Source organism: Notothenia rossii, assembly GCF_949606895.1.
Source record: "Notothenia rossii genome assembly, chromosome: 5".
NCBI classification, from domain to species: Eukaryota; Metazoa; Chordata; class Actinopteri; order Perciformes; family Nototheniidae; genus Notothenia; species Notothenia rossii.
The window spans coordinates 3,018,515-3,090,603 of NC_136903.1; the positions used below are offsets into that span (position 1 = coordinate 3,018,515).

The window sequence follows — 72,089 nt, forward strand, 5'->3', positions numbered from 1 at the left end:
CTTAATCAAAATGAGACCTTAACCTAAAGTATTATTTAATGTTTAAATAAAGCCTAATTAGTTTGTCTGTTTTGCACATCCTCATATTAATATCTTTGGACATCCGGCACTAAACGGTTTTATTGTACAGATCACTTACAGTATCTTATTGATATTTCATATTCTATATTTCTATCATTGACCTTCTACTTTCCCCCTATGAAAGAATGTACTCTTAATATTTTTATGTTTTCATCAAATATAACGTATCAACAAAAAAATGACATAACGTGCTTTAACCGCTAGGCGATTAAAGCACTCAGCAAATATACTGCTGTTTCCAGTTTAGTTTATGATGGATGTATTTTGTCATCCACACATATACAGTTTTTATATTTGTAACACCAAACCGACATAAAAATGGTCTTAACATGACCCAGTGGTCTAGTTAATAAAAATAATATTATCAAACAAAATATTAAAATGAACTCTTATTTTGAAAATACAGCTTCCTGTGTTCGAATGAGCTGCTCCGACCCTCGGTCCTTACGGACTCCAAAAGTCCGACATTATACAATCCAACAAATAAATAAACACAAGGATAATTGTGTCTTACTGTTGAGTAAATAACAGTGTGGTTTAGAAAAGAATACAAAATTAGGAGGAAAAAACGATGAAACAATACAGATTTCAGTTTTCTGAGCTCCTACTCTCCCCCTAACTGACGGATACAAAAGTCAGACATTATTAAATTATAATAAAGAAGTAAACACAATAAGTGAGGCTTGATATTGAGTTAGAAAAAGGTTGATAAACGCTGTGAGAATGGATCTGTGGAGAGCATTTCTCCGCGATCCCAACTCGTCTATTACCAGCGTTCAGGGAGCTCTATGCAAGTCAATGGGACTCCCTGATAGTTGAAACTCCACGCTAAAGGGCCCCCCCTTGTGTTGGAAAGTGAGGACAGGGACCCTGACATAACGTCAACATAGGCCGAGTTGGGAGTGAGAATGTGTTGCATCGACATGTAAAAAGACATTATCTTCTGAAGCTGAAACTATAAACATGGATCTTTCTCACAGAGCCAGCCTGCTCCACTCGGGGGAAAAGAAAACATGTCAATGAAAACAAAATGCATTTATATTTGTACCTTCTCTTTACGCATGCAAAAACAAATTAGAAATATTTGTATTAATGTGTGTTGTATAAGCTGTATTTGATTTATTTACACAATGATGTGATTTTTTCACGATATATACAATTGTATTTATTTTACAATGTGTTTTCATAGAAACATACGTAATGGGATTCATGTGGATTAATGTGTGAGCAATGATAAGTTTCAATTTACGTTTATATTTCAATTCCAACCTCATGAATAATATATTTGTCAGTGTGGTCCAGGTTCATAAAGCATAAAACAACACCATAAAACCACTCTTCATGAACTCGGTGACGGTTCCCTCAGAGGTCATGGAGTAGTGGTTAGGAAAAGACGATAGGAGCTGAGTTTTGGACAATTCCACTGCAACCCAAAAATCACAATGTTTATATTCTGCTAAAAAGCAGCAGGAGACAGAGACTGTAGTACGCTCAGTTTCTTTGGTGGAGTTGCACTGTGTGCATTAAATCATATTTAAGGTCAATCTCAATTCAGATTCATGTTAAATAACTTGATGATGAGGATATCCTGCTTTTGATTTCTCATCCTGGATTTCTTATTCTAATTCACATTTTTTTTTATCAGATGTTCAGAATATATTCAAGGTAAAGTTAAATAACAAATGAACATTTGCTTTAACATCAGTGATAAGAGAGCTGTGTGGTTTACCATTGAAATGTTTAGAATATTCAGATTGGTATTAATTTTGATTAACAAAAATAAAACTAGGAGGAATCCAGAAGTATATCCAAAACCTTAAGACCATTAAAAAGTAATATGTGAAATATTGATTTGTTAATCTTGTGAATGAATGTGAATAAGGTTCCTTTCATATATAATATCTCAGAGAAAGGGAATCCAAACACATTTTATAATACACACATTCATCTTTATTGTTTTAAAATGTTGAAACCATCGACACAAGCAGAAACAGGTTGATGTTGAAACATGTCCTGAGAGCCAGAGAGCAGACTGAGAGCAGTGTGAGAGAGAAAGCAGAGTCCCAGTGAGTCAGCTCAGGACTGGGAACACTGGTCTCTCCTCAGTGTCTCTGAGAGCGGAGTCTGGGAGCCCTGGGTGGCCTCACAGGTCACAGAGACCACCTTCCTCCACTGGTCAGCAGGGAGCCTCAGGGTGCTGCTCCAGCTGTAGTGGGCGTCCTCCTCCAGCACCCCGGGGCTCCTGCTCTCCTCCCAGCTGCTGCTGCTGCTGCTGCCGGCCACCTTCCAGGCCAGACTCCAGTCTGAGGGGAAGCCCTTGTTGGCCAGGCACATGAGGGTGGCCATCCCCCGCTGCAGCTCTTCTGTGGAGGGGGGCAGCACCGTCAGGGTGGGACGGACATCACCTAGGAGACACCAATCAGATTAGAGGACAGGGAGCGCACAGCTGTCAATTAAGCAGCAGACACTGGGACACCTTTACTGTGAGAGCGTTTCTCCTTTAAGGAGTTTCTGTCAGATGTTGGTTCTGCTCCATCAGTCTCTCACTCACACATTGTTTCACTTCCCTTTAAGAAGCCTCTCATGCAAATCAGCACAGAGACACTTCACACAGAGTCACCTGAAATATGTCAGACTACAATAGAAATAAAGCACAACATTAGGACACATTTTAAGTAGTAGTTATCAAAATCATCCAAAACCTGAACTCTACAAACATTATTAAATTATTTAGTGGATAAATGAACAAATACAGGAAACGGAGCAATCAACTGTGCTTGATGTGAATCTCAATCACTACCCAGTTTTACAAACTATAAAATAATGTCTTAAAGAATTCAACACTATTTAATATCCATCGTTATCTTTACTCCGTTCAACTGTATTTAAAAACTGTATCCGTAATTTATTTGAGAACAGAGAGGAGAACCGAGATAGACAGTTCAAAATAAGTTAATGAAAAATGAGCAGTTCCATCATTTCACATTTGAAGCTGTTTGAATGACAGCATGTTGGGAATGTATAAAGACATTTAAAGAAGAGCTGCTCCGACTTGGTCTCAATGATGAAGAGAAATAAAGACATGAATACTAATATTATCTAAACATTACAATTAAAATAATATAAATCTATCTCTCAAACACTCTAACACAGAATTTAAAACGTCTCTTAACATCATATTTAGTTTTTGTGCAGAAACTTACTTCCAACATCCAGTCTGGTTCCTCCACCAAAAGTCCACCACAGTGATACAAAGTCATTGAGCCGCCGTACAAAAAGCTCTCACTGTAGAGAGACACGGCTCTCTGACTTTGACTCACTGAACTAAACCTACCAGCCCTCCAGAAGCTACTTCACCATTAAAGGTGGAAATAATGAATTATTCTGTGTTCAATGTTTCATAAAAACATTTAAACGTCTTTTGCTGGAGCAAAGTTAGCCTCTCGGTTCAGAATATTTGATAAGTATGTATACAATGACATGGAGAGGTAACTATTTCTCCGTACGCTGAATAATAAGTACAACAAAAGAGAAATGGCTCTTATGAATTAATATTTGACTTACTTCCAACATCCAGTCTGGTTCCTCCACCGAACGTGTACCACAGTGATACAAAGTCATTGAGCCGCCGTACAAAAACCTCTCACTGTAGAGAGACACGGCTCTCTGACTTTGACACAAACAAACTCACCAAACACATCCTCAGTTTACCCACTTTATATAATTACTGCTTCAAATGTTTGAAACAGATTCACACACGATGGAAAAGTATCTACTGTTTCTCTATTGAACCTTTTAAACATTTAAAACAAATATCTACTCATCCCTTCAGTTTGAAATGAAGATTCTTCTTTTGAAAAACGAATTGTTCACAAAATATGTTGAGTTTCATGATTTTATCAACTTTTAAACATCAAAGTAATTGATTACTTAAATGAAACAATGAACGTCTAATACAAGCTATACATGTTATACTTCTGAATGTGCATCACTTCCATAAATACATGTTTGCTTTTCCATCAGGATCAATGATAAATCTCCATTTTGTTTTTCCCAGGTGGTATTGATTATTTGGAGTTATGAATTTGAGCTTTTTACTAAAATGAACTACAAGAAAATGTATCCGTTGAACTTAAAGCCTCATACAAGTGAGCGCTGAGCCATTCCTGATCCATCCTCTGACAGAGAGATGGATCCATTGATAAACAGCATCATCAGAGTAATCCAGGTCCCTGTTGGAGTCAGTCAGAGCATTTCCATAGAGAGACACTTTGCATCAGCAGCACCATGCTCCAGTGCTCTGGGACACTTTATAGTCCTGAGAGTTGAGCACTGGATGACTGACAGCTGTCCTTCATGACAACAGAAGCCACAGGAATCCTCCTCATCAAGAACATGACTTTGATCTGTGTCCTCATCTGGACTCTCCTCTGCTGCTGCTTCACAGGTAAAGTCCAGAGAATCAAACTCCTCTCCTCTGTGAACATCCGTCCCTCTGAAATGAAGCGGACAAAACCATGACGCTGCTTTGTGTCTTTGTCTCTGTATCCTCAGAGTCCAGAGGCCAGGTCACAGTGACTCAGTCTGGAGCAGTGAGCTCTGCTGCGGGACGCTCCGTCTCCATCACATGTAAGACCAGTCCGAAGGTTGAAAGTTCGAGCTATTTATCCTGGTACCAACAGAGAGATGGAGGAACTCCTAAACTGCTTATGCACTCTACTAGCACTCGAGTATCAGGGATTTCAGAGCGTTTTACAGGCAGTGGATCAAACTCTGACTTCACTCTGACCATCAGTGGAGTCCAGACTGATGACGCAGCAGTTTACTACTGTCAGAGTTTCCATTACCTCAACAGTCAGTGGGTGTTCACACAGTGAAAAAGCGTCGTACAAAAACCTCCCTCAGTCAGACAGAACAGGAACTGAGCTGAATGCTGCAGCTGGAAGCTACACTTCACTGAGGACACACACACACACACACACACACACACACACACACATGAAATGTCCATCATCTCCATTAAGCGTGTAACTTTCTCATTTTTCAAGTAAAGCATTCTGAAATACTTCTCAAGAGAATATAAAGAGAATGAACTCATACACACAGGAACATTGTAAATCTAAATCTATAAAAGCCACACTAAACTGTTCAAGTCCACAGGAACTGTCAAACTCAAAACAGGTATTTTAACCCTTAGTTGCATAAGTGGGTCTTTTTGGACCCGGTGAGGTGGTTTTCTTGAAGTATCTTTGTAATTACATTTTTTTATCCTTTCATATTCCAGCTATTTCTCAAAAAACATGTTTTGGATATCATGCCATTCACATTTTAAATTTACAATTTAAGAAATTGTAGTTTTTTTATTACTGCCCCAAACTTACATAAGTGGGTCAAAAATGACCTGCATGCATTTCCTATGGGATCCTCTGGGAACCTTTGATTCTTATCACCTGTTGCTGTCAGGAATACATTCACTGTAGACCACACAGACTACATCAAAAAATTACCCTCTCAGGAAGATTATTTTACACAGCAAGATCTGAAACCTGTCTGTATAATAATAATAATAATAATACATTATATTTGTATAGGGCTTTTCAAGGACTCAAAATCGCTTTACCATATAAGGGAAGGTTAGGGTGGGGGGTATACTGTAGGACTATCAAACTTTATCAACCGGCATGGATTGATGGGGGGTGGGCTATGAGTAGACAAGAGGAGAAGAGATGAGTTTTGAAAAGGGACTGGAATACTGTGAGGGTCTCAGAATAGCAGAGATCTTTGGGACAATATGTTAAAAACGTTTTTTTTCAAAATGTAAAAAAATTGTAATATAACATATTTCTAATGTGAACCAAAATATAATAATAAATATTATACAAGTGATTTTTCTTCACCAAAATGGCATAAAAACACATATCATTCTAGTCCTTTTAGACTCACTCATGGAAGAGTGTAGGGTCCAGTCACTCGTGCATCTAAGGGTTAAAAGCGTGTGAATAATCCAGTAAACAGAGTAAGTACCTGGGACTGCACTTTGACAACGGACTGAGGTGGAAGATCAACACTGACGTTGTGTACAAGAAGGGGATGTCAATTATCTAAAGGGGTCCCTCAGGGCTCTGTCCTCGGTCCCCTCCTATTCTCTCTGTGCACAAACTCGCTCGGATCTGACATTAGCCCACATGGTTTTTCAAACCGTTGCTACACTGACGACACTCAATTAGTTTGGTATTTTCCCCGTTCTGAAACCCAGATCGTCGCACGCATCTCTGCTTGTCTAGCAGACATCTCTCAGTGGATGTCTGCTCACCACCTCAAGCTCAACCTTGACAAGAATGAACTACTTTTTCTTCCGGGAAAAGATTGTCCCACTCTTGACCTAACAATCAACATCGGCCCCTCTGTTGTTTCCCCGACTCAGACTGCAAGGAATCTGGGTGTGACCCTAGATAACAAACTGTCCTTCACTGCAAACATCGCTGCTACAACCCGCTGCTGCAGATACACTCTTTACAACATCAGGAGGATACGTCCCCAGCTGACCCAGAAAGAGACGCAGGTTCTGGTCCAGGCTCTCGTCATCTCAGGCCTAGACTACTGCAACTCCCTCCTGGCTGGTCTACCTGCATGTGCCATCCGACCTCTGCAGCTCATCCAGAATGCAGCGGCTCGTCTGGTCTTCAACCTTCCTAAATTCTCCCACACCACGCCGCTCCTCCGCTCCCTTCACTGGCTTCCCAACCCACTCTCTTCAGTCTGCGTATTCTACTCCACTACAATTCAGAGGTTAACCTGGTATTTTTACTCCACTACATTTATTTTAGTTACTTTGCACATTCTGATTAATTATGTGAAATATAAACAACCCTTGAAGCAGACTTTAGTTACACCTGAGTAAAATTCAGGGAAAGGTGATTGTCAAGTGCCAACAATCAGGAGAGATATTTGTTACGACTGATTAAACGGGTATGAACTCAAATGCACAACTCACAGAATTTAACAAAAAAAAGGTTTTATTCAAACCAAAGCTCAACGATAGTGGTACAAAAACAAAATCACTCTTAAAGAGGAAAAACACTAGGAGCATGAACAACAAAAATACTTAAACAAGACGTGGCTCAAAGCTCTGCTTGGGGTTAATCCTGGATTGCTAATGCTGGTGGTAGTCACAAGGAACGAAACGAACTGGCACAGGACAAAGGGAGACGAGGACAATAAATACACCAGGTAATGGAGAACAGGTGGAAACAATCAGGGGCGGGGTCGACAATCACAGGAGTGGGAGACACACAAGGAAGGGAGGTCAGAGTATCTGAAACGAGAGGGAAGGTTACTATTCAAAAATAAAGGGGAAAATCACTAGACCAAGACAAAAACTAACTAACATAATTTGCGAGACATGACAGTACTCCCCCCTCTAGGGACGACTCCTGACGGCCCAGGAACCTGAGGGTGCTGGCGAAAAAAGTCATTCATGAGAGTTTGATCCTCAACAAATCTTGATGGGATCCAGGAGCGTTCCTCTGGTCCATAACCCTCCCAGTCAACCAGGAACTGTCTCCCTTTGCCTCTGTTCCGGACCGCCAACAGGCGCTTGACCGTATAGACCAGGCCGCCGTCGAAAATTCGGGGGGGTGGAGGGGGTTTGGCCGCGGGAACCATGGGGCTTTCCTTTACCGGCTTCAGTCGTCCCACATGGAAGGTGGGATGAACCCTCAGAGACCTGGGGAGACGAAGGCGAACAGAGACAGGGTTAATTACTTTGGCCACTGGGAATGGGCCTACGAACCTAGGTGCCAATTTTCGTGACACCACATGAAGGGGAAGGTCCCTGGTAGAGAGCCAGACCCTCTGGCCGGGCCTGTACTCCGGAGCTGGCCGACGCTTCCGATCTGCCGCCACCTTCATGCGTTCCCCACTCCTTAGAAGAGCCCTGCGGGTGGCGGACCAGATCCGGTGACAACGCCGAACCAGGGCATGGGCGGACGGGACTGTGACTTCCTTCTCGAGGTCCGGGAAGGTAGGAGGTTGATACCCATAGGCAGCCTGGAAGGGAGTCAACCCAGTAGGGGCCGTGGGGAGCGTGTTGTGGGCGTACTCTACCCATGTGAGATGCCTGCTCCAGGAGGAAGGGTTCTGGAAGCTGAGGCAGCGGAGCCCAGTTTCTAATTCCCGATTAAGGCGTTCGGTCTGGCCATTGGACTCCGGATGGTACCCGGATGACAGGCTCACCGACGCCCCGATGAGGTTGCAGAACTCCCTCCAGAAGCGTGAGATGAACTGCGGACCCCGGTCTGAGACAATATCTTTGGGGAAACCATGGATACGGAACACATGAGTCATCATGATCTCTGCCGTCTCTTTGGCAGATGGCAGCTTGGGTAAGGCAATATAATGAACCATCTTAGAAAAACGGTCCACCAACGTGAGTACGGTGGTGTTACCTTCTGACATTGGGAGCCCAGTGACGAAATCCACGGAAATCTCAGACCAGGGCCGGCTGGGAACCGGAAGCGGCTGGAGCAGCCCCATCTGTGCCCTGGAGGATGTCTTGTTGCGGGCGCAGACAGGACAGGCCTCCACATACTCCCGGACCTCACGCTCCATGGATCTCCACCAAAAACGTTGCTTGATAAAGAATATGGTCCTCTTGACGCCAGGATGGCAGGTGAGCAGCGATGAGTGAGCCCAATGGACGACCTGTGGACGTACAGTAACAGGCACAAACAGACGGTTTGGCGGACAACCACTAGGTGCTGGGCTCTCACCGTTAGCTTGCTTCACCACAGATTCTATTTGCCAAGTGACCGCCCCTACCACACGGTTCAGTGGCAGGATGGATTCAGGCTTCTTGGCAACCGGCTCGGGGTCAAACAAACGGGACAGGGCATCCGGCTTGGCGTTCTGGGACCCCGGCCTGTAAGACAGAGTGAAGTTAAAACGGTTAAAAAACAGAGACCATCTTGATTGGCGAGAATTTAGTCTTTTAGCCTTCCTAATGTACTCGAGATTCTTGTGGTCGGTCCACACTATAAAAGGGAGCTGAGCCCCCTCCAACCAATGTCTCCATTCCTCCAGAGCAATCTTTACCGCCAACAACTCACGGTTCCCCACGTCGTAGTTCCGCTCTGCAGAGGAGAGTTTCTTGGAGAGAAAGGCACAGGGATGAAGTTTGTTGTCTTCCTTGGACCGCTGCGACAGGACAGCCCCCACCCCTTCATTTGAGGCGTCAACCTCTACAACGAAATGACGAGTTGGGTCGGGGATGATGAGGATGGGGGCTGAGGTGAACCTCTCCTTGAGACGGCGGAAAGCCTCCTCGGCCTGAGGAGACCATACAAAAGGCACCTGAGGGGACGTGAGAACATGAAGGGGAGAAGCAATGGCGCTGAAACTTCTGATGAAGCGCCTGTAAAAGTTAGCAAAGCCTAGAAAACGTTGCACCCCCTTGCGGTTGTCTGGCGTAGGCCACTTAGCCACCGCACTGATTTTGGCCGGGTCCATCTGGATCAGACCAGGAGCTATGATAAAGCCTAGGAAGGATACAGTCTTAGCATGAAACTCACATTTCTCTGCCTTCACATACAGTTTGTTCTCCAGGAGTTTTTGGAGGACCTGACGTACATGGTGAACATGAGAGTCTTTGTCAGGTGAGTATATTAAAATATCGTCAAGATATACAAACACAAAACGGTTTAAAAACTCCCTTAAAACATCGTTAATGAGTGCTTGAAAAACTCCTGGAGCATTGGTGAGACCAAATGGCATGACGAGATACTCATAGTGCCCTGTGGGTGTGTTAAAACCAGTCTTCCACTCATCCCCCTCACGAATTCTCACCAGATGGTAGGCATTACGCAAGTCTAACTTGGTAAAAATGTTAGAGTCTTGAAGTTGTTCAAAAACAGTAGCCATGAGGGGGAGAGGATACCTGTTCTTTACCGTAATGTCATTTAAAGGAGAATAATCAATGCATGGCCTAAGGGACCCGTCCTTTTTTCCCACAAAGAAAAAACCCGCCCCAGCCGGGGAGGAAGACGGGCGGATCAGACCTGCACGAAGAGAGGTGTCAATGTACTCCTTCATAGCCTCCTTCTCCGGACCCGAGATGGAGTATAACCTACCCTTCGGAATTGGAGCCCCAGGTAACAGATTGATGGCACAATCATACGGCCTATGAGGAGGAAGGGAGGTGGCGCTCACTTTACAAAATACCTTGGCCAGGTCATCGTAACAGGGGGGAACAGAAGTTAAATCTGGGGTTTGATTCTTGCGGTCCAGGCTATGTTGAGTATTAGTAACCCGATCGGTACTACATTCCCCAGAAACCCCTCCTACTGCCATGTTTCCCACACACTTAAAACAATCCTGTGAACACTCCTGCCCCCACCCCTTAATTTTACCTGACCGCCAATCAACATAGGGGTTATGCTTGGTTAGCCAGGGAAAACCTAGGATGAGAGGATGTTGAGCAGAATTAAACAGGTGAAACGACATGAGTTCACAATGATCATCAATCATGATAGTGACGGGTTCGGTCTTGTGTGTGACATGAAATAGAAGTTTGCCATCCAGAGCACTGGCTTTCAAAGGGGACGACAAAAGTTCAGTATTAAGTCTCAGTTCATGAGCTAATCCCCAATCCATCAGGCTTTCGTCAGCCCCAGAGTCAATTAACACTTTTTGAGAGTTACTTCTTTCATGGCAGATTACCTTTATGTTGGTCAACTTGCGGGGAGGAAAGTCTGCCGTGGAAAGACGGCTCACCAGTGCCCTCTCTTTCACTGGTGAGCCCCGTCTTTTACCGGGCATCCAGAGAGAAGATGACCTTGTTGACCGCAGTAAAAACATCTTCCCTCCAGCAGGCGGCGCCGCCGCTCCTCCGTGGACAGCTTGGCACGTCCCAGCTGCATTGGCTCCTCGGCCTTGTTGGGGGACGCTGATCTCTGGGATGGAAGGAAAGAGGAACGTGGCATGGCAGTCTCCTGAGAGTGAGAAGAGTAGGAGTGCCCTCTAGGGTGGAAATAGGGTAGTGCAGCCCTGTCCTTCTCCCGTTTCCTCTCAGCAAGTCTGTTATCAATCCTTATGGACATGGCAATGACAGAGTCTAGTTCCACTGGCAGATCCAAGGGTGCCAGCTGATCCTTAATAGGGTCAGAAAGCCCATTAATAAAGGCATCGAACAAAGCAGAAGAATTCCAGCCACTATCGGCCGCAATGGTGCGAAATTCCACTGCGTAGTCTGACACACTGCGTCTTCCTTGACTTAACTTGTAAAGAGCCCGAGCTGCTTCCCTGCCTGGGGACGTGTGGTCAAAAATGTTCGTCAGGGAGTCCGTAAACTGTTCCAAAGACTCGCATATCGGCGAGTCACGTGACCATTCAGCCGTAGCCCACGCCGCCGCTCGTCCGGTGAGATGGGAAATCATAAAAGCCACCTTGGATCTCTCCGTGGGAAAGGCTGTCGGTAGTTGGCTATAATGTAAGCTGCAATTCACCAGGAATGGACGGCAGTCATGGGATTCCCCGGAAAACTTCTCAGGCGGAGCCAGGCGGATTGACACGGTGTGGGAAGCGGGCGCCGGGTCCGCATTCGCTTCGGGTCCGGCCGGAGGTGGGTGTGAGGGCTCAGTCTTGAGGTGAGCGAGCAGGTGGTGGATCTGCCCCGCCAGGTGGTTAATCTGGTTTGTAACAGATGACTCGAACTCCCTCTGGCTGTCTGTGACGTGTGATACTCCCTGCTGGATGGCCGTTAACTGATCCTCCTGTTGAGCGAGGCGGCCTCCCTGAGAGCGAAGCGCTGCTCTCAGCTGTTCAGAGTCGGCTGGGTTCATGTTTAGGCCAGTTCGTACTGTTACGACTGATTAAACGGGTATGAACTCAAATGCACAACTCACAGAATTTAACAAAAAAAAGGTTTTATTCAAACCAAAGCTCAACGATAGTGGTACAAAAACAAAATCACTCTTAAAGAGGAAAAACACTAGGAGCATGAACAACAAAAATACTTAAACAAGACGTGGCTCAAAGCTCTGCTTGGGGTTAATCCTGGATTGCTAATGCTGGTGGTAGTCACAAGGAACGAAACGAACTGGCACAGGACAAAGGGAGACGAGGACAATAAATACACCAGGTAATGGAGAACAGGTGGAAACAATCAGGGGCGGGGTCGACAATCACAGGAGTGGGAGACACACAAGGAAGGGAGGTCAGAGTATCTGAAACGAGAGGGAAGGTTACTATTCAAAAATAAATGGGAAAATCACTAGACCAAGACAAAAACTAACTAACATAATTTGCGAGACATGACAATATTTGATAGTTGGTGCTTGAGAAGACTAAGACTATTTGCAGATCTCTATAAAGTATATTCATTACTCGTTATTCTCTACTAATAGTTAATTAAAGACTGTATATAATTGCTATTTTGCACATCCGTTTCAAGATTTCAAGATTTCCTAAGGTTTATTTACATATCATATACACAACTACGGTGTAGTTATGCAATAAATGAAAAACTTGGGTCACAGGTTCCTCAACAGTGCATTACAAGACATCTATCAATATGTGTATACCTCCACCATTAAACTGTCATATTCTGCACATTTCTTATACTATCTACAAACCTAAGAGTATAATTAATGTGTATAATATCAGTTAAAATAAGTGCTTCAACATCGTTAACATTGCAGGAAAGCAATATATTAGACGTTAAGTACTTTGTCAGGCTTAATATTTATCTGCAGATACCACCAAAGCTTTTGTCTTAATCAAAAGAAGACCTTAACCGAAAGTATTCTTTAATGTTTAAATAAAGCCTAATTAGTTTGTCTGTTTTGTACATCCTCATATTAATATCTTTGGACATCCGGCACTAAACGGTTTTATTGTAGAAATCACTTATCTTATTGATATTTCATATTCTATATTTCTATCATTGACCTTCTACTTTCCCCCTATGAAAGAAAGTACTCTTAATATTTTTATGTTTTCATCAAATATAACGTATAAACACAAAAATTAAATAACGTGCTTTAACCGCTAGGCGATTAAAGCACTCAGCAAATGTACTGCTGTTTCCAGTTTAGTTTATGATGGATGTATTTTGTTATCCACACATATACTGTTTTTATATTTGTAACACCAAACCGACATAAAAATGGTCTTAACATGACCCAGTGGTCTAGTTAATAAAAATAATATTATCAAAAATAATATTGAAATGAACTCTTATTTTGAAAATACAGCTTCCTTTGTTCGAATGAGTTGCTCTGACCCTCGGTCAGGACGGACGCCAAAAGTCCGACATTATACAATCCAACAAATAAATAAACACAAGGATAATTGTGTCTTATTGTTGAGTAAATAACAGTGTGGTTTAGAAAAGAATATACAATTAGGAGGAAAAAACGATGTAACAATACAGAGTTCAGTTTTCTGAGCTCCTACTCCCCCCCTAACTGACGGATACAAAAGTCAGACATTATTCAATTATAATAAAGAAGTAGGCTAAAAACAATAAGTGTGGCTTGATATTGAGTTAGAAAAAGGTTGATAAACGCTGTGAGAATGGATCTGTGGAGAGCATTTCTCCGCGATCCCAACTCGTCTATTACCAGCGTTCAGAGAGCTCTATGCAAGTCAATGGGACTCCCTGATAGTTGAAACTCCACGCTAAAGGGCGTTGGAAAGTGACGACAGGGACCCTGACACAACGTCAACATAGGCCGAGTTGGGAGTGAGAATGTGTTGCATCGACATGTAAAAAGACATTATCTTCTGAAGCTGAAACTACAAACATGGATCTTTCTCACAGAGCCAGCCTGCTCCACTCGGGGGAAAAGAAAACATGTCAATGAAAACAAAATGCATTTATATTTGTACCTTCTCTTTACACATGCAATAACAAATTAGATATATTTGTATTCATGTGTGTTGTATTAGCTGTATTTGATTTATTTACACAATGATGTGATTTTCTCACGATATATACAATTGTATTTATTTTACAATGTGTTTTCATAGAAACATACGTAATGGGATTCATGTGGATTCATGTGTGAGCAATGATAAGTTTCAATATACGTTTATATTTCAATTCCAACCTAATGAATAATATATTTGTCACTGTGGTCCAGGTTCATAAAGCATAAAACAACACCATAAAACCACTCTTCATGAACTCGGTGACGGTTCCCTCAGAGGTCATGGAGTAGTGGTTAGGAAAAGACGATAGGAGCTGATTTTTGGACAATTCCACTGCAACCCAAAAATCACAATGTTTATATTCTGCTAAAAAGCAGCAGGAGACAGAGACTGTAGTACGCTCACTTTCTTTGGTGGAGTTGGACTGTGTGCATTAAATCATATTTAAGGTCAATCTCAATTCAGATTCATGTTAAATAACTTGATGATGAGGATATCCTGCTTTTGATTTCTCATCCTGGATTTTTATTCTAATTCACATTTTTTTTATCAGATGTTCAGAATATATTCAAGGTAAAGTTTAATAACAAATGAACATTTACTTTAACATCAGTGATAAGAGAGCTGTGTGGTTTACCATTGAAATGTTTAGAAAATTCTGATTGGTATTAATTTTGATTAACAAAAATAAAACTAGGAGGAATCCAGAAGTATATCCAAAACCTTAAGAGCATTACAAAGTGATATGTGAAATATTGACTTGTCAATCTTGTGACTTTTGTGAATGAATGTGAATAAGGTTCCTTGTATATATAATATCTCAGAGAAAGGGAATCCAAACACATTTTAAAATACACACATTCGTCTTTATTGTTTTAAAATGTTGAAACCATCGACACAAGCAGAAACAGGTTGATGTTGAAACATGTCCTGAGAGCCAGAGAGCAGACTGAGAGCAGTGTGAGAGAGAAAGCAGAGTCCCAGTGAGTCAGCTCAGGACTGGGAACACTGCTCTCTCCTCAGTGTCTCTGAGAGCGGAGTCTGGGAGCCCTGGGTGGCCTCACAGGTCACAGAGACCACCTTCCTCCACTGGTCTGCAGGGAGCCTCAGGGTGCTGCTCCAGCTGTAGTGGGCGTCCTCCTCCAGCACCCCGGGGCTCCTGCTCTCCTCCCAGCTGCTGCTGCTGCTGCTGCCGGCCACCTTCCAGGCCAGACTCCAGTCTGAGGGGAAGCCCTTGTTGGCCAGGCACATGAGCGTGGCCTTCCCCTGCTGCAGCTCTTCTGTGGAGGGGGGCAGCACCGTCAGGGTGGGACGGACATCACCTAGGAGACACCAATCAGATTAGAGGACAGGGAGCACACAGCTGTCAATCAAGCAGCAGACACTGGGACACCTTTACTGTGAGAGCGTTTCTCCTTTAAGGAGTTTCTGTCAGATGTTGGTTCTGCTCCATCAGTCTCTCACTCACACATTGTTTCACTTCCCTTTAAGAAGCCTCTCATGCAAATCAGCACAGAGACACTTCACACAGAGTCACCTGAAATATGTCAGACTACAGTAGAAATAAAGTACAACATTAGGACACATTTTAAATAGTAGTTATCAAAATCATCCAAAACCTGAACTCTACAAACATTATTAAATTATTTAGTGGATAAATGAACAAATACAGGAAACTGAGCAATCAACTGTGCTTGATGTGAATCTCAATCACTACCCAGTTTTACAAACTATAAAATAATGTCTTAAAGAATTCAACACTATTTAATATCCATCGTTATCTTTACTCCGTTCAACTGTATTTAAAAACTGTATTCATGATTTATTTGAGAACAGAGAGGAGAACCGAGATAGACAGTTCAAAATAAGTTAATGACAAATGAGCAGTTTCATCATTTCACATTTGAAGCTGTTTGAATGACAGCATGTTGGGAATGTATAAAGACATTTCAAGAAAAGCTGCTCCGACTTGGTCTCAATGATGAAGAGAAATAAAGACATGAATACTAATACTATCTAAACATTACAATTAAAATAATATAAATCTATCTCTCAAACACTCTAACACAGAATTTAAAACGTCTCTTAACATCATATTTAGTTTTTGTGCAGAAACTTACTTCCAACATCCAGTCTGGTTCCTCCACCAAAAGTCCACCACAGTGATACAAAGTCATTGAGCCGCCGTACAAAAAGCTCTCACCGTAGAGAGACACAGCTCTCTGACTTTGACTCACTGAACTAAACCTACCAGCCCTCCAGAAGCTACTTCACCATTAAAGGTGGAAATAATGAATTATTCTGTGTTCAATGTTTCATAAAAACATTTAAACGTCTTTTGCTGGAGTAAAGTTAGCCTCTCGGTTCAGAATATTTGATAAGTATGTATACAATGACATGGAGAGGTAACTATTTCTCCGTACGCTGAATAATAAGTACAACAAAAGAGAAATGGCTCTTATGAATTAACATTTGACTTACTTCCAACATCCAGTCTGGTTCCTCCACCGAACGTGTACCACAGTGATACAAAGTCATTGAGCCGCCGTACAAAAACCTCTCACTGTAGAGAGACACGGCTCTCTGACTTTGACACAAACAAACTCACCAAACACATCCTCAGTTTACCCACTTTATTTAATTACTGCTTCCAATGTTTGAAACAGATTCACACACGATGGAAAAGTATCTACTGTTTCTCTGTTGAACCTTTTAAACATTTAAAACAAATATCTACTCATCCCTTCAGTTTGAAATGAAGATTCTTCTTTTGAAAAACGAATTGTTCACAAAATATGTTTAGTTTCATGATTTTATCAACTTTTAAACATCAAAGTAATTGATTATTTAAATTAAACAATAAACGTCTAATACAAGCTATACATGTTATACTTCTGAATGTGCATCACTTCCATAAATACATGTTTGCTTTTCCATCAGGATCAATGATAAATCTCCATTTTGTTTTTCCTAGGTGGTATTGATTATTTGGAGTTATGAATTTGAGCTTTTTGATTAAATGAACTACAAGAAAATGTGTCCGTTGAACTTAAAGCCTCATACAAGTGAGCACTGAGCCATTCCTGATCCATCCTCTGACAGAGAGATGGATCCATTGATAAACAGCATCATCAGAGTAATCCAGGTCCCTGTTGGAGTCAGTCAGAGCATTTCCATAGAGAGACACTTTGCATCAGCAGCACCATGCTCCAGTGCTCTGGGACACTTTATAGTCCTGAGAGTTGAGCACTGGATGACTGACAGCTGTCCTTCATGACAACAGAAGCCACAGGAATCCTCCTCATCAAGAACATGACTTTGATCTGCGTCCTCATCTGGACTCTCCTCTGCTGCTGCTTCACAGGTAAAGTCCAGAGAATCAAACTCCTCTCCTCTGTGAACATCCGTCCCTCTGAAATGAAGCGGACAAAACCATGACGCTGCTTTCTGTCTTTGTCTCTGTATCCTCAGAGTCCAGAGGCCAGTACACGGTGACTCAGTCTGGAGCAGTGAACTCTGCTGCGGGACGCTCCGTCTCCATCACATGTAAGACCAGTTCCCATGTTCATGGTGGGATATATTTATCCTGGTACCAACAGAAAGATGGAGGAACTCCTAAACTGCTTATGCACTCTACTAGCACTCGAGTATCAGGGATTTCAGAGCGTTTTACAGGCAGTGGATCAAACTCTGACTTCACTCTGACCATCAGTGGAGTCCAGACTGATGACGCAGCAGTTTACTACTGTCAGAGTTTCCATTACCCCAACAGTCAGTATGTGTTCACACAGTGAAAAAGCGTCGTACAAAAACCTCCCTCAGTCAGACAGAACAGGAACTGAGCTGAATGCTGCAGCTGGAAGCTACACTTCACTGAGGACACACACACACACACACACACACACACACACACACACACACACACACACACACACACACACACACACACACACACACACACACACACACACACACACACACACACATGAAATGTCCGTCCTCTCCATTAAGCGTGTAACTTTCTTCTTTTTCAAGTAAAGCATTCTGAAATACTTCTCTAGAGAATATAAAGAGAATGAACTCATACACTCAGGAACATTGTGAATCTAAATCTATAAAAGCCACACTAAACTCATGGGTGCTCAGCTTCATTTTGAACAGTGTTCACTTCTGTCTAACTGGAGTGACTCCCGAAGACCAAAAGTCCCAACCTCAAATAAAAAAGTCCTATTTTGAAATAACTCTGTCCCCAACAGTAGCAACAACAAAAATAACTGGAGAAATGTTCAAGTCCACAGGAACTGTCAAACTCAAAAAAGGTCTTTAAAAAGCGTGTGAATAATCCAGTAAACAGAGTAAGTACCTGGGACTGCACTGAGACAACGGACTGAAGTGGAAGATCAACACTGACGTTGTGTACAAGAAGGGAATGTCAATTATCTACAGGGGTCCCTCAGGGCTCTCTCCTCTGTCCCCTCCTCTTCTCTCTGTACAGAAACTCGCTCGGATCTGTCATTAGCCCGCATGGTTTTTCACACCGTTGCTACGCTGACGACACTCAATTAGTTTGGTCTTTTCCCCGTTCTGAAACCCAGATCGTTGCACGCATCTCTGCTTGTCTAGCTGACATCTCTCAGTGGATGTCTACTCACCACCTCAAGCTCAACCTTGACAAGACTGAACTACTTTTTCTTCCGGGAAAAGATTGTCCCACTCTTGACCTAACAATCAACATCGGCACCTCTGTTGTTTCCCCGACTCAGACTGCAAGGAATCTGGGTGTGACCCTAGATAACAAACTGTCCTTCACTGCAAACATCGCTGCTACAACCCGCTGCTGCAGATACACTCTTTACAACATCAGGAGGATACGTCCCCAGCTGACCCAGAAAGAGACGCAGGTTCTGGTCCAGGCTCTCGTCATCTCACGCCTAGACTACTGCAACTCCCTCCTGGCTGGTCTACCTGCATGTGCCATCCGACCTCTGCAGCTCATCCAGAATGCAGCGGCTCGTCTGGTCTTCAACCTTCCTAAATTCTCCCACACCTCGCCGCTCCTCCGCTCCCTTCACTGGCTTCCCAACCCACTCTCTTCAGTCCACTACAATTCAGAGGTTAACCTGGTATTTTTACTCCACTACATTTATTTGAGTTACTTTGCAGATTCTGATTAATGATGTGAAATATAAACAACCCTTAAATCAGACTTTAGTTACACCTGAGTAAAATTCAGGGAAGGTGATTGTCAAGTGCCAACAATCAGGAGAGATATTTGATAGTTGGTGCTTGAGAAGACTAAGACTATCTGCAGATCTCTATACAGTATATTCATTATTCGTTATTCTCTACTAATAGTTAATTAAAGACTGTATATAATTGCTATTTTGCACATCCCTTTCAAGATTTATAGATTTTCTAAGGTTTATTGACATATCATAAACACAACTACGGTGTAGTTATGCAATGAATGAAAAACTTGGGTCACAGGTTCCTCAACAGTGCATTACAAGACATCTATCAATATGTGTGAATACCTCCACCATTAAACTGTCAAATTCTGCACATTTCTTATTCTATTTACAAAAGAGTATAATTAATGTGTATAATATCAGTTAAAATAAGTGCTTCAACATAGTTAACATTGCAGGAAAGCAATATATTAGACGATAAGTACTTTGTCAGGCTTAATATTTATCTGTAGATACCCCCAAAGCTTTTTTATTAATTAAAAGAAGACCTTAATCTAAAGTATTCTTTAATGTTTGAATAAAGCCTAATTAGTTTGTCTGTTTTGCTCATCCTGATATTAATATCTTTGGACATCCGGCACTAAACTGTTTTATTGTAGAGATCACTTACAGTATCTTATTGATATTTCATATTCTATATTTCTATCATTGACCTTCTAATTTCCCCCTATGAAAGAATGTACTCTTAATATTTTTATGTTTTCATCAAATATAACGTATCAACAAAACATTTTAATGACGCACTTTAACCACTAGGCCAGAGGTCGGCAACCCGCGGCCCACGGGCTGCATGCGGCCCTTTAAGCCCTCTGCTCTGGCTCCCTTGAGCTTAGACAAAAATAAGAAGAAAATAAAAGTATTTGTAGGACTATTTATATTTTGTTGCACGGTTGAAAATGTTTCGTATCTTGTATTTTGAGGTGATACTGTGAAACATAAATAAAAAACAAAACGGTTTTAATTAGGTCAACTAAAATATGCGTCACATCCTGCTACGGTCCCGGGCGAGCGCCTTTTCCTGCGGGTGAATAACCTGACCCCCGGCTCGATGAGCAAACTATGGATAAATCAAAGAAAAGTACCGGAGGAACACAGGATTTAATTCTGTGTGGACAGAGTTATATGCTTTCACAGCAAACGATGCTGGTTTACCGCTATGTTTGATATGTAGAGAGAAGTTGTCAACGGTGCTGCAGCCTTTACGTATCGAGGAACAACAAAGGAGAGGAACACAGCTGACGACCTTCAGTCATAATTCCATGGGGTGTGTAATTTATTTCAGAAAACACTTTTTGTTATATTCCATGGAATGCTCTTAACGTCCCGATAGCAATGAATAAATTAAATGCTTTGACAATAAATACATACACAAATGTCCTCTGTGGAAGCCGTAGCGCTGTAAAAAGCACGACCAATCATCTGAGCCGGCCCGGCTAAAGTAACTGGATGGCCTACCTGCCTGTCAACCTTCCATCTGTGCACAAACTTATCTCGTGGCCTCATTGGTCATGTGCGCGTTCGTGTGTGTTGGAGGAGGGACTCTGTAAGAAAGTCTGAAGGAAGAGGCATATTTTTTCCGGTTGTGTATTTTCAAATTCTAGCGCACTCGAGCTGGTTTCTCCATTCTTACCTACCCTACCTTTAACTCTTTTTAGGGTGCAGCTATATGTTTTATTTATTTCAAAGTGGGCCCATTTTAATAATATTTTTTTTCCCTTCAAATGTTCAGAGGACTCCCCAAGTGCAGTGTTTAATTTATTTTAAAGTAGGCCTGTGTATTATTTTTAAATCTCCTTATAGGAGTTCTTTGTTTCTTATTAGAGGTTAACAGTTGTATATAATGTAATAAATAGCCTAATAAATGCAAAAAAATGTAGTTTTTGTCTGATATAACAATAAATACAACTTTATTAGCTATCAAGCTATGAAATATGTTTTGCGGCTCCAGACAAAAAAAAGTTTGGGAAAAAGGAGCAAAATGGCTCTTTTGGTCAAAAAGGTTGCAGACCCCTGTACTAGGCGATTAAAGCACTCAGCAAATATACTGCTGTTTCCAGTTTAGTTTATGATGGATGTATTTTGTTATCCACACATATACAGTTTTTATATTTGTAACACCAAACCGACATAAAAATGATCTTAACATGACCCAGTGGTCTAGTTAATAAAAATAATATTATCAAACAAAATATTAAAATGAACTCTTATTTTGAAAATACAGCTTCCTGTGTTCGAATGAGCTGCTCCGACCCTCGGTCCTGACGGACTCCAAAGGTCCGACATTATACAATCCAACAAATAAATAAACACAAGGATAATTGTGTCTTACTGTTGAGTAAATAACAGTGTGGTTTAGAAAAGAATACAAAATTAGGAGGAAAAACGAAGTAACAATACAGATTTCAGTTTTCTGAGCTCCTACTCTCCCCCTAACTGACGGCAACAAAAGTCAGACATTATTAAATTATAATAAAGAAGTAAACACAATAAGTGTGGCTTGATATTGAGTTAGAAAAAGGTTGATAAACGCTGTGAGAATGGATCTGCGGAGAGCATTTCTCCGCGATCCCAACTCGTCTATTACCAGCGTTCAGGGAGCTCTATGCAAGTCAATGGGACTCCCTGATAGTTGAAACTCCACGCTAAAGGGCCCCCTTGCGTTGGAAAGTGACGACAGGGACCCTGACTTAACGTCAACATAGGCCGAGTTGGGAGTGAGAATGTGTTGCATCGACATGTAAAAAGACATTATCTTCTGAAGCTGAAACTATAAACATGGATCTTTCTCACAGAGCCAGCCTGCTCCACTCGGGGGAAAAGAAAACATGTCAATGAAAACAAAATGCATTTATATTTGTACCTTCTCTTTACGCATGCAAAAACAAATTAGAAATATTTGTATTCATGTGTGTTGTATTAGCTGTATTTGATTTATTTACACAATGATGTGATTTTCTCACGATAAATACAATTGTATTTATTTTACAATGTGTTTTCATACAATCATACGTAATGGGATTCATGTGGATTAATGTGTGAGCAATGATAAGTTTCAATATACGTTTATATTTCAATTCCAACCTAATGAATAATATATTTGTCACTGTGGTCCAGGTTCATAAAGCATAAAACAACACCATAAAACCACTCTTCATGAACTCGGTGACGGTTCCCTCAGAGGTCATGGAGTAGTGGTTAGGAAAAGATGATAGGAGCTGAGTTTTGGACAATTCCACTGCAACCCAAAAATCACAATGTTTATATTCTGCTAAAAAGCAGCAGGAGACAGAGACTGTAGTACGCTCAGTTTCTTTGGTGGAGTTGCACTGTGTGCATTAAATCATATTTAAGGTCAATCTCAATTCAGATTCATGTTAAATAACTTGATGATGAGGATATCCTGCTTTTGATTTCTCATCCTGGATTTCTTATTCTAATTCACATTTTTTTTATCAGATGTTCAGAATATATTCAAGGTACAGTTTAATAACAAATTAACATTTGCTTTAACATCAGTGATAAGAGAGCTGTGTGGTTTACCATTGAAATGTTTAGAATATTCTGATTGGTGTCAATTTTGATTAACAAAAATAAAACTAGGAGGAATCCAGAAGTATATCCAAAACCTTAAGACCATTAAAAAGTAATATGTGAAATATTGATTTGTTAATGTTGTGACTTTTGTGAATGAATGTGAATAAGGTTCCTTTCATATATAATATCTCAGAGAAAGGGAATCCAAACACATTTTATAATAGACACATTCATCTTTATTGTTTTAAAATGTTGAAACCATCGACACAAGCAGAAACAGGTCGATGTTGAAACATGTCCTGAGAGCCAGAGAGCAGACTGAGAGCAGTGTGAGAGAGAAAGCAGAGTCCCAGTGAGTCAGCTCAGGACTGGGAACACTGCTCTCTCCTCAGTGTCTCTGAGAGCGGAGTCTGGGAGCCCTGGGTGGCCTCACAGGTCACAGAGACCACCTTCCTCCACTGGTCTGCAGGGAGCCTCAGGGTGCTGCTCCAGCTGTAGTGGGCGTCCTCCTCCAGCACCCCGGGGCTCCTGCTCTCCTCCCAGCTGCTGCTGCTGCTGCTGCCGTCCACCTTCCAGGCCAGACTCCAGTCTGAGGGGAAGCCCTTGTTGGCCAGGCACATGAGCGTGGCCTGCCCCTGCTGCAGCTCTTCTGTGGAGGGGGGCAGCACCGTCAAGGTGGGACGGACATCACCTAGGAGACACCAATCAGATTAGAGGACAGGGAGCACACAGCTGTCAATCAAGCAGCAGACACTGGGACACCTTTACTGTGAGAGCGTTTCTCCTTTAAGGAGTTTCTGTCAGATGTTGGTTCTGCTCCATCAGTCTCTCACTCACACATTGTTTCACTTCCCTTTAAGAAGCCTCTCATGCAAATCAGCACAGAGACACTTCACACAGTCACCTGAAATATGTCAGACTACAGTAGAAATAAAGCACAACATTAGGACACATTTTAAGTAGTAGTTATCAAAATCATCCAAAACCTGAACTCTACAAACATTATTAAATTATTTAGTGGATAAATGAACAAATACAGGAAACGGAGCAATCAACTGTGCTTGATGTGAATCTCAATCACTACCCAGTTTTACAAACTATAAAATAATGTCTTAAAGAATTTAACACTATTTAATATCCATCGTTATCTTTACTCTGTTCAACTGTATTTAAAAACTGTATCCGTAATTTATTTGAGAACAGAGAGGAGAACCGAGATAGACAGTTCAAAATAAGTTAATGACAAATTAGCAGTTTCATCATTTCACATTTGAAGCTGTTTGAATGACAGCATGTTGGGAATGTATAAAGACATTTCAAGAAAAGCTGCTCCGACTTGGTCTCAATGATGAAGAGAAATAAAGACATGAATACTAATACTATCTAAACATTACAATTAAAATAATATAAATCTATCTCTCAAACACTCTAACACAGAATTTAAAACGTCTCTTAACATCATATTTAGTTTTTGTGCAGAAACTTACTTCCAACATCCAGTCTGGTTCCTCCACCAAAAGTCCACCACAGTGATACAAAGTCATTGAGCCGCCGTACAAAAAGCTCTCACTGTAGAGAGACACGGCTCTCTGACTTTGACTCACTGAACTAAACCTACCAGCCCTCCAGAAGCTACTTCACCATTAAAGGTGGAAATAATGAATTATTCTGTGTTCAATGTTTCATAAAAACATTTAAACGTCTTTTGCTGGAGTAAAGTTAGCCTCTCGGTTCAGAATATTTGATAAGTATGTATACAATGACATGGAGAGGTAACTATTTCTCCGTACGCTGAATAATAAGTACAACAAAAGAGAAATGGCTCTTATGAATTAACATTTGACTTACTTCCAACATCCAGTCTGGTTCCTCCACCGAACGTGTACCACAGTGATACAAAGTCATTGAGCCGCCGTACAAAAACCTCTCACTGTAGAGAGACACGGCTCTCTGACTTTGACACAAACAAACTCACCAAACACATCCTCAGTTTACCCACTTTATATAATTACTGCTTCCAATGTTTGAAACAGATTCACACACTATGGAAAAGTATCTACTGTTTCTCTATTGAACCTTTTAAACATTTAAAACAAATATCTACTCATCTCTTCAGTTTGAAATGAAGATTCTTCTTTTGAAAAACGAATTGTTCACAAAATATTTTTAGTTTCATGATTTTATCAACTTTTAAACATCAAAGTAATTGATTATTTAAATGAAACAATGAACGTCTAATACAAGCTATACATGTTATACTTCTGAATGTGCATCACTTCTATAAATACATGTTTGCTTTTCCATCAGGATCAATGATAAATCTCCATTTTGTTTTTCCTAGGTGGTATTGATTATTTGGAGTTATGAATTTGAGCTTTTTGATAAAATGAACTACAAGAAAATGTGTCCGTTGAACTTAAAGCCTCATACAAGTGAGCGCTGAGCCATTCCTGATCCATCCTCTGACAGAGAGATGGATCCATTGATAAACAGCATCATCAGAGTAATCCAGGTCCCTGTTGGAGTCAGTCAGAGCATTTCCATAGAGAGACACTTTGCATCAGCAGCACCATGCTCCAGTGCTCTGGGACACTTTATAGTCCTGAGAGTTGAGCACTGGATGACTGACAGCTGTCCTTCATGACAACAGAAGCCACAGGAATCCTCCTCATCAAGAACATGACTTTGATCTGCGTCCTCATCTGGACTCTCCTCTGCTGCTGCTTCACAGGTAAAGTCCAGAGAATTAAACTCCTCTCCTCTGTGAACATCCGTCCCTCTGAAATGAAGCGGACAAAACCATGACGCTGCTTTCTGTCTTTGTCTCTGTATCCTCAGAGTCCAGAGGCCAGGTCACAGTGACTCAGTCTGGAGCAGTGAGCTCTGCTGCGGGACGCTCCGTCTCCATCACATGTAAGACCAGTCAGAAGGTTTATAATGGGAACTATTTATCCTGGTACCAACAGAGAGATGGAGGAACTCCTAAACTGCTTATGCACACCACCAGCACTCGAGAATCAGGGATTTCAGAGCGTTTTACAGGCAGTGGATCAAACTCTGACTTCACTCTGACCATCAGTGGAGTCCAGACTGACGACGCAGCAGTTTACTACTGTCAGAGTTGGCATGTCATCAACAGTCAGTCGGTGTTCACACAGTGAAAAAGCGTCGTACAAAAACCTCCCTCAGTCAGACTGAACAGGAACTGAGCTGAATGCTGCAGCTGGAAGCTACACTTCACTGAGGACACACACACACACACACACACACACACACACACACACACACACACACACACACACACACACACACACACACACACACACACACACACACACACACACACACACACATGAAATGTCCGTCCTCTCCATTAAGCGTGTAACTTTCTTCTTTTTCAAGTAAAGCATTCTGAAATACTTCTCAAGAGAATATAAAGAGAATGAACTCATACACACAGGAACATTGTAAATCTAAATCTATAAAAGCCACACTAAACTCATGGGTGCTCAGCTTCATTTTGAACAGTGTTCACTTCTAACTGGAGTGACTCCCAAAGACCAAAAGTCCCAACCTCAAATAAAAAAGTCCTATTTTGAAATAACTCTGTCCCCAACAGTAGCAACAACAAAAATAACTGGAGAAATGTTCAAGTCCACAGGAACTGTCAAACTCAAAAAAGGTCTTTAAAAAGCGTGTGAATAATCCAGTAAACAGAGTAAGTACCTGGGACTGCACTGAGACAACGGACTGAAGTGGAAGATCAACACTGACGTTGTGTACAAGAAGGGGATGTCAATTATCTACAGGGGTCCCTCAGGGCTCTGTCCTCGGTCCCCTCCTCTTCTCTCTGTAAACAAACTCGCTCGGATCTGTTATTAGCACGCATGGTTTTTCACACCGTTGCTGCGCTGACGACACTCAATTAGTTTGGTATTTTTCCCGCTCTGAAACCCAGGTCGTCGCACGCATCTCTGCTTGTCTAGCAGACATCTCTCAGTGGATGTCTGCTCGCCACCTCAAGCTCAACCTTGACAAGACTGAACAACCTTTTCTTCTGGGAAAACATTGTTACACTCTTGACCTAACAATCAACATCAGCACCTCTGTTGTTTCCCCGACTCAGACTGCAAGGAATCTGGGTGTGACCCTAGATAACAAACTGTCCTTCACTGCAAACATAGCTGCTACAACCCGCTGCTGCAGATACACTCTTTACAACATCAGGAGGATACGTCCCCAGCTGACCCAGAAAGAGACGCAGGTTCTGGTCCAGGCTCCCGTCATCTCACGCCTAGACTACTGCAACTCCCTCCTGGCTGGTCTACCTGCATGTGCCATCCGACCTCTGCAGCTCATCCAGAATGCAGCGGCTCGTCTGGTCTTCAACCTTCCTAAATGTTCCCACACCACACCGCTCCTCCGCTCCCTTCACTGGCTTCCCAACCCACTCTCATCAGTCTGCGTACAAATGACACGACTTTACACATTGGAAATGCGTGCAATAGATATGCAGATGTCCGGAATCTGTGTGGTTCATAAAAACATGTTCTTACTCAATACCGAGCCACGATTATTGTTTTTATTTTAAATCGTAAAATGTCTTATTTTTTTTGTCGTCCGTGAGGAAAAGAAATGGGGCTCAGAGCCTCAGAATACTGAAATCTGTATTTTTAAAAATATATTTTTCCTTCTAATTTGTTATTCTTTTCAAAATAACACACTGTTATTTACTCAACAATAACACAATTATCCTTGTTTTTATTTATTTGTTTAATTCTTTAATCTTGGGCTTTCTAGCCGTTCCACAGGAACTGAATTTCAAAATAAAGTCACCGGAAACAGACGTAGATCTAAAAGGGACATTTCGAGCATCATTGCGATACACAGCCACTGAACTGATTACCCAAGATCCTCAGCTTGAAGCTTTGTGATTGGATGTTTTAGCAGCTATGCACGTTGGGATATGGTGTTAATGCGATATGAAATCCGAATAACATTTCAGAGTTTAGGATGGCCGAAGACACTATACTACCCATAATCCTCAGCTATCGTTTGGGAGTACAGTTCCGTTGCTTGACAAACCCTGTGATTAATCTTCAAGCTCTGGGATTAGGTGTTGGAGTGGCAGTGCGCCAAGGTTATGCCGAGCGTCAAACAGCTCTTTGAAATCGAATGAAACCACGGCAGGCTATTCAAAACTGGACTCGAAATTGCTTGTGTCCATAATGGGCAGCATTAATATATACCCACATGACAGCTCATTGTTACTTTGTAATTCTATTCCACTACAATTCAGAGGTTAACCTGGTATTTTTACTCCACTACCTTTATTTGAGTTACTTTGCAGATTCTGATTAATGATGTGAAATATAAACAACCCTTGAAGCAGACTTTAGTTACACCTGAGTAAAATTCAGGGAAGGTGATTGTCAAGTGCCAACAATCAGGAGATATTTGATAGTTGGTGCTTGAGAAGACTAAACATTTATCTGCAGATCTCTATAAAGTATATTCATTACTCGTTGTTCTCTACTAATAGTTAATTAAAGACTGTATATAATTGCTATTTTGCACATCCCTTTCAACATTTCAAGATTTTCAAAGGTTTATTGACATATCATATACACAACTACGGTGTAGTTATGCAATGAATGAAAAACTTGGGTCACAGGTTCCTCAACAGTGCATTACAAGACATCTATCAATATGTGTGTATACCTCCACCATTAAACTGTCAAATTCTGCACATTTCTTATACTATATACATAAGAGTATAATTAAAGTGTATAATATCAGTTAAAATAAGTGCTTCAACATAGTTAACATTGCAGGAAAGCAAAATATTAGACGTTAAGTACTTTGTCAGGCTTAATATTTATCTGTAGATACCCCCAAAGCTTTTTTCTTAATCAAAATAAGACCTTAACCTTAAGTATTCTTTAATGTTTAAATAAAGCCTAATTAGTTTGTCTGTTTTGCACATCCTCATATTAATATCTTTGGACATCCGGCACTAAACGGTTTTATTGTAGAAATCACTTATCTTATTGATATTTCATATTCTATATTTCTATCATTGACCTTCTACTTTCCCCCTATGAAAGAATGTACTCTTAATATTTTTATGTTTTCATCAAATATAACGTATCAACAAAAACATTACATAACGTGCTTTAACCGCTAGGCGATTAAAGCACTCAGCAAATATACTGCTGTTTCCAGTTTAGTTTATGATGGATGTATTTTGTTATCCACACATATACAGTTTTTATATTTATAACACCAAACCGACATAAAAATGGTCTTAACATGACCCAGTGGTCTAGTTAATAAAAATAATATTATCAAACATAATATTGAAATGAACTCTTATTTTGAAAATACAGCTTCCTGTGTTCGAATGAGCTGCTCCGACCCTCGGTCCTGACGGACTCCAAAAGTCCGACATTATACAATCAAACAAATAAATAAACACAAGGATAATTGTGTCTTACTGTTGAGTAAATAACAGTGTGGTTTAGAAACGAATACAAAATTAGGAGGAAAAAACGATGAAACAATACAGATTTCAGTTTTCTGAGCTCCTACTCTCCCCCTAACTGACGGATACAAAAGTCCGACATTATTAAATTATAATAAAGAAGTAAACACAATAAGTATGGCTTGATATTGAGTTGGAAAAAGGTTGATAAACGCTGTGAGAATGGATCTGCGGAGAGCATTTCTCCGCGATCCCAACTCGTCTATTACCAGCGTTCAGGGAGCTCTATGCAAGTCAATAGGACTCCCTGATAGTTGAAACTCCACGCTAAAGGGCCCCCCTTGTGTTGGAAAGTGACGACAGAGACCCTGACATAACGTCAACATCGGCCGAGTTGGGAGTGAGAATGTGTTGCATCGACATGTAAAAAGACATTATCTTCTGAAGCTGAAACTATAAACATGGATCTTTCTCACAGAGCCAGCCTGCTCCACTCGGGGGAAAAGAAAACATGTCAATGAAAACAAAATGCATTTATATTTGTACCTTCTCTTTACGCATGCAAAAACAAATTAGAAATATTTGTATTCATGTGTGTTGTATTAGCTGTATTTGATTTATTTACACAATGATGTGATTTTCTCACGATAAATACAATTGTATTTATTTTACAATGTGTTTTCATACAATCATACGTAATGGGATTCATGTGGATTAATGTGTGAGCAATGATAAGTTTCAATTTACGTTTATATTTCAATTCCAACCTAATGAATAATATATTTGTCACTGTGGTCCAGGTTCATAAAGCATAAAACAACACCATAAAACCACTCTTCATGAACTCGGTGACGGTTCCCTCAGAGGTCATGGAGTAGTGGTTAGGAAAAGACGTTAGGAGCTGATTTTTGGACAATTCCACTGCAACCCAAAAATCACAATGTTTATATTCTGCTAAAAAGCAGCAGGAGACAGAGACTGTAGTACGCTCACTTTCTTTGGTGGAGTTGGACTGTGTGCATTAAATCATATTTAAGGTCAATCTCAATTCAGATTCATGTTAAATAACTTGATGATGAGGATATCCTGCTTTTGATTTCTCATCCTGGATTTTTATTCTAATTCACATTTTTTTAATCAGATGTTCAGAATATATTCAAGGTAAAGTTTAATAACAAATGAACATTTTCTTTAACATCAGTGATAAGAGAGCTGTGTGGTTTACCATTGAAATGTTTAGAATATTCTGATTGGTGTCAATTTTGATTAACAAAAATAAAACTAGGAGGAATCCAGAAGTATATCCAAAACCTTAAGACCATGAAAAAGTAATATGTGAAATATTGATTTGTTAATCTTGTGAATGAATGTGAATAAGGTTCCTTTCATATATAATATCTCAGAGAAAGGGAATCCAAACACATTTTAAAATACACACATTCATCTTTATTGTTTTAAAATGTTGAAACCATCGACACAAGCAGAAACAGGTTGATGTTGAAACATGTCCTGAGAGCCAGAGAGCAGACTGAGAGCAGTGTGAGAGAGAAAGCAGAGTCCCAGTGAGTCAGCTCAGGACTGGGAACACTGCTCTCTCCTCAGTGTCTCTGAGAGCGGAGTCTGGGAGCCCTGGGTGGCCTCACAGGTCACAGAGACCACCTTCCTCCACTGGTCTGCAGGGAGCCTCAGGGTGCTGCTCCAGCTGTAGTGGGCGTCCTCCTCCAGCACCCCGGGGCTCCTGCTCTCCTCCCAGCTGCTGCTGCTGCTGCTGCCGGCCACCTTCCAGGCCAGACTCCAGTCTGAGGGGAAGCCCTTGTTGGCCAGGCACATGAGGGTGGCCATCCCCTGCTGCAGCTCTTCTGTGGAGGGGGGCAGCACCGTCAGGGTGGGACGGACATCACCTAGGAGACACCAATCAGATTAGAGGACAGGGAGCGCACAGCTGTCAATCAAGCAGCAGACACTGGGACACCGTTACTGTGAGAGCGTTTCTCCTTTAAGGACTTTCTGTCAGATGTTGGTTCTGCTCCATCAGTCTCTCACTCACACATTGTTTCACTTCCCTTTAAGAAGCCTCTCATGCAAATCAGCACAGAGACACTTCATACAGAGTCACCTGAAATATGTCAGACTACAATAGAAATAAAGCACAACATTAGGACACATTTTAAGTAGTAGTTATCAAAATCATCCAAAACCTGAACTCTACGAACATTATTAAATTATTTAGTGGATAAATGAACAAATACAGGAAACGGAGCAATCAACTGTGCTTGATGTGAATCTCAATCACTACCCAGTTTTACAAACTATAAAATAATGTCTTAAAGAATTCAACACTATTTAATATCCATCGTTATCTTTACTCTGTTCAACTGTATTTAAAAACTGTATTCATAATTTATTTGAGAACAGAGAGGAGAACCGAGATAGACAGTTCAAAATAAGTTAATGACAAATTAGCAGTTTCATCATTTCACATTTGAAGCTGTTTGAATGACAGCATGTTGGGAATGTATAAAGACATTTCAAGAAAAGCTGCTCCGACTTGGTCTCAATGATGAAGAGAAATAAAGACATGAATACTAATACTATCTAAACATTACAATTAAAATAATATAAATCTATCTCTCAAACACTCTAACACAGAATTTAAAACGTCTCTTAACATCATATTTAGTTTTTGTGCAGAAACTTACTTCCAACATCCAGTCTGGTTCCTCCACCAAAAGTCCACCACAGTGATACAAAGTCATTGAGCCGCCGTACAAAAAGCTCTCACTGTAGAGAGACACGGCTCTCTGACTTTGACTCACTGAACTAAACCTACCAGCCCTCCAGAAGCTACTTCACCATTAAAGGTGGAAATAATGAATTATTCTGTGTTCAATGTTTCATAAAAACATTTAAACGTCTTTTGCTGGAGTAAAGTTAGCCTCTCGGTTCAGAATATTTGATAAGTATGTATACAATGACATGGAGAGGTAACTATTTCTCCGTACGCTGAATAATAAGTACAACAAAAGAGAAATGGCTCTTATGAATTAACATTTGACTTACTTCCAACATCCAGTCTGGTTCCTCCACCGAACGTGTACCACAGTGATACAAAGTCATTGAGCCGCCGTACAAAAACCTCTCACTGTAGAGAGACACGGCTCTCTGACTTTGACACAAACAAACTCACCAAACACATCCTCAGTTTACCCACTTTATATAATTACTGCTTCCAATGTTTGAAACAGATTCACACACTATGGAAAAGTATCTACTGTTTCTCTATTGAACCTTTTAAACATTTAAAACAAATATCTACTCATCTCTTCAGTTTAAAATGAAGATTCTTCTTTTGAAAAACGAATTGTTCACAAAATATGTTGAGTTTCATGATTTTATCAACTTTTAAACATCAAAGTAATTGATTATTTAAATGAAACAATAAACGTCTAATACAAGCTATACATGTTATACTTCTGAATGTGCATCACTTCCATAAATACATGTTTGCTTTTCCATCAGGATCAATGATAAATCTCCATTTTGTTTTTCCTAGGTGGTATTGATTATTTGGAGTTATGAATTTGAGCTTTTTACTAAAATGAACTACAAGAAAATGTGTCCGTTGAACTTAAAGCCTCATACAAGTGAGCGCTGAGCCATTCCTGATCCATCCTCTGACAGAGAGATGGATCCATTGATAAACAGCATCATCAGAGTAATCCAGGTCCCTGTTGGAGTCAGTCAGAGCATTTCCATAGAGAGACACTTTGCATCAGCAGCACCATGCTCCAGTGCTCTGGGACACTTTATAGTCCTGAGAGTTGAGCACTGGATGACTGACAGCTGTCCTTCATGACAACAGAAGCCACAGGAATCCTCCTCATCAAGAACATGACTTTGATCTGCGTCCTCATCTGGACTCTCCTCTGCTGCTGCTTCACAGGTAAAGTCCAGAGAATCAAACTCCTCTCCTCTGTGAACATCCGTCCCTCTGAAATGAAGCGGACCAAACCATGACGCTGCTTTCTGTCTTTGTCTCTGTATCCTCAGAGTCCAGAGGCCAGGTCACAGTGACTCAGTCTGGAGCAGTGAGCTCTGCTGCGGGACGCTCCATCTCCATCACATGTAAGACCAGTCCGAAGGTTGATAGTTCGAGCTATTTATCCTGGTACCAACAGAAAGATGGAGGAACTCCTAAACTGCTTATGCACTCTACTAGCACTCGAGTATCAGGGATTTCAGAGCGTTTTACAGGCAGTGGATCAAACTCTGACTTCACTCTGACCATCAGTGGAGTCCAGACTGATGACGCAGCAGTTTACTACTGTCAGAGTTTCCATAGCATCAACAGTCAGTGGGTGTTCACACAGTGAAAAAGCGTCGTACAAAAACCTCCCTCAGTCAGACAGAACAGGAACTGAGCTGAATGCTGCAGCTGGAAGCTACACTTCACTGAGGACACACACACACACACACACACACACACACACACACACACACACACACACACACACACACACACACACACACACACACACACACACACACACACACACACACACACACACACACACACACACACACAAATGAAATGTCCGTCCTCTCCATTAAGCGTGTAACTTTCTTCATTTTCAAGTAAAGCATTCTGAAATACTTCTCAAGAGAATATAAAGAGAATGAACTCATACACACAGGAACATTGTAAATCTAAATCTATAAAAGCCACACTAAACTCATGGGTGCTCAGCTTCCTTTTGAACAGTGTTCACGTCTAACTGGAGTGACTCCCAAAGACCAAAAGTCCCAACTTCAAATAAAAAAGTCCTTGTTTTGAAATAACTCTGTCCCCAACAGAAGCACAAACAAAAATAACTGGAGAAATGTTCAAGTCCACAGGAACTGTCAAACTCAAAAAAGGTCTTTTAAAAGCGTGTGAATAATCCAGTAAACAGAGTAAGTACCTGGGACTGCACTTTGACAACGGACTGAAGTGGAAGATCAACATCGACGTTGTGTACAAGAAGGGGATGTCAACTAACTACAGGGGTCCCTCAGGGCTCTGTTCTTGGTCCCCTCCACTTCTCTCTGTACACAAACTGGCTCGGATCTGTTATTAGCACGCATGGTTTTTCACACCGTTGCTACGCTGACGACACTCAATTAATTCTGTCTTTTCCCCGTTCTGAAACCCAGGTCGTCCCACGCATCTCTGCTTGTCTAGCAGACATCTCTCAGTGGATGTCTGCTCACCACCTCAAGCTCAACCTTGACAAGACTGAACTGCTTTTCCTTCCGGGAAAAGATTGTCCCACTCTTGACCTAACAATCAACATCGGCCCCTCTGTTGCTTCCCCGACTCAGACTGCAAGGAATCTGGGTGTGACCCTAGATAACAAACTGTCCTTCACTGCAAACATCACTGCTACAACCCGCTGCTGCAGATACACGCTTTACAACATCAGGAGGATACGTCCCCAGCTGACCCAGACATCAGCGCAGATTCTGGTCCAGGCTCTCGTCATCTCAGGCCTAGACTACTGCAACTCCCTCCTGGCTGGTCTACCTGCATGTGCCATCCGACCTCTGCAGCTCATCCAGAATGCAGCGGCTCGTCTGGTCTTCAACCTTCCTAAATTCTCCCACACCACACCGCTCCTCCGCTCCCTTCACTGGCTTCCCAACCCACTCTCTTCAGTCTGCGTATTCTACTCCACTACAATTCAGAGGTTAACCTGGTATTTTTACTCCACTACATTTATTTTAGTTACTTTGCACATTCTGATTAATGATGTGAAATATAAACAACCCTTAAAGCAGACTTTAGTTACACCTGGGTAAAATTCAGGGAAGGTGATTGTCAAGTGCCAACAATCAGGAGAGATATTTGATAGTTGGTTCTTGAGAAGACTAAACATTTATTTGCAGATCTCTATAAAGTATATTCATTATTCGTTATTCTCTAATAATAGTTAATTAAAGACTGTATATAATTGCTATTTTGCACATCCCTTTCAAGATTTCAAGATTTTCTAAGGTTTATTGACATATTATATTCAAAACTACGGTGTAGTTATGCAATGAATGAAAAACTTGGGTCACAGGTTCCTCAACAGTGCATTACAAGACATCTATCAATATGTGTGAATATCTCCACCATTAAACTGTCATATTCTGCACATTTCTTATACTATCGAAATACATAAGAGTATAATTAATGTGTATAATATCAGTTAAAATAAGTGCTTCAACATAGTTAACATTGCAGGAAAGCAATATATTAGACGTTAAGTTTTTGTCCGGCTTAATATTTATCTGTAGATACCCCCAAAGCTTTTGTCTTAATCAAAAGAAGACCTTAATCTAAAGTATTCTTTAATGTTTAAATAAAGCCTAATTAGTTTGTCTGTTTTGCACATCCTCATATTAATATCTTTGGACATCCGGCACTAAACTGTTTTATTGTAGAGATCACTTACAGTTAGTGCTGTGTACCTGGACTCACATTCAGGTTCAGGTCCGGACTCAAGTCCAGAGGTTCAGGTTCAGGTCCGGACTTATAAGTCCGGACTTGTGTTAAGTTGTGTGAGTAATGTTAGAAATTAAAATCAATGTTTTAATGGGGAAATGTAGTTTAAACATGCCGTCAGTTTTAATGCTCTTTTATACTGAAAAACCAGAAATTCTTGTGCACAAGCAGTTAAGCTTTTATTCTGAAAATCCTTCATCTACGGTTAGCATTTAGCATGTGGCTAATATACGATTTCCTAAAGAGGTGAATTTAGTAGCAAAATGATATGGAGTGGTGCAAACCGAAGCCTACTGATTTAACACTACAACTATAGATGTCGAGATACTACCATGCTGAATATTAAATGAAGGTACAGTTTATTTGAATACATTATTGTTTACAGACGAGAGGAGCATGTGACAACATCCGGAATGACCGGAAACCAAACGAGCCGAGAATATTTTTTTAGAGTATTGATTACAGCGTTTAGAATATGTTAAATGAAAAGTGATGAAAGAGAATATGAGGAGAAAAGGCGTGTTAAACATATATTGAATGTGAAAAGAACCAATCCTCTGTTTAAATGCAACAATGGACATTGGAGACGAGGCGAGCCGGCTGGCGGGGAGGAGCCAGCAGAGGATATATAACAGCACCGGAGGAGAGATCGAGGCTCTTCTCTTCCCTAACGAGGAGCGGATCACAGCTGTTTGTCTGACTGAACAATATCATGCTTGTGACCAACCCGCGCCTTTTTTAATTAAAGAACCCAATTGAACTTTCACAGAGACTCCATTTAGTCTCCTTTTAAAGCTTCTCTCCTGGACGAGAGAATAACGAACACAGTTAACAGTAACTAAAGTTAACTTATTTTTAGCTAATTATCAATTGAAAATAAACTCATAATCAACTCAAATTCAAACTCGTCAGGTTTATTGTGCCCCCTTCCAACTTGTGTCTACACCATGTCTTTTCTAGAACTCTACATGTGTTACTAGCTACACAACACAACTACATACATAGTGATGTACATACAAGACTCAATATGCAAGAGTACAAGTCTATGTGTTCTTGTTCAAGAACAACAGCATATTGACATTGTCTGGTTGAAGTGTTGCTCTTTCGGCAGACACTATATCACCATACATACAAAGGAGTTAGCTTAGCTACACTACCATATATGGCAACCAGCATCCCACGCTGTCAGTGTCCACTATGTCTAAGCCAGCTTCCCTTGACGTCACACAGATCTCGCGAGCAGTTGCGATATTTTGCGAGACTTCGTGAGTTCAGTAATGGCCGCCATATCAGAAGCCAAAACAATGTTTTTCGTCTTTTCTCAGCGCAAATTTCTCGATCTATGGAAGGTTTTAGATGGTTTAGAACAAAAAGGAGAATATACGTAAGTACCGGTTCCCGACGTTCCGGTTTTAACCGGACTTGAACCGAAACTTTTTACAAGTCCAGTAGGCCTACCGGTTCGGTGTACCGGTACGCAGCACTACTTACAGTATCTTATTGATATTTCATATTCTATATTTCTATCATTGACCTTCTACTTTCCCCCTATGAAAGAATGTACTCTTAATATTTTTATGTTTTCATCAAATATAATGTATCAACACATTTTTTTAATAACGTGCTTTAACCGCTAGGCGATTAAAGCACTCAGCAAATATACTGCTGTTTCCAGTTTAGTTTATGATGGATGTATTTTGTTATCCACACACATACTGTTTTTATATTTGTAACTCCAAACCGACATAAAAATGGTCTTAACATGACCCAGTGATCTAGTTAATAAAAATAATATTATCAAACAAAATATTAAAATGAAGTCTTATTTTGAAAATACAGCTTCCTGTGTTCGAATGAGCTGCTCCGACCCTCGGTCCTGACGGACTCCAAAAGTCCGACATTATACAATCAAACAAATAAATAAACACAAGGATAATTGTGTCTTATTGTTGAGTAAATAACAGTGTGGTTTAGAAAAGAATACACAATTAGGAGGAAAAAACGATGAAACAATACAGATTTCAATTTTCTGAGCTCCTACTCTCCCCCTAACTGACGGATACAAAAGTCAGACATTATTCAATTATAATAAAGAAGTCAACACAATAAGTGTGGCTTGATATTGAGTTAGAAAAAGGTTGATAAACGCTGTGAGAATGGATCTGCGGAGAGCATTTCTCTGTGATCCCAACTCGTCTATTAGAAGCGTTCAGGGAGCTCTATGCAAGTCAATGGGACTCCCTGATAGTTGAAACACCACGCTAAAGGCCCCCCTTGTGTTGGAAAGTGACGACAGGGACCCTGACATAACGTCAACATAGGCCGAGTTGGGAGTGAGAATGTGATGCATCGACATGTAAAAAGACATTATCTTCTGAAGCTGAAACTATAAACATGGATCTTTCTCACAGAGCCAGCCTGCTCCACTCGGGGGAAAAGAAAACATGTCAATGAAAACAAAATGCATTTATATTTGTACCTTCTCTTTACGCATGCAAAAACAAATTAGAAATATTTGTATTAATGTGTGTTGTATAAGCTGTATTTAATTTATTTACACAATGATGTGATTTTCTCACGATAAATACAATTGTATTTATTTTACAATGTGTTTTCATACAATCATACGTAATGGGATTCATGTGGATTAATGTGTGAGCAATGATAAGTTTCAATTTACATTTATATTTCAATTCCAACCTAATGAATAATATATGTGTCACTGTGGTCCAGGTTCATAAAGCATAAAACAACACCATAAAACCACTCTTCATGAACTCGGTGACGGTTCCCTCAGAGGTCATGGAGTAGTGGTTAGGAAAAGACGATAGGAGCTGATTTTTGGACAATTCCACTGCAACCCAAAAATCACAATGTTTATATTCTGCTAAAAAGCAGCAGGAGACAGAGACTGTAGTACGCTCACTTTCTTTGGTGGAGTTGGACTGTGTGCATTAAATCATATTTAAGGTCAATCTCAATTCAGATTCATGTTAAATAACTTGATGATGAGGATATCCTGCTTTTGATTTCTCATCCTGGATTTTTATTCTAATTCACATTTTTTTAATCAGATGTTCAGAATATATTCAAGGTAAAGTTTAATAACAAATGAACATTTGCTTTAACATCAGTGATAAGAGAGCTGTGTGGTTTACCATTGAAATGTTTAGAATATTCTGATTGGTGTCAATTTTGATTAACAAAAATAAAACTAGGAGGAATCCAGAAGTATATCCAAAACCTTAAGACCATGAAAAAGTAATATGTGAAATATTGATTTGTTAATCTTGTGAATGAATGTGAATAAGGTTCCTTGTATATATAATATCTCAGAGAAAGGGAATCCAAACACATTTTATAATACACACATTCATCTTTATTGTTTTAAAATGTTGAAACCATCGACACAAGCAGAAACAGGTTGATGTTGAAACATGTCCTGAGAGCCAGAGAGCAGACTGAGAGCAGTGTGAGAGAGAAAGCAGAGTCCCAGTGAGTCAGCTCAGGACTGGGAACACTGCTCTCTCCTCAGTGTCTCTGAGAGCGGAGTCTGGGAGCCCTGGGTGGCCTCACAGGTCACAGAGACCACCTTCCTCCACTGGTCTGCAGGGAGCCTCAGGGTGCTGCTCCAGCTGTAGTGGGCGTCCTCCTCCAGCACCCCGGGGCTCCTGCTCTCCTCCCAGCTGCTGCTGCTGCTGCTGCCGTCCACCTTCCAGGCCAGACTCCAGTCTGAGGGGAAGCCCTTGTTGGCCAGGCACATGAGCGTGGCCATCCCCTGCTGCAGCTCTTCTGTGGAGGGGGGCAGCACCGTCAGGGTGGGACGGACATCACCTAGGAGACACCAATCAGATTAGAGGACAGGGAGCGCACAGCTGTCAATCAAGCAGCAGACACTGGGACACCTTTACTGTGAGAGCGTTTCTCCTTTAAGGACTTTCTGTCAGATGTTGGTTCTGCGCCATCAGTCTCTCACTCACACATTGTTTCACTTCCCTTTAAGAAGCCTCTCATGCAAATCAGCACAGAGACACTTCACACAGAGTCACCTGAAATATGTCAGACTACAATAGAAATAAAGCACAACATTAGGACACATTTTAAGTAGTAGTTATCAAAATCATCCAAAACCTGAACTCTACAAACATTATTAAATTATTTAGTGGATAAATGAACAAATACAGGAAACGGAGCAATCAACTGTGCTTGATGTGAATCTCAATCACTACCCAGTTTTACAAACTATAAAATAATGTCTTAAAGAATTCAACACTATTTAATATCCATCGTTATTTTTACTCCGTTCAACTGTATTTAAAAACTGTATCCATAATTTATTTGAGAACAGAGAGGAGAACCGGGATAGACAATTCAAAATAAGTTAATGACAAATTAGCAGTTTCATCATTTCACATTTGAAGCTGTTTGAATGACAGCATGTTGGGAATGTATAAAGACATTTCAAGAAAAGCTGCTCCGACTTGGTCTCAATGATGAAGAGAAATAAAGACATGAATACTAATACTATCTACACATTACAATTAAAATAATATAAATCTATCTCTCAAACACTCTAACACAGAATTTAAAACGTCTCTTAACATCATATTTAGTTTTTTTGCAGAAACTTACTTCCAACATCCAGTCTGGTTCCTCCACCAAAAGTCCACCACAGTGATACAAAGTCATTGAGCCGCCGTACAAAAAGCTCTCACTGTAGAGAGACACGGCTCTCTGACTTTGACTCACTGAACTAAACCTACCAGCCCTCCAGAAGCTACTTCACCATTAAAGGTGGAAATAATGAATTATTCTGTGTTCAATGTTTCATAAAAACATTTAAACGTCTTTTGCTGGAGTAAAGTTAGCCTCTCGGTTCAGAATATTTGATAAGTATGTATACAATGACATGGAGAGGTAACTATTTCTCGGTACGCTGAATAATAAGTACAACAAAAGAGTAATGGCTCTTATGAATTAACATTTGACTTACTTCCAACATCCAGTCTGGTTCCTCCACCGAACGTGTACCACAGTGATACAAAGTCATTGAGCCGCCGTACAAAAACCTCTCACTGTAGAGAGACACGGCTCTCTGACTTTGACACAAACAAACTCACCAAACACATCCTCAGTTTACCCACTTTATATAATTACTGCTTCCAATGTTTGAAACAGATTCACACACTATGGAAAAGTATCTACTGTTTCTCTATTGAACCTTTTAAACATTTAAAACAAATATCTACTCATCCCTTCAGTTTGAAATGAAGATTCTTGATTTGAAAAACGAATTGTTCACAAAATATGTTGAGTTTCATGATTTTATCAACTTTTAAACATCAAAGTAATTGATTACTTAAATGAAACAATGAACGTCTAATACAAGCTATACATGTTATACTTCTGAATGTGCATCACTTCCATAAATACATGTTTGCTTTTCCATCAGGATCAATGATAAATCTCCATTTTGTTTTTCCTGGGTGGTATTGATTATTTGGAGTTATGAATTTGAGCTTTTTGATAAAATGAACGACAAGAAAATGTGTCCGTTGAACTTAAAGCCTCATACAAGTGAGCGCTGAGCCATTCCTGATCCATCCTCTGACAGAGAGATGGATCCATTGATAAACAGCATCATCAGAGTAATCCAGGTCCCTGTTGGAGTCAGTCAGAGCATTTCCATAGAGAGACACTTTGCATCAGCAGCACCATGCTCCAGTGCTCTGGGACACTTTATAGTCCTGAGAGTTGAGCACTGGATGACTGACAGCTGTCCTTCATGACAACAGAAGCCACAGGAATCCTCCTCATCAAGAACATGACTTTGATCTGCGTCCTCATCTGGACTCTCCTCTGCTGCTGCTTCACAGGTAAAGTACAGAGAATCAAACTCCTCTCCTCTGTGAACATCCGTCCCTCTGAAATGAAGCGGACAAAATCATGACGCTGCTTTCTGTCTTTGTCTCTGTATCCTCAGAGTCCAGAGGCCAGGTCACAGTGACTCAGTCTGGAGCAGTGAGCTCTGCTGCGGGACGCTCCGTCTCCATCACATGTAAGACCAGTGAGAACGTTTATGGTGGGACATATTTATCCTGGTACCAACAGAGAGATGGAGGAACTCCTAAACTGCTTATGCACTCTACTAGCACTCGAGTATCAGGGATTTCAGAGCGTTTTACAGGCAGTGGATCAAACTCTGACTTCACTCTGACCATCAGTGGAGTCCAGACTGACGACGCAGCAGTTTACTACTGTCAGAGTTGGCATGTCATCAACAGTCAGTATGTGTTCACACAGTGAAAAAGCGTCGTACAAAAACCTCCCTCAGTCAGACTGAACAGGAACTGAGCTGAATGCTGCAGCTGGAAGCTACACTTCACTGAGGACACACACACACACACACACACACACACACACACACACACACACACACACACACACACACATGAAATGTCCGTCCTCTCCATTAAGCGTGTACCTTTCTTCATTTTCAAGTAAAGCATTCTGAAATACTTCTCAAGAGAATATAAAGAGAATGAACTCATACACACAGGAACATTGTGAATCTAAATCTATAAAAGCCACACTAAACTCATGGGTGCTCAGCTTCCTTTTGAACAGTGTTCACGTCTAACTGGAGTGACTCCCAAAGACCAAAAGTCCCAACCTCAAATAAAAAAGTCCTTGTTTTGAAATAACTCTTTCCCCAACAGTAGCAACAACAAAAATAACTGGAGAAATGTTCAAGTCCACAGGAACTTTCAAACTCAAAAAAGGTCTTTTAAAAGCGTGTGAATAAACCAGTAAACAGAGTAAGTACCTGGGACTGCACTGAGACAACGGACTGAAGTGGAAGATCAACACTGACGTTGTGTACAAGAAGGGGATGTCAATTATCTACAGGGGTCCCTCAGGGCTCTGTCCTCGGTCCCCTCCTCTTCTCTCTGTACACAAACTCGCTCGGATCTGTTATTAGCACGCATGGTTTTTCACACCGTTGCTGCGCTGACGACACTCAATTCATTTGGTATTTTTCCCGCTCTGAAACCCAGATCGTCGCACGCATCTCTGCTTGTCTAGCAGACATCTCTCAGTGGATGTCTGCTCGCCACCTCAAGCTCAACCTTGACAAGACTGAACAACCTTTTCTTCTGGGAAAACATTGTCCCACTCTTGACCTAACAATCAACATCAGCACCTCTGTTGTTTCCCCGACTCAGACTGCAAGGAATCTGGGTGTGACCCTAGATAACAAACTGTCCTTCACTGCAAACATCGCTGCTACAACCCGCTGCTGCAGATACACTCTTTACAACATCAGGAGGATACGTCCCCAGCTGACCCAGAAAGAGACGCAGGTTCTGGTCCAGGCTCTCGTCATCTCACGCCTAGACTACTGCAACTCCCTCCTGGCTGGTCTACCTGCATGTGCCATCCGACCTCTGCAGCTCATCCAGAATGCAGCGGCTCGTCTGGTCTTCAAACTTCCTTAATTCTCCCACACCACACCGCTCCTCCGCTCCCTTCACTGGCTTCCCAACCCACTCTCTTCAGTCTGCGTACAAATGACACGACTTTACACATTGGAAATGCGTGCAATAGATATGCAGATGTCCGGAATCTGTGTGGTTCATAAAAACATGTTCTTACTCAATACCAAGCCACGATTATTGTTTTTATTTTATATCGTAAAATGTCTGACTTTTTTTGTCGTCAGTGAGGAAAAGAAATGGGGCTCAGAGCCTCAGAATAATGAAATCTGTATTTTTTAAAATATTTTTTTCCTTCTAATTTGTTATTCTTTTCTAAATAACACACTGTTATTTACTCAACAATAACACAATTATCCTTGTTTTTATTTATTCGTTTAATTCTTTAATCTTGGGCTTTTTAGCCGTTCCACAGGAAATGAATTTAAAAAATAACGTCACCGGAAACAGACGTAGACCTAAAAGCGACATTTCGAGCATCATTGCGATACACAGCCACTGAACTGATTACCCAAGGTCCTCAGCTTGAAGCTCGGTGATTGGATGTTTTAGCAGCTATGCACGTTGGGATATGGTGTTAATGCGATATGAAATCCAAAAAACATTTCAGAGTTTAGGATGGCCGAAGACACTATACTACCCATAATCCTCAGCTATCGTTTGGGAGTACAGTCCCGTTGCTTGACAAACCCTGTGATTACTCTTCAAGCTCTGAGATTGGATGTTGGATTGACAGTGCGCCAAGGTTACGCCAAGCGTCAAACAGCTCTTTGAAATCGAACGAAACCACGGCAGACTATCCAAAACTGGACTCGAAATTGCTTGTGTCCATAATGGGCAGCATTAATATATACCCACATGACAGCTCACTGTTACTTTGTAATTCTACTCCACTACAATTCGGGGGAAAAGAAAACATGTCAATGAAAACAAAATGCATTTATATTTGTACCTTCTCTTTACGCATGCAACAACAAATTAGAAATATTTGTATTCATGTGTGTTGTATTAGCTGTATTTGATTTATTTACACAATGATGTGATTTTCTCACGATAAATACAATTGTATTTATTTTACAATGTGTTTTCATACAATCATACGTAATGGGATTCATGTGGATTAATGTGTGAGCAATGATAAGTTTCAATTTACGTTTATATTTCAATTCCAACCTAATGAATAATATATTTGTCACTGTGGTCCAGGTTCATAAAGCATAAAACAACACCATAAAACCACTCTTCATGAACTCGGTGACGGTTCCCTCAGAGGTCATGGAGTAGTGGTTAGGAAAAGACGATAGGAGCTGATTTTTGGACAATTCCACTGCGACCCAAAAATCACAATGTTTATATTCTGCTAAAAAGCAGCAGGAGACAGAGACTGTAGTACGCTCACTTTCTTTGGTGGAGTTGCACTGTGTGCATTAAATCATATTTAAGGTCAATCTCAATTCAGATTCATGTTAAATAACTTGATGATGAGGATATCCTGCTTTTGATTTCTCATCCTGGATTTTTATTCTAATTCACATTTTTTTAATCAGATGTTCAGAATATATTCAAGGTACAGTTTAATAACAAATGAACATTTACTTTAACATTAGTGATAAGAGAGCTGTGTGGTTTACCATTGAAATGTTTAGAATATTCTGATTGGTATCAATTTTGATTAACAAAAATAAATCTAGGAGGAATCCAGAAGTATATCCAAAACCTTAATATCATTAAAAGTAATGTGTGAAATATTGACTTGTTAATGGTGTGACTTGTGAATGAATGTGAATAAGGTTCCTTTTATATATAATATCTCAGAGAAAGGGAATCCAAACACATTTTATAATACACACATTCATCTTTATTGTTTTAAAATGTTGAAACCATCGACACAAGCAGAAACAGGTTGATGTTGAAACATGTCCTGAGAGCCAGAGAGCAGACTGAGAGCAGTGTGAGAGAGAAAGCAGAGTCCCAGTGAGTCAGCTCAGGACTGGGAACACTGGTCTCTCCTCAGTGTCTCTGAGAGCGGAGTCTGGGAGCCCTGGGTGGCCTCACAGGTCACAGAGACCACCTTCCTCCACTGGTCTGCAGGGAGCCTCAGGGTGCTGCTCCAGCTGTAGTGGGCGTCCTCCTCCAGCACCCCGGGGCTCCTGCTCTCCTCCCAGCTGCTGCTGCTGCTGCTGCTTTCCACCTTCCAGGCCAGACTCCAGTCTGAGGGGAAGCCCTTGTTGGCCAGGCACATGAGGGTGGCCATCCCCTGCTGCAGCTCTTCTGTGGAGGGGGGCAGCACCGTCAGGGTGGGTCGGACATCACCTAGGAGACACCAATCAGATTAGAGGACAGGGAGCACACAGCTGTCAATCAAGCAGCAGACACTGGGACACCTTTACTGTGAGAGCGTTTCTCCTTTAAGGAGTTTCTGTCAGATGTTGGTTCTGCTCCATCAGTCTCTCACTCACACATTGTTTCACTTCCCTTTAAGAAGCCTCTCATGCAAATCAGCACAGAGACACTTCACACAGAGTCACCTGAAATATGTCACACTACAGTAGAAATAAAGCACAACATTAGGACACATTTTAAGTAGTAGTTATCAAAATCATCCAAAACCTGAACTCTACAAACATTATTAAATTATTTAGTGGATAAATGAACAAATACAGGAAACGGGGCAATCAACTGTGCTTGATGTGAATCTCAATCACTACCCAGTTTTACAAACTATAAAATAATGTCTTAAAGAATTCAACACTATTTAATATCCATCGTTATCTTTACTCTGTTCAACTGTATTTAAAAACTGTATTCATGATTTATTTGAGAACAGAGAGGAGAACCGAGATAGACAGTTCAAAATAAATTAATGACAAATTAGCAGTTTCATCATTTCACATTTGAAGCTGTTTGAATGACAGCATGTTGGGAATGTATAAAGACATTTCAAGAAAAGCTGCTCCGACTTGGTCTCAATGATGAAGAGAAATAAACACATGAATACTAATACTATCTAAACATTACAATTAAAATAATATAAATATATCTCTCAAACACTCTAACACAGAATTTAAAACGTCTCTTAACATCATATTTAGTTTTTGTGCAGAAACTTACTTCCAACATCCAGTCTGGTTCCTCCACCAAAAGTCCACCACAGTGATACAAAGTCATTGAGCCGCCGTACAAAAAGCTCTCACTGTAGAGAGACACGGCTCTCTGACTTTGACTCACTGAACTAAACCTACCAGCCCTCGAGAAGCTACTTCACCATTAAAGGTGGAAATAATGAATTATTCTGTGTTCAATGTTTCATAAAAACATTTAAACGTCTTTTGCTGGAGTAAAGTTAGCCTCTTGGTTCAGAATATTTGATAAGTATGTATACAATGACATGGAGAGGTAACTATTTCTCCGTACGCTGAATAATAAGTACAACCAAAGAGAAATGGCTCTTATGAATTAACATTTGACTTACTTCCAACATCCAGTCTGGTTCCTCCACCGAACGTGTACCACAGTGATACAAAGTCATTGAGCCGCCGTACAAAAACCTCTCACTGTAGAGAGACACGGCTCTCTGACTTTGACACAAACAAACTCACCAAACACATCCTCAGTTTACCCACTTTATATAATTACTGCTTCCAATGTTTGAAACAGATTCACACACTATGGAAAAGTATCTACTGTTTCTCTATTGAACCTTTTAAACATTTAAAACAAATATCTACTCATCCCTTCAGTTTGAAATGAAGATTCTTCTTTTGAAAAACGAATTGTTCACAGAATATGTTTAGTTTCATGATTTTATCAACTTTTAAACATCAAAGTAATTGATTATTTAAATGAAACAATGAACGTCTAATACAAGCTATACATGTTATACTTCTGAATGTGCATCACTTCCATAAATACATGTTTGTTTTCCATCAGGATCAATGATAAATCTCCATTTTGTTTTTCCTAGGTGGTATTGATTATTTGGAGTTATGAATTTGAGCTTTTTGATAAAATGAACTACAAGAAAATGTGTCCGTTGAACTTAAAGCCTCATACAAGTGAGCGCTGAGCCATTCCTGATCCATCCTCTGACAGAGAGATGGATCCATTGATGAACAGCATCATCAGAGTAATCCAGGTCCCTGTTGGAGTCAGTCAGAGCATTTCCATAGAGAGACACTTTGCATCAGCAGCACCATGCTCCAGTGCTCTGGGACACTTTATAGTCCTGAGAGTTGAGCACTGGATGACTGACAGCTGTCCTTCATGACAACAGAAGCCACAGGAATCCTCCTCATCAAGAACATGACTTTGATCTGCGTCCTCATCTGGACTCTCCTCTGCTGCTGCTTCACAGGTAAAGTCCAGAGAATCAAACTCCTCTCCTCTTGGATTTAATTGTTCGTGAAATTCATTTTCTTTAATACGGTTCATCTGTTACAGTTTTAACGCTGTCCCTATCATCTTCCTCCTGCTTCCTCTCCTGCTCCTCCTGCTTCCTCTTCAGCTCCTCCTGCTTCCTCTCCTGCTCCTCCTGCTTCCTCTTCAGATCCTCCTGCTTCCTCTTCAGATCCTCCTGCTTCCTCTCCTGCTCCTCCTGCTTCCTCTCCTGCTCCTCCTGCTTCCTCTCCTGCTCCTCCTGCTTCCTCTCCTGCTCCTCCTGCTTCCTCTTCAGCTCCTCCTGCTTCCTCTCCTGCTCCTCCTGCTTCCTCTTCAGCTCCTCCTGCTTCCTCTTCAGCTCCTCCTGCTTCCTCTCCTGCTCCTCCTGCTTCCTCTTCAGCTCCTCCTGCTTCCTCTTCCGCTCCTCCTGCTTCCTCTTCAGATCCTCCTGCTTCCTCTCCTGCTCCTCTTGCTTCCTCTCCTGCTCCTCCTGCTTCCTCTCCTGCCCCTCCTGCTTCCTCTCCTGCTCCTCCTGCTTCCTCTTCAGCTCCTCCTGCTTCCTCTTCAGATCCTCCTGCTTCCTCTCCTGCTCCTCCTGCTTCCTCTCCTGCTCCTCCTGCTTCCTCTCCTGCTTCTCCTGCTTCCTCTCCTGCTCCTGCTTCCTCTTCAGCTCCTCCTGCTTCCTCTCCTGCTCCTCCTGCTTCCTCTTCAGATCCTCCTGCTTCCTCTTCAGCTCCTCCTGCTTCCTCTCCTGCTCCTCCTGCTTCCTCTTCAGATCCTCCTGCTTCCTCTCCTGCTCCTCCTGCTTCCTCTTCAGCTCCTCCTGCTTCCTCTCCTGCTCCTCCTGCTTCCTCTTCAGCTCCTCCTGCTTCCTCTTCAGCTCCTCCTGCTTCCTCTCCTGCTCCTCCTGCTTCCTCTCCTGCTCCTCCTGCTTCCTCTCCTTCTCCTCCTGCTTCCTCTTCAGCTCCTCCTGCTTCCTCTCCTGCTCCTCCTGCTTCCTCTTCAGCTCCTCCTGCTTCCTCTCCTGCTCCTCCTGCTTCCTCTCCTGCTCCTCCTGCTTCCTCTCCTGCTCCTCCTGCTTCCTCTCCTGCTCCTCCTGCTTCCTCTCCTGCTCCTCCTGCTTCCTCTTCAGCTCCTCCTGCTTCCTCTCCTGCTCCTCCTGCTTCCTCTTCAGATCCTCCTGCTTCCTCTTCAGCTCCTCCTGCTTCCTCTCCTGCTCCTCCTGCTTCCTCTTCAGATCCTCCTGCTTCCTCTTCTGCTCCTCCTGCTTCCTCTCCTGCTCCTCCTGCTTCCTCTTCAGATCCTCCTGCTTCCTCTCCTGCTCCTCCTGCTTCCTCTTCAGCTCCTCCTGCTTCCTCTTCAGCTCCTCCTGCTTCCTCTCCTGCTCCTCCTGCTTCCTCTCCTGCTCCTCCTGCTTCCTCTTCAGCTCCTCGTGCTTCCTCTCCTGCTCCTCCTGCTTCCTCTTCAGATCCTCCTGCTTCCTCTTCAGCTCCTCCTGCTTCCTCTCCTGCTCCTCCTGCTTCCTCTCCTGCTCCTCCTGCTTCCTCTCCTGCTCCTCCTGCTTCCTCTTAAGATCCTCCTGCTTCCTCTCCTGCTCCTCCTGCTTCCTCTTCAGATCCTCCTGCTTCCTCTTCAGCTCCTCCTGCTTCCTCTCCTGCTCCTCCTGCTTCCTCTTCAGCTCCTCCTGCTTCCTCTCCTGCTCCTCCTGCTTCCAGTTTGGTCTTTTCCCCATTCTGAAACACAGATCGTCGCACGCATGGGCGCGGGAAGGGGGGTGTTGAGGGCGCTGCAGCACCCCCTAGTGGCAGGCAGTGTTGGGCAAGTTACTTCCAAAATGTAATATATTACATATTACTTATTACTCTCTTTTGAAAGTAATAAGTTACATTACAATATTACTGTCTCTGAAATGTAATGAGTTACACTACTTTAGTTACTTTTTAGTTACTTTCACCAAAATAACCGCAAAAGAATAGCTAGGTATTTTAAATGCTAAAATGTAGTTTAGTGCAGCTCATTATGCATCCAGTGAAGGGCAATGTGGTATAGCATAACAACTGTGTAGGCCCTTAAGGCTACTAACAACTTGTATTACAGGGCTTAGTTGAATACTCGATTCTGATTGTAAATTCTTAACATGTGACACGTTGTTAATACAGCAGTAGCCTACAGACCGCTGTCAAGGACTATAATGAAGGTTAACATATTGTAAATCAGGGCAAATATGATTTAAACCATGCTAATGGTTTGAAATGGCAAACATTGAAAGGCAAAAGTATTATTAAAACCATGTAGCCTACGACATCATCACCTTGCTCCCATCATATACGCTGGGAAGAGAATATTTACTGCTCTTGAAAACTGGTATCACATCATCATGTGAGGTTGACTTTGTGACCTGGAGAACATTTCAGCTGCAACATCAGCTCGTTTATAATAAGCTTGGGATATGAGATATTTTTGTAGCCATTCGTGGTGAAGGCATCTGTGCTATTGTAGGCCCTATGCATTATTTTTGACCCAACATTTGTACAGGCATGTCAGAATATGGTACTATTTTCACATGAATATTCTAGCCATTGTCTATTTTTATACCACAAGCTGCAAAATGACCGCCTTACCCCACTGTACAGGCGGGTAGTTGTTTCGATATACCTGGCACCTGCGGGCCGCAGAGGGGCGGCGTAGTTTCGGGCGACGAAGACTGCTGCTCCGGGCCCGGCGAGTCAGGCAGCTAGTGTCCACAACGGAGGGTAACGTGATGTCCGCATCTGACCTGTTGCTACTGTCTGCAGTAGATGCAGTGTTGCTGGCGTTTAGTGATGGTTGCTTTAACCGTTTTCGTATAAATGATTATCCACAGATCAGATGTGTATCACTGCTGTGGAAGCACTTTGGAAATGATGCACGCGCAGCGGAGCAGGTCACGCGCACCTGACGCAATTAGTTGTTAGTATTTTTCGCTACGTTCTCTTTTTTGAATGGTTGCATAACGTTCAACTTCCCCGAAGATCTCAACGCGAAGCCTGAAGGGTAAACACCAGGTTTACTAATCTACCCGCACAATTTGTCCGGTGTCGCAATGTCTCGCTATGTTAGTACATTCTTAAAAAACAAAACACCATTTAATTTCGGGTTAAAATGTGTTGTAACTGCGTTACTGAGCATTGTAACGGGTAATATATTACCCACATTTCATTAGTAATGCGTTACATTACTTCGTTACAGCAAAAAGTAATATATTACTGTAACTCCGTTACTTTTGTAACGCGTTACACCCAACACTGGTGGCAGGCAGGCGGTGCGGAGCTCCCCTGTCTGAATTATTATTTTCACGGTTATTGCTGCTCCCGCTGTGCATAATCTGTGTAATATGGAGCCAATAAATTCCACATTGTTGGTAAAATAATATTTAACATCTTTGTAGTGTGTGTGCTCGCCAGTGGCGTCGCCTGGCCTGCCCTGAATGTTTTTTCTGTAGCCCCGGACAATTCTACCTCAATAATATAATACATTAGCCGTGCTTTACGTGAACCTCATCAAGACACTAGAGAGGACGGCAGGACTGTAATTTCCCGTGTTCAGTGAATGCAACAGAGGCAAGACACCAGACCAATCAGAAAGTTGCATGGAAATAAAAGTGTTCTTGTGTCATTCAAGCTCGGCTCTGTGTGTGTGTGTGTGTGTGTGTGTGTGTGTGTGTGTGTGTGTGTGTGTGTGTGTGTGTGTGTGTGTGTGTGTGTGTGTGTGTGTGTGTGTGTGTGTGTGTGTGTGTGTGTGTGTGTGTGTGTGTGTGTGTGTGTGTGTGTGGAAATAGCGCATTTAGTGTGTGAGAGAGAGAGAGGCTGTGAGAGAGGGACCGGTTCCAGCAGGGACCGTGTTGTTAGCATCTGGTTAGCTAGCTGCACTAACAGACATAAGGAGCTGTTTGTTCCTCAACAAGCTGGAGGAGAGCTCTCCTCTCAGACTGAGAGGCTCAGGTGAGCTAAAGGACTCTCTGAGTGTTTAGATAGTTCACTTTAGCCTAAGTTATCTCAATGGGTCTCAAACGGTTTGGCCACAAATTATTCAAAAGATTATTTCCGTGGCACACCTTCATATGATCATTATAGTTATAAAAGAAACAAGAGAATAAAGGAAAAACAGTTATGAAATACTATATGGCAGTAAAACAAGAATACAGTTTGAAAGGGGAGTGATTTGTAAAATATCCATAAAGAAAAAGAACATCTGATTACAGTTGTGTTTCATCTGGGTGTTGAGAGATGTATCCATAGATCTCTTAATGTTGCTCTCAAAGTGCAGCAGATTGATGCTTTTAACTTCAATATTTAAAACAAATCCTCCCGGGGGAGCATCCACCCGGACCCCCCTAGAGGAGGTGAGGTCCGCTCCCCATTCGTCAAAAATAGCACTTTACCCCTGCCTATATGCCGTGAGCTGATTATCGAGCCTTCATTGTAACAGTCGCGGGTGTACTCTGTGTTTGCGTGTGGGGAGTGCTGCAGTAGAACATTCCACTGTAGCGCCCCTGGTGCCCGCGCTTTTGTGCGTGCTCTATAGCGCCCGTAATAGTGTTCACTGGAGTCCAGCACCTCAGCACCCCCACTCAAAATACCTTCCCGCGCCTCTGGTCGCACGCATCTCTGCTTGTCTAGCAGACATCTCTCAGTGGATGTCTGCTCACCACCTCAAGCTCAACCTTGACAAGACTGAACTGCTTTTCCTTCCGGGAAAAGATTGTCCCACTCTTGACCTAACAATCAACATCGGCCCCTGTGTTGTTTCCCCGACTCAGACTGCAAGGAATCTGGGTGTGACCCTAGATAACAAACTGTCCTTCACTGCAAACATCGCTGCTACAACCCGCTGCTGCAGATACACTCTTTACAACATCAGGAGGATACGTCCCCAGCTGACCCAGAAAGAGACGCAGGTTCTGGTCCAGGCTCTCGTCATCTCACGCAGACTACTGCAACTCCCTCCTGGCTGGTCTACCTGCATGTGCCATCCGACCTCTGCAGCTCATCCAGAATGCAGCGGCTCGTCTGGTCTTCAACCTTCCTAAATTCTCCCACACCACACCGCTCCTCCGCTCCCTTCACTGGCTTCCCAACCCACTCTCTTCAGTCTGCGTACAAATGACACGACTTTACACATTGGAAATGCGTGCAATAGATACGCAGAAGTCCGGAAGCTGTTTGGTTCATGTTCTTACTCAATACCAAGCCACGATTATTGTTTTTATTTTAAATCATATAATGTCGGATTTTTTTTTGCCGTCCGTGAGGAAAATAAATGGGGCTCAGAGCCTCAGAATACTGAAATCTGTATTTTTTTTAAATATTCTTTTCCTTCTAATTTGTTGTTCTTTTCTAAATAACACACTGTTATTTACTCAAGAATAACACAATTATCCTTGTTTTTATATATTCGTTTAATTCTTAAACTTGGGCTTTTTAGCCGTTCTACAGGAACTGAATTTCAAAAATAAAGTCACCGGAAACAGACGTAGGCCTATAAGGGACCTTTCGAGCATCATTGCGATACACAGCCACTGAACTGATTACCCAAGATTAGATCTCTACTAATAGTTAATTAAAAACTGTATAATTGCTATTTTGCACATCCCTTTCAAGATTTCAAGATTTTCTAAGGTTTATTGACATATCATATACACAACTATGGTGTAGTTATGCAATGAATGAAAAACTTGGGTCACAGGTTCCTCAACAGTGCATTACAAGACATCTATCAATATGTGTGAATACCTCCACCATTAAACTGTCATATTCTGCACATTTCTTATACTATCTACATAAGAGTATAATTAATGTGTATAATATCAGTTAAAATAAGTGCTTCAATATAGTTAACATTGCAGGAAAGCAATATATTAGACGTTAAGTACTTTGTCAGGCTTAATATTTATCTGTAGATACCCCCAAAGCTTTTTTCTTAATTAAAAGAAGACCTTAATCTAAAGTATTCTTTAATGTTTAAATAAAGCCTAATTAGTTTGTCTGTTTTGCACATCCTCATATTAATATCTTTGGACATCCGGCACTAAACTGTTTTATTGTAGAGATCACTTACAGTATCTTATTGATATTTCATATTCTATATTTCTATCATTGACCTTCTAATTTCCCCCTATGAAAGAATGTACTCTTAATATTTTTATGTTTTCATCAAATATAACGTATCAACAAAAAAATTAAATAACATGCTTTAACCGCTAGGCGATTAAAGCACTCAGCAAATGTACTGCTGTTTCCAGTTTAGTTTATGATGGATGTATTTTGTTATCCACACATATACTGTTTTTATATTTGTAACACCAAACCGACATAAAAATGGTCTTAACATGACCCAGTGGTCTAGTTAATAAAAATAATATTATCAAACATAATATTAAAATGAACTCTTATTTTGAAAATACAGCTTCCTGTGTTCGAATGAGCTGCTCCGACCCTCGGTCCTGACGGACTCCAAAAGTCCGACATTATATAATCCAACAAATAAATAAACACAAGGATAATTGTGTCTTATTGTTGAGTAAATAACAGTGTGGTTTAGAAAAGAATACAAAATTAGGAGGAAAAAACGATGTAACAAAACAGATTTCAGTTTTCTGAGCTCCTACTCTCCCCCTAACTGACGGATACAAAAGTCAGACATTATTCAATTATAATAAAGAAGTAAACACAATAAGTATGGCTCGATATTGAGTTAGAAAAAGGTTGATAAACGCTGTGAGAATGGATCTGTGGAGAGCATTTATCCACGATCCCAACTCGTCTATTAGAAGCGTTCAGGGAGCTCTATGCAAGTCAATGGGACTCCCTGATAGTTGAAACTCCACGCTAAAGGGCCCCCCTTGTGTTGGAAAGTGACGACAGGGACCCTGACACAACGTCAACATAGGCCGAGTTGGGAGTGAGAATGTGTTGCATCGACATGTAAAAAGAAATTATCTTCTGAAGCTGAAACTATAAACATGGATCTTTCTCACAGAGCCAGCCTGCTCCACTCGGGGGGAAAGAAAACATGTCAATGAAAACAAAATGCATTTATATTTGTACCTTCTCTTTACTCATGCAACAACAAATTAGAAATATTTGTATTAATGTGTGTTGTATTAGCTGTATTTGATTTATTTACACAATGATGTGATTTTCTCACGATAAATACAATTGTATTTATTTTAAAATGTGTTTTCATACAATCATACGTAATGGGATTCATGTGGATTCATGTGTGAGCAATGATAAGTTTCAATTTACGTTTATATTTCAATTCCAACCTAATGAATAATATATTTGTCACTGTGGTCCAGGTTCATAAAGCATAAAACAACACCATAAAACCACTCTTCATGAACTCGGTGACGGTTCCCTCAGAGGTCATGGAGTAGTGGTTAGGAAAAGACGTTAGGAGCTGAGTTTTGGACAATTCCACTGCGACCCAAAAATCACAATGTTTATATTCTGCTAAAAAGCAGCAGGAGACAGAGACTGTAGTACGCTCACTTTCTTTGTTGGAGTTGGACTGTGTGCATTAAATCATATTTAAGGTCAATCTCAATTCAGATTCATGTTAAATAACTTGATGATGAGGATATCCTGCTTTTGATTTCTCATCCTGGATTTCTTATTCTAATTCCCATTTTTTTTTATCAGATGTTCAGAATATATTCAAGGTAAAGTTAAATAACAAATGAACATTTACTTTAACATCAGTGATAAGAGAGCTGTGTGGTTTACCATTGAAATGTTTAGAATATTCTGATTGGTATTCATTTTGATTAACAAAAATAAAACTAGGAGGAATCCAGAAGTATATCCAAAACCTTAATATCATTAAAAAGTAGTATGTGAAATATTGACTTGTTAATTTTGTGACTTTTGTGAATGAATGTGAATAAGGTTCCTTTCATATATAATATCTCAGAGAAAGGGAATCCAAACACATTTTATAATACACACATTCATCTTTATTGTTTTAAAATGTTGAAACCATCGACACAAGCAGAAACAGGTTGATGTTGAAACATGTCCTGAGAGCCAGAGAGCAGACTGAGAGCAGTGTGAGAGAGAAAGCAGAGTCCCAGTGAGTCAGCTCAGGACTGGGAACACTGCTCTCTCCTCAGTGTCTCTGAGAGCGGAGTCTGGGAGCCCTGGGTGGCCTCACAGGTCACAGAGACCACCTTCCTCCACTGGTCAGCAGGGAGCCTCAGGGTGCTGCTCCAGCTGTAGTGGGCGTCCTCCTCCAGCACCCCGGGGCTCCTGCTCTCCTCCCAGCTGCTGCTGCTGCTGCTGCTGCCGTCCACCTTCCAGGCCAGACTCCAGTCTGAGGGGAAGCCCTTGTTGGCCAGGCACATGAGCGTGGCCATCCCCTGCTGCAGCTCTTCTGTGGAGGGGGGCAGCACCGTCAGGGTGGGACGGACATCACCTAGGAGACACCAATCAGATTAGAGGACAGGGAGCGCACAGCTGTCAATCAAGCAGCAGACACTGGGACACCTTTACTGTGAGAGCGTTTCTCCTTTAAGGAGTTTCTGTCAGATGTTGGTTCTGCTCCATCAGTCTCTCACTCACACATTGTTTCACTTCCCTTTAAGAAGCCTCTCATGCAAATCAGCAGAGACACTTCACACAGAGTCACCTGAAATATGTCAGACTACAGTAGAAATAAAGCACAACATTAGGACACATTTTAAGTAGTAGTTATCAAAATCATCCAAAACCTGAACTCTACAAACATTATTAAATTATTTAGTGGATAAATGAACAAATACAGGAAACTGAGCAATCAACTGTGCTTGATGTGAATCTCAATCACTACCCAGTTTTACAAACTATAAAATAATGTCTTAAAGAATTCAACACTATTTAATATCCATCGTTATTTTTACTCCGTTCAACTGTATTTAAAAACTGTATCCATAATTTATTTGAGAACAGAGAGGAGAACCGAGATAGACAATTCAAAATAAGTTAATGAAAAATTAGCAGTTTCATCATTTCACATTTGAAGCTGTTTGAATGACAGCATGTTGGGAATGTATAAAGACATTTCAAGAAAAGCTGCTCCGACTTGGTCTCAATGATGAAGAGAAATAAAGACATGAATACTAATACTATCTAAACATTACAATTAAAATAATATAAATCTATCTCTCAAACACTCTAACACAGAATTTAAAACGTCTCTTAACATCATATTTAGTTTTTGTGCAGAAACTTACTTCCAACATCCAGTCTGGTTCCTCCACCAAAAGTCCACCACAATGATACAAAGTCATTGAGCCGCCGTACAAAAAGCTCTCACTGTAGAGAGACACGGCTCTCTGACTTTGACTCACTGAACTAAACCTACCAGCCCTCCAGAAGCTACTTCACCATTAAAGGTGGAAATAATGAATTATTCTGTGTTCAATGTTTCATAAAAATATTTAAACGTATTTTGCTGGAGTAAAGTTAGCCTCTTGGTTCAGAATATTTGATAAGTATGTATACAATGACATGGAGAGGTAACTATTTCTCGGTACGCTGAATAATAAGTACAACAAAAGAGAAATGGCTCTTATGAATTAACATTTGACTTACTTCCAACATCCAGTCTGGTTCCTCCACCGAACGTGTACCACAGTGATACAAAGTCATTGAGCCGCCGTACAAAAACCTCTCACTGTAGAGAGACACGGCTCTCTGACTTTGACACAAACAAACTCACCAAACACATCCTCAGTTTACCCAGTTGATATAATTACTGCTTCAAATGTTTGAAACAGATTCACACACTATGGAAAAGTATCTACTGTTTCTCTATTGAACCTTTTAAACATTTAAAACAAATCCCTTCAGTTTAAAATGAAGATTCTTGATTTGAAAAACGAATTGTTCAGAAAATATGTTGAGTTTCATGATTTTATCAACTTTTAAACATCAAAGTAATTGATTACTTAAATGAAACAATGAACGTCTAATACAAGCTATACATGTTATACTTCTGAATGTGCATCACTTCCATAAATACATGTTTGCTTTTCCATCAGGATCAATGATAAATCTCCATTTTGTTTTTCCTAGGTGGTATTGATTATTTGGAGTTATGAATTTGAGCTTTTTACTAAAATGAATTACAAGAAAATGTATCCGTTGAACTTAAAGCCTCATACAAGTGAGCGCTGAGCCATTCCTGATCCATCCTCTGACAGAGAGATGGATCCATTGATAAACAGCATCATCAGAGTAATCCAGGTCCCTGTTGGAGTCAGTCAGAGCATTTCCATAGAGAGACACTTTGCATCAGCAGCACCATGCTCCAGTGCTCTGGGACACTTTATAGTCCTGAGAGTTGAGCACTGGATGACTGACAGCTGTCCTTCATGACAACAGAAGCCACAGGAATCCTCCTCATCAAGAACATGACTTTGATCTGCGTCCTCATCTGGACTCTCCTCTGCTGCTGCTTCACAGGTAAAGTCCAGAGAATCAAACTCCTCTCCTCTGTGAACATCCGTGCCTCTGAAATGAAGCGGACAAAACCATGACGCTGCTTTTTGTCTTTGTCTCTGTATCCTCAGAGTCCAGAGGCCAGGTCACAGTGACTCAGTCTGGAGCAGTGAGCTCTGCTGCGGGACGCTCCGTCTCCATCACATGTAAGACCAGTCAGAAGGTTGAGCATGTGAACTATTTTGCCTGGTACCAACAGAAAGATGGAGGAACTCCTAAACTGCTCATTTATTATACTAACACTCGAGTATCAGGGATTTCAGAGCGTTTTACAGGCAGTGGATCAAACTCTGACTTCACTCTGACCATCAGTGGAGTCCAGACTGATGACGCAGCAGTTTACTACTGTCAGAGTACCCATATCATCAACAGTCAGCATGTGTTCACACAGTGAAAAAGCGTCGTACAAAAACCTCCCTCAGTCAGACAGAACAGGAACTGAGCTAAATGCTGCAGCTGGAAGCTACACTTCAATGAGGACACACACACACACACACACACACACACACACACACACACACACACACACACACACACACACACACACACACACACACACACACACACATGAAATGTCCGTCCTCTCCATTAAGCGAGTAACTTTCTTCTTTTTCAAGTAAAGCATTCTGAAATACTTCTCAAGAGAATATAAAGAGAATGAACTCATACACACAGGAACATTGTGAATCTAAATCTATAAAAGCCACACTAAACTCATGGGTGTTCAGCTTATTTTTGAACAGTATTCACTTCTGTCTAACTTGAGTGACTCCCAAAGACCAAAAGTCCCAACTTCAAATAAAGAAGTCCTTTGAAATAACTCTTTCCCCAACAGTAGCAAAAACTACAATAACTGGAGAAATGTTCAAGTCCACAGGAACTGTCAAACTCAAAAAAGGTCTTTTAAAAGCGTGTGAATAATACTAGTACCTGGGACTGCACTTAGACAATGGACTAGAGATGTAACGATATATCGAATATCACAATATTGCGGAAAATAAAAGTCTCAATACCGTTGTGAGACTGACAAAATCTACCGCAATTTTTTTAAATTATTATTATTATTTTTAAATTATTTATATTTTTAAACCTTTATTGAACCAGATGGTCCCATTGAGATCATCAATCTCTTTTTCAAGGGAGACCTGTCCAACATGGCAGCAAGTAGGTTACAACATGAACATAAAACAACAGATAACACAGAAGGACATGGTATCTACAGGGCTACATGTACATACCTAGAGACATTGACAAATACCAACAGTATATTTATATCTCGCCCTGTCAATAAGCCTCACCTTCTTGGCAACAACTGTATTGTTTTTGAAGTGGTGGAGAAACAAAGCACAGTTTGACCCACTGCTGTCCCCCATGGCCAAAGCATATCTCTCTGTCCCAGCAACATCAGTACCAAGCAAGAGAGTTTTTTCCACAGCAGGGGATATTGTTAACGCCCAAACATCCCAGCTTCTACCTGGAAATGTGGACATGCTCATATTCCTAAAAGATAACCTTGATGATGCTGAGTGAGTGAGTTAGAGTTGAGTTACTTGAAAAACTAAAGTGAAACTTGATTTATTCTATTGCAGGGTCTGATAATTATATTGTTGACACTTTAAAATACTACTATCCTACTAAAATGCTGTAGAAATCAGATTTATTATTTAATAAAGAAAAAAAATTCAAGTAAAAAAAAAAAAAAGAAATTCACATTTATCTTTTTTTTCCAATATCGCGGTAAATATCGTACCGTGGACTTTTTATCGCGATATTATCGTACCGTGAGTTTTTGGTATCGTTACATCCCTACAACGGACTGAAGTGGAAGATCAACACTGATGTTGTGTACAAGAAGGGGATATCAATTATCTACAGGGGTCCCTCAGGGCTCTGTTCTCGGTTCCCTCCTCTTCTCTCTGTACACAAACTAGCTGGGATCTGTCATTAGCCCGCATGGTTTTTCACAGCGTTGCTGCGCTGACGACACTCAATTAGTTTGGTCTTTTCGCCGTTCTGAAACCCAGATCGTCGCACGCATGGGCGCGGGAAGGGGGGTGCTGAGGGCGCTGCAGCACCCCCTAGCGGCAGGCAGGCGGTGCGGAGCTCCCCTGTCTGAATTATTATTTGACGGTTATTGCTGCTCCCGCTGTGCATAATCTGTGTAATATGGAGCCAATAAATTCCACATGGTTGGTAAAATAATATTTAACATCTTTGTAGTGTGTGTGCTCGCCAGTGGCGTTGCCTGGCCTGCCCTGAATTTTTTTTCTGTAGCCCCGGACAATTCTACCTCAATAATATAATACATTAGCCGTGCTTTACGTGAACCTCATCAAGACACTATAGAGGACGGCAGGACTGTAATTTCCCGTGTTCAGTGAATGCAACAGAGGCAAGACACCAGACCAATCAGAAAGTTGCATGGAAATAAAAGTGTTCTTGTGTCATTCAAGCTTGGCTCTGTGTGTGTGTGTGTGTGTGTGTGTGTGTGTGTGTGTGTGTGTGTGTGTGTGTGTGTGTGTGTGTGCGTGTGTGTGTGTGTGTGTGTGTGTGTGTGGAAATAGCACATTTAGTGTGTGAGAGAGAGAGAGGGTGAGAGAGGGACCGGTTCCAGCAGGGACCGTGTTGTTAGCATCTGGTTAGCTTGCTGCACTAACAGACATACGGAGCTGTTTGTTCCACAACAAGCTGGAGGAGAGCTCTCCTCTCAGACTGAGAGACTCAGGTGAGCTAAAGGACTCTCTGAGTGTTTCGATAGTTAACTTTAGTCTAAGTTATCTCAGTGGGTCTCAAACGGTTTGGCCACAAATTATTCAAAAGATTATTTCCGCGGCACACCTTCATATGATCATTATAGTTATAAAAGAAACAAGAGAATAAAGGAAAAACAGTTATGAAATACTATATGGCAGTAAAACAAGAATAGAGTTTGAAAGGGGAGTGATTTGTAAAATATCCATAAAGAAAAAGAACATCTGCTTACAGTTGTGTTTCATCTGGGTGTTGAGAGATGTATCCATAGATCTCTTAATGTTGCTCTCAAAGTGCACCAGATTGATGCTTTTAACTTCAATATTTAAAACAAATCTTCCCGGGCGAGCATCCCCCCGGACCCCCCTAGAGGAGGTGAGGTCCGCTCCCCACTCGTAAAAAATAGCACTTTACCCCTGCCTATATGCCGTGAGCTGATTATCGAGCCTTCATTGTAACAGTCGCGGGTGTACTCTGTGTTTGCGTGTGGGGAGTGCTGCAGTAGAACATTCTACTGTAGCGCCCCTGGTGCTCGCGCTTTTGTGCGTGCTCTATCGTGCCCGTAATAGTGTTCTCTGGAGTCCAGAACCTCAGCACCCCCACTCAAAATACCTTCCCGCGCCTCTGGTCGCACGCATCTCTGCTTGTCTAGCAGACATCTCTCGGTGGAGGTCTGCTCACCACCTCAAGCTCAACCTTGACAAGACTGAACTGCTTTTCCTTCCGGGAAAAGATTGTCCCACTCTTGACCTAACAATCAACATCGGCCCCTCTGCTGTTTCCCCGACTCAGACTGCAAGGAATCTGGGTGTGACCCTAGATAACAAACTGTCCTTCACTGCAAACATCGCTGCTACAACCCGCTGCTGCAGATACACTCTTTACAACATCAGGAGGATACGTCCCCAGCTGACCCAGAAAGAGACGCAGGTTCTGGTCCAGGCTCTCGTCATCTCACGCCTAGACTACTGCAACTCCCTCCTGGCTGGTCTACCTGCATGTGCCATCCGACCTCTGCAGCTCATCCAGAATGCAGCGGCTCGTCTGGTCTTCAACCTTCCTAAATGTTCCCACACCACACCGCTCCTCCGCTCCCTTCACTGGCTTCCCAACCCACTCTCATCAGTCTGCGTACAAATGACTAGACTTTACACATTGGAAATAAGTGCAATAGATACGCAGATGTCCGGAATCTGTGTGGTTAATAAAAACATGTTCTTACTCAATACCAAGCCACGATTATTGTTTTTATTTTATATCGTAAAATGTCTGACTTTTTTTGTCTTCCGTGAGGAAAAGAAATGGGGCTCAGAGCCTCAGAATACTGAAATCTGTATTTTTTAAAATATTTTTTTCCTTCTAATTTGTTATTCTTTTCAAAACAACACACTTTTATTTACTCAACAATAACACAACATTATCCTTGTTTTTATTTATTTGTTTAATTCTATAATCTTGGGCTTTTTAGCCGTTCTACAGGAACTGAAATTCAAAATAAAGTCACCGGAAACAGACGTAGATCTAAAAGGGACATTTCGAGCATCATTGCGATACACAGCCACTGAACTGATTACCCAAGATCCTCAGCTTGAAGCTCGGTAATTGGATGTTTTAGCAGCTATGCACGTTGGGATATGGTGTTAATGCGATATGAAATCCGAAAAACATTTCAGAGTTTAGGATGGCCGAAGACACTACACTACCCATAATCCCCAGCTATCGTTTGGTACTACAGTCCCGTTGCTTGACAAACCCTGTGATTACTCTTCAAGCTCTGAGATTGGATGTTGGAGTGACAGTGCGCCAAGGTTATGCCGAGCGTCAAACAGCTCTTTGAAATCAAATGAAACCACGGCAGACTATCCAAAACTGGACTCGAAATTGCTTGTGTCCATAATGGGCAGCATTAATATATACCCACATGACAGCTCATTGTTACTTTGTAATTCTACTCCACTACAATTCAGAGGTTAACCTGGTATTTTTACTCCACTACATTTATTTGAGTTACTTTGAAGATTCTGATTAATGATGTGAAATATAAATAACCCTTGAATCCGACTTTAGTTACACCTGAGTAAAATTCAGGGAAGGTGATTGTCAAGTGCCAACAATCAGGAGAGATATTTGATAGTTGGTGCTTGAGAAGACTAAGACTATCTGCAGATCTTTATAAAGTATATTAATTACTCGTTATTCTCTACTAATAGTTAATTAAAGGCTGTATATAATTGCTATTTTGCACATCCCTTTCAAGATTTCAAGATTTTCTAAGGTTTATTGACATATCATAAACACAACTATGGAGTAGTTATGCAATGAATGAAAAACTTGGGTCACAGGTTCCTCAACAGTGCATTACAAGACATCTATCAATATGTGTGTATACCTCCACCATTAAACTGTCATATTCTGCACATTTCTTATTCTATCTACATAAGAGTATAATTAATGTGTATAATATCAGTTAAAATAAGTGCTTCAACATAGTTAACATTGCAGGAAAGCAATATATTAGACGTTAAGTACTTTGTCAGGCTTAATATTTATCTGTAGAAACCCCCAAAGCTTTTTTCTTAATCAAAAGAAGACCTTAATCTAAAGTATTCTTTAATGTTTGAATAAAGCCTAATTAGTTTGTCTGTTTTGCACATCCTCATATTAATATCTTTGGACATCCGGCACTAAACCATTTTATTGTAGAGATCATTTACAGTATCTTATTGATATTTCATATTCTATATTTCTATCATTGACCTTCTACTTTCCCCCTATGAAAGAATGTACTCTTAATATTTTTAAGTTTTCATCAAATATAACGTATCAATAAAAAAATTAAATAACGTGCTTTAACCGCTAAGCGATTAAAGCACTCAGCAAATGTACTGTTGTTTCCAGTTTAGTTTATGAAGGATGTATTTTGTTATCCACACATATACTGTTTTTACATTTGTAACACCAAACCGACATAAAAATGGTCTTAACAAGACCCAGTGGTCTAGTTAATAAAAATAATATTATCAAACATCATATTAAAATCAACTCTTATTTTGAAAATACAGCTTCCTGTGTTCGAATGAGCTGCTCCGACCCTCGGTCCTGACGGACTCCAAAAGTCCGACATTATACAATCAAACAAATAAATAAACACAAGGATAATTGTGTCTTACTGTTGAGTAAATAACAGTGTGGTTTAGAAAAGAATACACAATTAGGAGGAAAAACGATGTAACAATACAGAGTTCAGTTTTCTGAGCTCCTACTCTCCTCATAACTGACGGCAACAAAAATCCGACATTATTAAATTATAATAAAGAAGTAAAAACAATAAGTATGGCTTGATATTGAGTTAGAAAAAGGTTGATAAACGCTGTGAGAATGGATCTGCGGAGAGCATTTCTCCGCGATCCCAACTCGTCTATTACCAGCGTTCAGGGAGCTCTATGCAAGTCAATGGGACTCCCTGATAGTTGAAACTCCACGCTAAAGGCCCCCCTTGTGTTGGAAAGAGACGACAGGGACCCTGACATAACGTCAACATAGGCCGAGTTGGGAGTGAGAATGTGTTGCATCGACATGTAAAAAGACATTATCTTCTGAAGCTGAAACTATAAACATGGATCTTTCTCACAGAGCCAGCCTGCTCCACTCGGGGGGAAAGAAAACATGTCAATGAAAACAAAATGCATTTATATTTGTACCTTCTCTTTACGCATGCAACAAGAAATTAGAAATATTTGTATTCATGTGTGTTGTATTAGCTGTATTTGATTTATTTACACAATGATGTGATTTTCTCACGATAAATACAATTGTATTTATTTTACAATGTGTTTTCATACAATCATACGTAATGGGATTCATGTGGATTAATGTGTGAGCAATGATAAGTTTCAATTTACGTTTATATTTCAATTCCAACCTAATGAATAATATATGTGTCACTGTGGTCCAGGTTCATAAAGCATAAAACAACACCATAAAACCACTCTTCATGAACTCGGTGACGGTTCCCTCAGAGGTCATGGAGTAGTGGTTAGGAAAAGACGTTAGGAGCTGATTTTTGGACAATTCCACTGCAACCCAAAAATCACAATGTTTATATTCTGCTAAAAAGCAGCAGGAGACAGAGACTGTAGTACGCTCACTTTCTTTGGTGGAGTTGCACTGTGTGCATTAAATCATATTTAAGGTCAATCTCAATTCAGATTCATGTTAAATAACTTGATGATGAGGATATCCTGCTTTTGATTTCTCATCCTGGATTTTTATTCTAATTCACATTTTTTTTATCAGATGTTCAGAATATATTCAAGGTAAAGTTTAATAACAAATGAACATTTACTTTAACATCAGTGATAAGAGAGCTGTGTGGTTTACCATTGAAATGTTTAGAATATTCTGATTGGTATCTATTTTGATTAACAAAAATAAATCTAGGAGGAATCCAGAAGTATATCCAAACCCTTAAGACCATTAAAAAGTAATATGTGAAATATTGATTTGTTAATGTTGTGACTTTTGTGAATGAATGTGAATAAGGTTCCTTTCATATATAATATCTCAGAGAAAGAGAATCCAAACACATTTTATAATACACACATTCATCTTTATTGTTTTAAAATGTTGAAACCATCGACACAAGCAGAAACAGGTTGATGTTGAAACATGTCCTGAGAGCCAGAGAGCAGACTGAGAGCAGTGTGAGAGAGAAAGCAGAGTCCCAGTGAGTCAGCTCAGGACTGGGAACACTGCTCTCTCCTCAGTGTCTCTGAGAGCGGAGTCTGGGAGCCCTGGGTGGCCTCACAGGTCACAGAGACCACCTTCCTCCACTGGTCTGCAGAGAGCCTCAGGGTGCTGCTCCAGCTGTAGTGGGCGTCCTCCTCCAGCACCCCGGGGCTCTTGCTCTCCTCCCAGCTGCTGCTGCTGCTGCTGCCGGCCACCTTCCAGGCCAGACTCCAGTCTGAGGGGAAGCCCTTGTTGGCCAGGCACATGAGCGTGGCCTTCCCCTGCTGCAGCTCTTCTGTGGAGGGGGGCAGCACCGTCAGGGTGGGACGGACATCACCTAGGAGACACCAATCAGATTAGAGGACAGGGAGCGCACAGCTGTCAATCAAGCAGCAGACACTGGGACACCTTTACTGTGAGAGCGTTTCTCCTTTAAGGAGTTTCTGTCAGATGTTGGTTCTGCTCCATCAGTCTCTCACTCACACATTGTTTCACTTCCCTTTAAGAAGCCTCTCATGCAAATCAGCACAGAGACACTTCACACAGAGTCACCTGAAATATGTCAGACTACAATAGAAATAAAGCACAACATTAGGACACATTTTAAGTAGTAGTTATCAAAATCATCCAAAACCTGAACTCTACAAACATTATTAAATTATTTAGTGGATAAATGAACAAATACAGGAAACGGGGCAATCAACTGTGCTTGATGTGAATCTCAATCACTACCCAGTTTTACAAACTATAAAATTATGTCTTAAAGAATTCAACACTATTTAATATCCATCGTTATCTTTACTCCGTTCAACTGTATTTAAAAACTGTATCCGTAATTTATTTGAGAACAGAGAGGAGAACCGAGATAGACAATTCAAAATAAGTTAATGAAAAATGAGCAGTTTCATCATTTCACATTTGAAGCTGTTTGAATGACAGCATGTTGGGAATGTATAAAGACATTTCAAGAACAGCTGCTCCGACTTGGTCTCAATGATGAAGAGAAATAAAGACATGAATACTAATACTATCTACACATTTCAATTAAAATAATATAAATCTATCTCTCAAACACTCTAACACAGAATTTAAAACGTCTCTTAACATCATATTTAGTTTTTGTGCAGAAACTTACTTCCAACATCCAGTCTGGTTCCTCCACCAAAAGTCCACCACAGTGATACAAAGTCATTGAGCCGCCGTACAAAAAGCTCTCACTGTAGAGAGACACGGCTCTCTGACTTTGACTCACTGAACTAAACCTACCAGCCCTCCAGAAGCTACTTCACCATTAAAGGTGGAAATAATGAATTATTCTGTGTTCAATGTTTCATAAAAACATTTAAACGTCTTTTGCTGGAGTAAAGTTAGCCTCTTGGTTCAGAATATTTGATAAGTATGTATACAATGACATGGACAGGTAACTATTTCTCCGTACGCTGAATAATAAGTACAACAAAAGAGAAATGGCTCTTATGAATTAACATTTGACTTACTTCCAACATCCAGTCTGGTTCCTCCACCGAACGTGTACCACAGTGATACAAAGTCATTGAGCCGCCGTACAAAAACCTCTCACTGTAGAGAGACACGGCTCTCTGACTTTGACACAAACAAACTCACCAAACACATCCTCAGTTTACCCACTTTATATAATTACTGCTTCCAATGTTTGAAACAGATTCACACACTATGGAAAAGTATCTACTGTTTCTCTATTGAACCTTTTAAACATTTAAAAGAAATATCTACTCATCCCTTCAGTTTGAAATGAAGATTCTTCTTTTGAAAAACGAATTCTTCACAAAATATGTTTAGTTTCATGATTTTATCAACTTTTAAACATCAAAGTAATTGATTATTTAAATTAAACAATAAACGTTTAATACAAGCTATACATGTTATACTTCTGAATATGCATCACTTCCATAAATACATGTTTGCTTTTCCATCAGGATCAATGATAAATCTCCATTTTGTTTTTCCTAGGTGGTATTGATTATTTGGAGTTATGAATTTGAGCTTTTTGATTAAATGAACTACAAGAAAATGTGTCCGTTGAACTTAAAGCCTCATACAAGTGAGCGCTGAGCCATTCCTGATCCATCCTCTGACAGAGAGATGGATCCATTGATAAACAGCATCATCAGAGTAATCCAGGTCCCTGTTGGAGTCAGTCAGAGCATTTCCATAGAGAGACACTTTGCATCAGCAGCACCATGCTCCAGTGCTCTGGGACACTTTATAGTCCTGAGAGTTGAGCACTGGATGACTGACAGCTGTCCTTCATGACAACAGAAGCCACAGGAATCCTCCTCATCAAGAACATGACTTTGATCTGCGTCCTCATCTGGACTCTCCTCTGCTGCTGCTTCACAGGTAAAGTCCAGAGAATCAAACTCCTCTCCTCTGTGAACATCCGTCCCTCTGAAATGAAGCGGACCAAACCATGACGCTGCTTTCTGTCTTTGTCTCTGTATCCTCAGAGTCCAGAGGCCAGGTCACAGTGACTCAGTCTGGAGCAGTGAGCTCTGCTGCGGGACGCTCCATCTCCATCACATGTAAGACCAGTTCCCATGTTCATGGTGGGATATATTTAGCCTGGTACCAACAGAAAGATGGAGGAACTCCTAAACTGCTTATGCACTCTACCAGCACTCGAGTATCAGGGATTTCAGAGCGTTTTACAGGCAGTGGATCAAACTCTGACTTCACTCTGACCATCAGTGGAGTCCAGACTGACGACGCAGCAGTTTACTACTGTCAGAGTTTCCATTACCCCAACAGTCAGTATGTGTTCACACAGTGAAAAAGCGTCGTACAAAAACCTCCCTCAGTCAGACAGAACAGGAACTGAGCTGAATGCTGCAGCTGGAAGCTACACTTCACTGAGGACACACACACACACGCACGCACGCACGCACGCACGCACGCACGCACGCACGCACGCACGCACACACACACACACACACACACACACACACACACACACACACACATGAAATGTCCATCATCTCCATTAAGCGTGTAACTTTCTCATTTTTCAAGTAAAGCATTCTGAAATACTTCTCAAGAGAATATAAAGAGAATGAACTCATACACACAGGAACATTGTAAATCTAAATCTATAAAAGCCACACTAAACTGTTCAAGTCCACAGGAACTGTCAAACTCATAAAAGGTATTTTAACCCTTAGATGCATAAGTGGGTCTTTTTGGACCCGGTGAGGTGGTTTTCTTGAAGTATCTTTGTAATTACATTTTTTTATCATTTCATATTCCAGCTATTTCTCAAAAAACATGTTTTGGATATCATGCCATTCACATTTTAAATTTACATTTTAAGAAATTGTAGTTTTTGTATTACGACCCCAAACTTCCATAAGTGGGTCAAAAATGACCCGCATGCATTTCCTATGGGATCCTCTGGGAACCTTTGATTCTTATCACCTGTTTCTGTCAGGAATACATTCACTGTAGACCACACAGACTACATCAAAAGTGACACCTCTCAGGAAGATAATTTTACACAGCAATATCTGAAACCTGTCAGTATAATAATAATAATAATAATAATAATAATAATAATAATAATAATACATTATATTTTTATAGGGCTTTTCAAGGACTCAAAATCGCTTTACAATATAAGGGAAGGTTAGGGTGGGGGGTATACTGTAGGACTATCAAACTTGATCAACCGGCATGGATTGATGGGGGGTGGGCTATGAGTAGACAAGAGGAGAAGAGATGAGTTTTGAAAAGGGAATGGAATACTGTGAGGGTCTCAGAATAGCGGAGATCTTTGGGACAATATGTTAAAAACGTTTTTTTTCAAAATGTAAATTTTTTTAATAAAATTATAAATTTTGAAAAATGTAATATAAAATATTTCTAATGTGAACCAAAATATAATAATAAATATTATACAACTGATTTTTCTTCACTAAAAAGACCAAAATGGCATAAAAACACATATTATTCTAATACGGGTCCTTTTAGACCCACTCGTGAAAGAGTGTAGGGTCCAGTCACTCGTGCATCTAAGGGTTAAAAGCGTGTGAATAATCCAGAAAACAGAGTAAGTACCTGGGACTGCACTTTGACAACGGACTGAAGTGGAAGATCAACATCGACATTGTGTACAAGAAGGGGATGTCAATTATCTACAGGGGTCCCTCAGGGCTCTGTCATCGGTCCCCTTCACTTCTCTCTGTACACAAACTCGCTCGGATCTGTTATTAGCCCGCATGGTTTTTCACACCGTTGCTACGCTGACGGCACTCAATTAGTTTGGTCTTTCCCCCGTTCTGAAACCCAGATCGTCGCACGCATCTCTGCTTGTCTAGCAGACATCTCTCAGTGGATGTCTGCTTGCCACCACAAGCTCAACCTTGACAAGACTGAACTACTTTTTCTTCCGGGAAAACATTGTCCCACTCTTGACCTAACAATCAACATCGGCACCTCTGTTGTTTCCCCGACTCAGACTGCAAGGAATCTGGGTGTGACCCTAGATAACAAACTGTCCTTCACTGCAAACATCGCTGCTACGACCCGCTGCTGCAGATACACTCTTTACAACATCAGGAGGATACGTCCCCAGCTGACCCAGAAATCAACGCAGCTTCTGGTCCAGGCTCTCGTCATCTGACGCCTAGACTACTGCAACTCCCTCCTGGCTGGTCTACCTGCATGTGCCATCCGACCTCTGCAGCTCATCCAGAATGCAGCGGCTCGTCTGGTCTTCAACCTTCCTAAATTCTCCCACACCACGCCGCTCCTCCGCTCCCTTTACTGGCTTCCCAACCCACTCTCTTCAGTCTGCGTATTCTACTCCACTACAATTCAGAGGTTAACCTGGTATTTTTACTCCACTACATTTATTTGATTTACTTTGAAAATTCTGATTAATGATGTGAAATATAAACAACCCTTAAATCAGACTTTAGTTACACCTGAGTAAAATTCAGGGAAGGTGATTGTCAAGTGCCAACAATCAGGAGAGATATTTGATAGTTGGTGCTTGAGAAGACTAAACATTTATCTGCAATTGACATGAATGGAAACGAGTAATAAAGTACATTAATTACTCGTTGTTCTCTACTAATAGTTAATTAAAGACTGTATATAATTGCTATTTTGCACATCCCTTTCAAGATTTATATATTTTCTAAGGTTTATTGACATATCATATACACAACTACGGTGTAGTTATGCAATGAATGAAAAACTTGGGTCACAGGTTCCTCAACAGTGCATTACAAGACATCTATCAATATGTGTGTATATCTCCACCATTAAACTGTCATATTCTGCACATTTCTTATTCTATCTACATAAGAGTATAATTAATGTGTATAATATCAGTTAAAATAAGTGCTTCAACATAGTTAACATTGCAGGAAAGCAATATATTAGCCGTTAAGTTTTTGTCAGGCTTAATATTTATCTGTAGATACCCCCAAAGCTTTTGTCTTAATCAAAAGAAGACCTTAATCTAAAGTATTCTTTAATATTTAAATAAAGCCTAATTAGTTTGTCTGTTTTGCACATCCTCATATTAATATCTTTGGACATCCGGTACTAAACCGTTTTATTGTAGAGATCACTTACAGTATCTTATTGATATTTCATATTCTATATTTCTATCATTGACCTTCTAATTTCCCCCTATGAAAGAATGTACTCTTAATATTTTTATGTTTTCATCAAATATAACGTATCAACAAAAAAATTAAATAACGTGCTTTAACCGCTAAGCGATTAAAGCACTCAGCAAATGTACTGCTGTTTCCAGCTTAGTTTATGATGGATGTATTTTGTTATCCACACATATACAGTTTTCATATTTGTAACACCAAACCGACATAAAAATGATCTTAACATGACCCAGTGGTCTAGTTAATAAAAATAATATTATCAAACATAATATTGAAATTAACTCTTATTTTGAAAATACAGCTTCCTGTGTTCGAATGAGCTGCTCCGACCCTCGGTCCTGACGGACTCCAAAAGTCCGACATTATACAATCCAACAAATAAATAAACACAAGGATAATTGTGTCTTATTGTTGAGTAAATGACAGTGTGGTTTAGAAAAGAATACAAAGTTAGGAGGAAAAAACGATGTAACAATACAGAGTTCAGTTTTCTGAGCTCCTACTCTCCCCCTAACTGACGGATACAAAAGTCAGACATTATTCAATTAAAATAAAGAAGTAAACACAATAAGTGTGGCTTGATATTGAGTTAGAAAAAGGTTGATAAACGCTGTGAGAATGGATCTGTGGAGAGCATTTCTCCGCGATCCCAACTCGTCTATTACCAGCGTTCAGGGAGCTCTATGCAAGTCAATGGGACTCCCTGATAGTTGAAACTCCACGCTAAAGGGCCCCCCTTGTGTTGGAAAGT

At 40.9% G+C, this 72,089-nt stretch overlaps 9 gene segments (V, D, J or C); 2 read left to right on the forward strand and 7 right to left on the reverse strand.

The window, feature by feature from the left end:
- Positions 1–2,157: 2,157 nt before the first annotated feature.
- Positions 2,158–2,636, reverse strand: LOC307041229 (Ig kappa-b4 chain C region-like). The segment is given in 2 exons: positions 2,633–2,636; positions 2,158–2,486 (listed from the first exon to the last, which is right to left on the reverse strand).
- A 1,801-nt stretch (positions 2,637–4,437) lies between these two features.
- LOC307041231 (Ig kappa chain V region K-25-like) lies at positions 4,438–4,958 on the forward strand. The segment is given in 2 exons: positions 4,438–4,528; positions 4,636–4,958.
- A 10,045-nt stretch (positions 4,959–15,003) lies between these two features.
- Positions 15,004–15,482, reverse strand: LOC307041232 (Ig kappa-b4 chain C region-like). The segment is given in 2 exons: positions 15,479–15,482; positions 15,004–15,332 (listed from the first exon to the last, which is right to left on the reverse strand).
- Positions 15,483–25,051: 9,569 nt separating this feature from the next.
- LOC307040154 (Ig kappa chain V region 2717-like) lies at positions 25,052–26,399 on the forward strand. The segment is given in 2 exons: positions 25,052–25,524; positions 25,632–26,399.
- A 4,450-nt stretch (positions 26,400–30,849) lies between these two features.
- LOC307041233 (Ig kappa-b4 chain C region-like) lies at positions 30,850–31,328 on the reverse strand. The segment is given in 2 exons: positions 31,325–31,328; positions 30,850–31,178 (listed from the first exon to the last, which is right to left on the reverse strand).
- A 7,831-nt stretch (positions 31,329–39,159) lies between these two features.
- LOC307040155 (Ig kappa-b4 chain C region-like) lies at positions 39,160–50,967 on the reverse strand. The segment is given in 2 exons: positions 50,298–50,967; positions 39,160–39,637 (listed from the first exon to the last, which is right to left on the reverse strand).
- Positions 45,284–47,624, reverse strand: LOC307041234 (Ig kappa-b4 chain C region-like). The segment is given in 2 exons: positions 47,552–47,624; positions 45,284–45,612 (listed from the first exon to the last, which is right to left on the reverse strand).
- Positions 50,968–55,798: 4,831 nt separating the features above from the next.
- Positions 55,799–56,280, reverse strand: LOC307041235 (Ig kappa-b4 chain C region-like). The segment is given in 2 exons: positions 56,277–56,280; positions 55,799–56,130 (listed from the first exon to the last, which is right to left on the reverse strand).
- Positions 56,281–65,683: 9,403 nt separating this feature from the next.
- On the reverse strand, positions 65,684–66,162 carry LOC307041236 (Ig kappa-b4 chain C region-like). The segment is given in 2 exons: positions 66,159–66,162; positions 65,684–66,012 (listed from the first exon to the last, which is right to left on the reverse strand).
- Positions 66,163–72,089: the final 5,927 nt, after the last annotated feature.